Genomic DNA, 72,089 nt, shown 5'->3' with positions numbered 1-72,089 from the left:
TCAGGATCAAGGATCAGCGCATCTCCTCCGATCATGGCTACAATCGGTAACTCAACCTGGAACAGGGAATTCAGAAGACACGACTCGAGGATATCAGCCCAATCCACCTCTGGTTCGATCTCATGAATCTGCAAACTCGGGTACTCATCTGGCAGCTCCATATCGAAAAATATCTCAAACCCCGGCAGCTCTTGCCCTGTTAGCTCATCAACCCATGGCTCTGCGAATCCACAGAATGCAAAGTCATCTCCCTCTCTGCGGTACTTACCATTTCTGATCAGACTAAATGATTTCATCGGCAGCTCTAGACCCTGGCGACGGAGCTCGGACCATTTCCGCATGTAATTTCTCATTTCTCTAATCTCATCACGAGAAGGTTCATATCCGAGTCCGAACAACCCTTCATTCTTTCTCATTACAAGCCATTCGACTATCCCCTAATGATTGCGACCCAGACCTGCACCGGGAAGGTACCCCTGTCTACGCATCATCTTCACAATCTGAGGATTAGTGCTAGTGAGGAACAAAATCTCTTCATTCTTTGCTTTCTCAAATGATACAGCTGTGACTTCTACAGAGAACCCGGTCAGACTAACATCACCTCTCTTTTCTGAGGTACCCTCTTGCGAAATCTGGCCTACCTCTAAATCAGGATCACCCTTGACTGTTATCACCCTGTTGTTTCTGATGAACTTCAGCTTCTGGTGCAGTGAAGAAGGGATAACTCCAACCTTATGGAGCCAAGGTCGGCCAAGCAAGAGAAGGAAAGATGCTTTGATATCGAGCACCTGGAACTCTACTTCAAAGATTTCTCCTCCTATCAGAATTTCGGTTGCTACTGTTCCAATAACATCACGTCTAGTACCGTCATACGCCAAAATTCCTTGACCAGAAGGGATAAAGTCATTCGGCCCAAATCCCAGGACAGTAGCAGTGGCTAACGGACATACGTTCAGTGCGGACTCGTTGTCAACTAATACATCTGGGACCTTCTTACCGTTACAGATAACAGTGATTTTCAGTGGACGTGTATGATTGCAACCCTCAAATGTCAGATCTTCATCAGTGAAAGAGAGAGTCTTGGACACCCTATCCATTGCTACTAAACCAGCCAGCTCATCAGATGTAATATCTACAGATACCTGTGCAGCATTCAACTCTCTTAGTACAACTTGACGGTGCTTTGGGGAAGCCATAAGCAAACCCCAGATTGAAATATTAGCCTGGGTCTTTAAGTTGACGTAAAAGATTCTCATCCTCTTCTTCGCAACTCGGCTTGTTCTGCTTATGCGCTTCTGCGGCCCTTACAACTTCGGCTAGGTTCTCAGCTCTTAACTCGGCGGGTTTGAGAATTTGCCCCGCTCGAGTAACATGACGAACTTCGTCACATTGATCGTTCAAAAAATCAAAGTCATCGTCATCGAAGCTAAGAACATATGGAGCAACATCTCGGACTTCCTCTTCATCACATTGAAGAATATAAGGACCAACAGAAGACTCGGCATAGTCATCTTCATCTCCGCCCAGCACATAAGGTTTCTCCTCCTCTACTTCTTCAACTTCCTCGCCATATGCCAAGACAGTCGGTGAATCGGAAGCGATAGCATAAATCAAGGAAGTAGGGTCAAGAATATGATCTTCAGTAAAGACCGCCCCAACTGTAGGTGGGGGGCGCGCAGCATGAGCTGGTAATGGATTCCGGGTAGTACTTGGCATAAATACAGCGATTTTTTTCGCTTCTATCATATCCTGAATTTTATGCCTCAAGGCCATGCAGTTATCTGTTAGGTGCCATGTTCCTTGATGATATGCACAATGCTGATCTTCACGCCAATATCTGGGGAGAATAGGTGGTGGAAGTCTCGGTTCTAAGAGAGTGATCTTTTTGTCTCTTAGTAACTTCTTGAGAGCAACAGATAAAGGGTAAGGTAACGGATCAAAATGCCTTGGCGCTTTCCTCGCTGGCTGCCCTGTCTCTGCTACAACTCTTCTCATAGGGCGCGCAGCAATCACATTGTTAACTTCTAGCTTTGAAGCTACCATTGGTTTCTTTCCATTCCTTGGATCAAAAGATGACTTCGCCAGAGAACCCTTCAACAACGCATCTTCAGTTATGGTTCCTGTCTTGATCAAGTGATTGAAATCAGAATAATACTGCGTCGCCATGAAGTGGTAGTACTGCGGAGACAAATTCTTGACCACAATTTTGATCTGATCTTCTTCAGAAGGGCGGTTAGTCATCTGGGCCACTTTTCTCCTCCATCTTCTTACAAAAGACGTGAATGTTTCCTGGGGTCCTTGCTTGATTGCTTTCAGATCCCTCTTCGTAACCTCTATTCATTCTTCCATCGAAAATTGCTCAACAAACTTGTTAGCAATTTCGTCTAAAGTTCCGAGTTCTTCGGGTTTCAGATGAAGGAACCATTTCTTGGCTACTCCTATCAGAGACATCGGAAATACTTTAGCGATCTGCTTTGGAAACAGCCCATACCCTTCTAGATTTGAAATGAACGACCTCAGATGACTCCACGGGCACCCGTCCCATCATATTTATCAAAATCTGGCATTCTGAATTTTGGAGGAAGGGTGACACCAGGGAAAAGGGAAAAGTCAGACATATTGATCTTCTTTGGGCCCTTAACTTGCATGCTTTCAACTTGCTGGGTCAAATTTTCAACTTTATCGACCAACTCTTTCTCTTTGCTTGGCTTGACTGATTGCGGGAGACAATTCTCCTCTACATACTGCTCGTCATAGAAATCATCTTCGGGGGAGATGACAGACCGAACAAAGCCCGGAATCACATTGGGAGGATTTTGGACGACAGGTGCCTCGAGGTAGCGGCTTTCTCGCTCTTCAACTGAGTAACCTCTTCCTTTAGGGAAGATACCTCTCTTGTAAGGTTCCTCATCATGTCCCTCATTTCAGCTAACATCTCATTTGACTCTGCCATTTGGTTAAGGCTAGGGGAGACAAGCAGAAATAAAGCTGGTGAGATAGGTGAAGAAGATCTATGACTTAGTCTCGACGTAGAAGATTGTCGGGACCAAGTAGGCTGCGAAATGGTAACTTTTTTCAGAGCAATGGCTATTGCTTAACTCAGACTCCTGAAATGGAAGTAAGAACACTAATTTAAATTAGGATAATCAGAAAGAATGTTATGCACAAATTGAAACAAGAGATAATATAAACACATCTCTCCTCTAGGTAAGAACCAGCAGTATAACAATTGTAAGAATGGTCATGACAGCCCATCAAACCTAAACGGATAACCATCACACTTAGGGTGTTTCAGATAAAAATCCGGCAGCATAACGGCCTTACAAAAGGATCATGGCATGGTAACTCATGGTTTATCACTAACAGTAAAGCATAGGGCCATACTCAGAAGGTTTTAAATAAAATCCGGCAGCATGACGGCCCCATGGAAGGATCATGGTAAGGTAAGCTCATGGCTCATCAATAACCCTAAAGAATAGCGGTCACACTCAATATATTATGGGTAAAATCCGGCAGCATAACGACTGTATAAGGAGGGTATCGGCAACCAAGCATAAAGAATACGCCGACAAGGTCAAGATGAAACAGGGCTCTCAGCAAGAACACACACTCTGGTAGTGATAATGGCAAAGTAGACCCATAATTGGCATGCAGAGCGATCTGATCAAGATCGATCAAAGGATCAGGCTCGTGGAAGATAGATCATGACTTAAAAAGATAATGAGATAAAAAATCTAACTAATCCAAAAGACGGATAGATGGGAAAAATGGTAAGATTAAGGAGGAAAACCTAACTAAGAAGCAGGCCCTAATCTAGTAATAAATATATATACATATATATACATCCTAACCAGGGGCACCAATCCTAATCTAATCTAGCGGAGTCAATGAGGTCTTAACTCAAGACAGACAGATGAGTGTACCAAGATCGTGTTGTAGCCACATAAGGTGAGCTACCCTAGTCTATAAGTAGGACAAGGCTCCTAACTCTAGGCTCAACATGTGAAAGCAACACATGTTCGCTCATATATGCAAACAGAAGTACAATGCAATATATATATAAGTATATACAAGTGTAAAGCTGCGAGGTTCACCTGGCCGGTTTCATAGTTACTTGTATACTGTGAGTTCCCTCCAGTAAACAAACTATGTCCGTTTTACACACGAAATGTCCAGATGCTGAGTATACTACTAGTGCGGTGGCGCTAGAAGGCGGGTATAGCCCTCACAGCTCCTACTCATAGTATCTCTTCGAGGTAAGTAGTCTGATAGCACATCCACAGCAGAAAGTAACCACAAAACAGATAATATATGCAAAGGATGGAAGTGAGTGTGTGAGCCATTGTTTTATTTACGCACCTATCTGGTGCCCCTGGCATTCTAACGGAAAAGGTTCCCATTTAAAATGATTTTAGTCCAAATTTCTACCAAAATTAGTAAAATGACATTTTTACAGAGTTAGGCAATGTTCCAAGAATCTCCCCAGTAGTGTCGCCAGCCTGTGGACCCCGATCCCGAGGACGAATGGCGAGGGACACGAGATCCCACGTCAATCCTCTAAGATCTCCACAATGTGAAGGAGAGCTCTACCAAGGAACTCTCGAAATGGTGCCACTCAAAGCATGGGTGGCGATATAAATGAGATACCTCTCGATTCAAGGACTAGCCCGGAACCAAGATGTACCTATAATAAAGAAGAGTCGCCATCCAAGGAAGTAGGCCTTGGATCCCATGAAATACTCTGTTGCAACGGATAACCAGAGATACAAAAGTCCGTGCCTGATGACGAATGGGGAAGGTGTTAAGCGCTCCCAATTCGCCCAAGTGCAAGCACCTGGTCTCTTATGCCATTTTAAATTAATTTTGAAGAGTTTTGGGCTAAAATCATGTGAAATGGGAATGAGTATCCCCGATAAAACGTCTATCTAAGCATGCATGACCCGGGGATGGGCAAAAGAAAATAAACATCTAAATCCTAACTCACCACATCTAATCCTAACTCATCACATCTAGGAAAGCAGTAACATCCACACGCACAGCTACAGCTAAGCAGATAATCAAGATAAGATGAATAAATGCTACAACTAAGCAGGTGAGAGGACAGATAAGCACAGCAGTAAACTACCAAAGCAATAGAATAAACACACTAGCATGCGAGCCTATGTAAGAGATAATGCTAAGAAAATAATAATCAATCTCTTGCTAGAAAAGTAAGTAAGCTAACAGTAGCACATAAGAAGTCAAAGATAAACACACAATGAGCTAAAAGATACAGGGAAAGAAATGAATAAAAAAATCAACGGTACATGAGGACTGAGAATGCCAGGGAAAAGAAAAGGGAGCGTACGATAGGCTCAGGGAGCGATTCTAATGAATCAAGCTCAGTGATCCTGATCCGCTAAAGATCGGATAAGTCTCACGATCATCATAGCTTATCGTTGGGCTCAGTGAGGACAATCCCTGTGAAGGGGCCACGCTACGTCGTCACCCGTCCCAAAACTCGATAAAACGTCGGAAAACCAATAAAACCGGAAAACCACGATCAAAATCGGAAATAGAATGAAAATCAGGCTCCGAGTGACCTAGCAATCACCATCCTTGCCCATTTTGATTATTTTTTTTTGAAAGGTTTGAAAGATTTTTTGGATGCTTGAATGATTTTTTAAAGGATTTAAATGATTTTATTGAAAAGTTTGACTGAACTTGGGACGAGAATCCCAAGCTGCCTACGTACCCTGTGGAAAGGGATCAAGCCAACGTAGTTCGAAACAGCATTTCGAAATACGCTTTGAGTTGTTTTCTGATATTTTTTTGTATTTTTGTTATTTGATTTTTATGTATTTTTATCCCTTTTGATTAAAAGGGGTTTTGGCTGAAGAGGTTGCCGTCCGTCATCGCCTACCCCGACGAGACGTTCCCATGATCAATGGAATCTCGAAACACAAAGAGTATCCCAGGGAACGTAAGGAGAATGACTCTGAATGGAGAAGAAACCCAATGAAATGTCCCTATAATCGAAGGAATTCTGAAACTCAAGTAGGATCCCTAGGAAAATGAGAAGTGAACCCGAAGAAGAAGAAACTCCGAACCCTGTCCGAAATAATGCTCACAAAGAAGAGGAAACCCCTAAGCCCCATGAGAAGTGACGAGATAAGAAAAGAGACATGAAAGGCAAAGATGTTGGCTCAAGAAATGTTCCGTCATCGCCAAGACCCGAGAGGAGGTATGAAACTAATAACGAGATCGAAGACTGAACACAAACTTGAATCCTACTGAAAGACTTCAAGAAAAAGAGTAAGCTCTAAGGAATGTATGAGATGAAGCTTAAACATAGCTGGGGAATTAAAGAAGTAAAAGGAGGGATGATAACAGAGAGAAGCTTTAAGAAACCTCCTTACCACCGTCTATCTCTCTTTTACTGACATATAAGTTGGAAACCTAATAAAAATCCAGTAGAGAGACCAAGGCACATCATTTGAGATAATGGCAATGGCAACTATGTTTTGAGGTCAAAATCAGTCTCCTCCTCTCTAATGGAGAAGATGATTGTGGAAGAGGGTTTGGGCGAAATGGGGTGGCTGTGGTGATGATGGAGGTAGCAATCAGAGGTGAGGGTGAAGATTGGCCGGCCGGATTCCGGGTGGAGGCGATGGGGACGTTGGGGAAGATGATCGACCTTCCCCTCTCTCTCTCTCTCTCTCTCTCTCTCTCTCTCCTTGTTTTTTGTGGCTGCCAAATGGGGCTTCCCTCTTTTTCAAAATGAAGAAGACTCCCCTCTATTTAAACCCTAATCAATCCTCTTTAGAGAGGAAATGACGTTTTTGCCCCTACTCCTTCCATGGACTGCCCCCCTAAGCATATTATGACTATTCTTTTTAACTACAAGGGGTGGTCTGGGTAAGGAGGAGGGCAAATATATTTTCTCCTTTTATCTTTTGAAATGGTATCAGCACTACCATATTTGAAGCCCTCTTGTCTTGCCTAACTAGCACCACTATGTCTAAATATTCGCACAATCTCAGCTTGTCTTTTCTCTACTTCTTTGTCCATTTTCTTTGAAAATTTGCAGAGACGCACTCAGAAACAACAAGCATTCAAAGGTTGCACAATTAAGCCTCGGAACTCGGAAATTTAGGGGGGGGTAGTACCAAAGCTCTGGGATATTTGGTAAATTTTGTAAATTTCGGGGAATCATTTGGGCTTACAAAGGTTTCGACAATAATCTGCAAATGAAGATTTGTCGGGGTCCTTTGCATTTTGGGTTCAGCTCTTTAATTTTCGAAGTTGAAGTGCGGCTTTAGGACATCAGGGAATTGTTTTTGAGATCCAAGGGTTCAGGAACTTTACTCGATTTCAGGATTTTTATTCGTTTTTGGGAATTAGGGTCTGGTCAAAATGGGGTGTCTACACTTAGATAGACATATAGCTCGTATTTGCTTCATTTAAATTTGGGCAGTGATAAATCGACCCCATATAGGGCAGTGCTTAGAGAGAGAGAGAGAGATAGAGAGAGATGGGGTGGATTTAAGATATTAGGGGCTGATGTACACTGCAATTTATTTTGAAATAGTCACGTGCATAGGCTGGGAGAGTGCCCACCGAACTAAAAAGTTTCCATCTCAAGAAAAAAAAAAAAAGGAAAAAAAGGCTACAAAATAAAAAAGGATATTGGAAAGAGAAATTATATGGTGGCCGACCGTGTCGGTGGTACGTCAAAAGTACCACCCTTGATGTTTGCTCCAACAATAGGATCTTAAAAAGTGGGCTGCTGTTGGATCAAACAAACTCTTGGAAAGGGGTTTAAAACGGCATTATGATAAAAACTTGTTTGTCTACACCTAAAATTCTAAAATAATTGTCAATGTATGCCTTCAAGTTCTAAAATATAAAATAATGACCTTAATTTATTTATTCCTTGACCAATTTTATTAATTAAATTATAGATAAAAAATAAATATTAATGAAACTGCTAACTAATGTTCAACTTGGAAGATTGATTTCAGCCTCTTAAAGAAAAGATTGCGTGCAAGATTGATTTCATCGTAATAAAATCACTTTAAGCGCATGTTTGGCAACCATGAAAAAAAAAATCAGCTTCTTTCCGAGGGATTTTTTAGCACATTGATGGAAAAATTAATATCGATTATTGTTGTTGTTATTATTCCTTTTTAATTGCTGGGCCAGCAACAACCTCCGTGGACAGGTTATAACCTTGAATGATCCTACCCGTTCAATCCATTACTTTGAAATGTTCGTTTGAAAGAAAGGAAGTTAAAAGGAAAAATGTTGGCTTCATCCACATGGTAATCCACCAGAACGAAAGCGTGAAATCAGCGTACGTAAATTTGTGGTGCCATGGCGCACTCTCGGTCACGCTATCTCATTTACAAGATAGAACAATGTTTAAAAACTCATTGACACGATTAGGAACTCGCCCGAGTCGACAAGGTTTTTTCTTGGCCGCGTTCCGCGTTTTGCCCTGTAGGGTCAATAAAAACTCCTTTGACTCTCCAAAGTTATGACCGCATCAACTGCGTTGCGTTCACGGCCTCATCCGCGCCGAGTTGACAAGGATTTTTCTTGTCCGCACTCCGCGTCACGCGTCACATCTCCGTTTTTAAACACTGAGATAGAAGCATTTTCCAAAGAAGCAAAAATACTGGCCAGCAGCTCGGAACAAAGAACGGAAGCCCGGTCAGACTTTAAGAAAAAGATTTGAAAAGGGGTGATGTGGTGATTTCTAGGTCAAATGTTGAGACAGGGACCGGGGAGGATGTCATCTTACCCAGGCGGTCCACAGGCATCCGTGTATCGTAAGCAACTCTCTTCCACTTTATATCATCTCTTCTATCACGAAATTGGAGGAAAATGATCAAGTGGGATAGATAATAAATACGGGTATTGGCGAGCATACACAACGAGGCCATTCCATGGCGTCTCTTCCAAAGCCAAGTGCCACAACCACTAGTAGTATCCCATCATCCTCCTCCTATGCTCATTTTTTATATCACCAGAAGAGGCTAGTTTCTGTCCCTCGCAAGAGAGTAGAGAAGTCTCTCTGTAGAGTGTCATGGAATGGTAGAGATGGAGAAAGTAGTAATTATTCTGATGACAAGTCTGTTGTTGGGAGGATGGATAGGCGAAATGTGCTGATAAGCTTAGGATGGCTATACAGTGCTGCTGGCCTCATTTTGGAGCAGCCCAACAAGGCGATGGGAGCTCCGATTGCACCTCCTGACATATCCAAGTGGGGGCCAGCGGAAACATCCACATCCAATTGATGCCCCCCTAACTCGGCAAACATTGTGGATTTCAAGCTCCCCAGTCACAAATCACACATGCACCTGCGTCGACCTGCTTATTGGAGAATTGAGGGTTTGTATTGGAAGTGAGAAACAAGATAGTGTTGCTTCAAGGCGTGATATCACTTTCCTTAAGACAAGATTCGCCCCCACCAGTAGTGTGCAAAGGGGATCCGCGAATTGCCTCAAAGATATAATGAAGCCTAGTCGGAAAATCCTACTAATGTTTGATAGCGCCTTGCACTAGCGGAATCAAACCCGAATTGCCCTTCAGAAATTTCAAGTCTTAGATAAATTTCCAGATACTGTTTCTGCAGAATAACAGTATCCAGAACAGTAAACAAAAGAAAACAGTATATAAAAATACTTGGGGATTTTGTAAGAATGTAAAAGAGTGTTTTGAATTAGTCAGAATAGAAGTAGGGAATTGCTAATTCGTTTATGTACATAAATGATAGAAATCTGCTGTTTTTATAGAGCTGCTGGTGACTTTTCAATGTGAAAAGCACCTCTACAGGACACCTTTCCAGAATGTTTGAACACTGACCGTTAGATCACAGCTATTCACGATTCAACGATCTGGATCGATCCTTAAAGTGACTGTTGGGTTGTGTAAAACCTCCTCTAACCCCGCAACCGCTAGGTCAATCATCTACGGTGCAGATTGCAACCCCTGGGCTCTTGACCATTGGGGGAAAGAAAAAGCACCTCTACAGGGCACCTTTCCAGAATGTTTGAACACTGACCGTTAGATCGCACCTATTCGCGATTCAACGGTCTGGATCGATCCTTAAAGTGACTGTTGGGTTGTGTAAAACCTCCCTCTAATCCCGCAACTGCTAGATCAATCATCTATGGTGCAGATCGCAACCCCTGGGCTCTTGACCATTGGGAGAAGGGAAAAGCACCTCTACAGGGCACCTTTTTAAAATGTTTGAATACTGACCGTTGATCGCACCTTTTCGTGATTCAGCGGTCTAGATCGATCCTTAAAGTGACTGTTGGGTTGTATAAAACCTCCCTCTAACCTCGCAACTGCTAGATCAATCATCTACGGTACAGATCGCAACCCCTGGGCTCTTGACCGTTGGGGGAAGGGATACAACCCAATGGATCGCACCCGCTGACCGTTGGAGTACTGGGCCCGTTGGGCCGACCATTAGGCCCGGAGCCAAAACCCAAACCAATCGGCACTGGGCCCCTTGGAATAGAAAAGGGTAATGTTATATAAGCCCTTCTCTTTCTTTTCTCTCATTCGGTATAGAACTATCTTTTCAACTACACTTCTACATCCTTTTGTAAAAAGCAAATCTTTTCAAGAAAACATTTTCTTTTCCCAAACGCTTTTGAGAAAATATTTTCCAAAATACTAAAACATGGCAACATACATGATTTTGAAAATCGAAAATCACTAACACTGCTCACATGCTCGATGATGAGTATATTGCCAAGTTTGAAAAGGGCATCGCCCTGATGAAGGCCTTCCCCTTGGATGACCCCAGGAATTTCACCCAACAGACCTGGATCCACTGCGCCTACTGCGATGGTGCTTATGACTAAGTGGCCTTCCCCAAGTTGGAATTGCAAGTCCACAATGTTAGAGAATATCAGATTTAGATCTGGATGAGAGAGAGGAGAGAGTAGTTAGATAGATGGTTAAGATTTGGATCTCTTGATCTTATCCTTATCCCCTGTGTTGTTTATATGTAAGTGCTTATATAAGCACTGATAATTGCTAATAAATATCATCCAAAGATTAGTTTAAATATCAATTTCGATATGGTATCAGAGCGGAACGATCCTACATTGGCCTGATCGTGAGATTCATTTCCCGGCAGGCTTCTAATCTAGCAGTCCGCCTAGCCACCGTACATCCTGTCTAGGAGGATCTATGGGTACACAGATTAGTGTACAGCATAATTGAGGGGTGCATAATCCGAGGCTAGGGCAATTTTATAAATAGTGAAGATCATTTTCTTCCCCTTCAAGTCACCATTAGGCTCTAATCTAGGTCGTGCATGCTAATTTCATTATTAGTGTACAGCATAGTGAAGATGCTTTTCTTCCCCTTCAAGTCAGCATAATTGAGGGGTGCATAATCCGAGGTCGTGCATGCTAATTTCGTTATTGTTTGAAATCTATTGAATCTTATTGCAAAGAGACTCTTATTGAATGCTTTACGAATATATGAAACCTTTGTGAACCCATTTGTGATTCCTTCGCACTTATGAACTTTGACCACTGTGTGACCATCTACATTGAAAACCTTATGAAAAATCCATTTGAATTACTAAATTTGAGTGTCGTATGAACTCTATTGAACCCTGTTACCTAGTACATATTTCAGATGGAATAATTTGGATTTGTGAAACCCCTTTCAGCTTTTCTAACTATATGAATCTTTCCACTATCAGACATACACTACAATATGAATCCACTTTGGAACCAATGTGAAGCACCCACTTTGAACTCTGACCTTCTTTCGAGCCGTGTGAACTTTGAACACCTATGGAGAGGCTTAGGTTATGTGAACTCAGAAAAAGACCCTCGCCAGTGGGGCACAGGCTTTGGCCTATATGTGAACATAAGAACTGTGATCCTGCCAATGGGGGATAAACGTTGGCCCTATCGATAGGTATGTGAACCCAGGAACTAGTTCCGACACCGTGGGCTGTCAGTGTAAGCAATAACTCGCTTTGTGGACCCGTGGGCAGTCGGGGGTAAAAATAACTTGCTTTGTGGACCTGTTGGCAGTCGGGGTGAAAATAACTTGCTTTTTGGACTAAGCCGATGATCTCGGGATGTTATCGTACCTATATGAGTTTCCCTTCTGTGACCCTCAAAACCTGCGACGCCCTTCGTTGTGACATTAAAAGATATCTTTTATGAACTTTGCTTCTAAGCTATTGCTCTTGTGATTGGCCATGCCTTGTGTAGCTCGTACCTTCTTTATTCATCGTTGGCTTTTGATCCTTTGAATATTGAGACTTCCGATTGTAGACACCCTATTTTAACCGAACCCTTTTACGTTTTGTTTTAAATAATTACCTTAATAAACTAGTGTTCTGAAGTCCCAAATTGTGCCCTAGGTTGGCTTAGGGTCCCACCGAGGTCCCTACAAAATTTTGTCAAAACCCGAGCTGATTTACCCAGCGAGCGAACCCCGGAACGTGTCATGGTGCAAGTTCAGAAGGGTGGGGATTTAGCCAGAAAAGGGGTTGTGCTGGAATCTAGAAAGCCAGTTCAAATTTGCCATTATAGGCTATCCAGGAGGATCTATGGGTACACAGATTAGTGTACAGCATAATTGTGGGGTGCATAATCCGAGGCTAGGGCAATTTTGTAAATAGTGAAGATGCTTTTCTTCCCCTTCAAGTCACCATTAGGCTCTAATCTAGATTACTAAGGGGTTAAGGGCGAGGATTAGTTAGGAGGCATCTTAGGAAGCTTCCATTCCTAGGTAGTTAAAAAGCCTTCAATCCTCACCTTTGAGCATAAAGGAGATTTGGAGGGTTGAGATCAAATTTTTGAAGAGATATTTTCCATGATATTTTTCCTCTTGCTATTACCCGAGACCACCCTTGTTTTAGAAAATGGAAGTGACAAACACTCCATGGGGGCTGTCTAAGGCAATGCGAGGGAGGGGCAAATATATCATTTCCCTTTTTATCCCTCCACCTATCTCTTCCCATCTTATCCACAACCATCCTCATCTTCCACCTCCATCAATACCCCATCTCCGGTCATCTTCTTCATCCCTCCGGCCGGCCATCACCCCTAAGACATCCTCCACCACCACATCTCAGTAACCCTCTTCTCTTCCCTTGCTCTAACCCCCACCTCCTCTACTTTCACCCCTAATATCCAAACCCATTTTCGTCACCCCAAATCTCAGCCATCTCCCTCAACCACCACCATTAAATCTGACCACCCCTATTGCAATCCACCTTCATTTCTAACAAAACCCCATTCTCACCGGCCTCTCCACCACCAAACCCACCACCACCATCTCCTTCTACCCACCATCTTCCTCATCTACCATTACCTCTAAACCCTCACCCATTTCCGGAACCCCAACCTATATCACCGGAATCCGGCCATAACCCCACCGGAATCCGGTACCCCCATTACCCCAACCTTGAAAAACCCATGTCCATGCACCCCTTTCCCAACTCCATGAAAACCCTCTCCTCAAAACCCATCTCTTAATCTCCGACCACCACCACCAATCAACACCACCATCTCCATCTTCTTCTTCTTCATTTTTCTCTTCTTCTCTAAAAACCAAGATCCAAACCCCTTGTTTTGTTAATCCCAAAACCCAGCCGAGCACCATCTTCATATTTTAGGGATTGAGATCTTAGAGAGAAATTGTAGAGGATAGATTTTAGGGCTTCAGCAGAGAGGGTTTCAACTCAACCAATTCTACCTCAACCTCCCACGGATTCGATGTCCGGCAATAGTTCTTTCTGTTTCATCTTCTTCGACAATGAACATTCCCGATTTTGGCCATCACTGCCATAATCCCATCTCCACCATTGCTTTGCAAATTCGCCACTAGCATCTCAGGTAATTCTCTCCCCTTCTTTAATCCCTTAATTCTATGGTGGTGTTGTTTGATGTTTGAGGTGAAGTGATAATTTCCTTCTGGGTATCATGGTGGTTGAAAGAGAAATTCTATATATGGTGGCTATGTTGATTATAGTGCTGTTGTTTGATGTTTGGGATGGAGTGATAATTTCTTTTGGGTACCATTGTGGTTGATTGAGAAAGCTGAGATAGATGAGTGCATTACCAAGGCATAGTGATGTTGAGTTAATTACTCCAATTCTGTGTATATTTTCTGTGAGTATTTTAACATCCTGAAAACCATTTTGCTCATGGGTTGATATTATACATTTGGATATTTTATGGGAATATCTAGGAGATGATTGAGTGAAAAGTGTCTCTAATTTTTGCAGACATGTAAATATGGATAAAGGACACTGTTAGGCTCATAAATGAGATTGTCTGCTTTTGTATGTCGTGTATGGTATTCATGAGAAAATTGATCTCGCTATGCAGGTGAAAAGCTTTAATAACTTCTTACAAGTTTTGAAGCTACATTTAGATATATGATTCAAAAGTTATCACTTTTTCCTAGATTATCTCATTCCATATAATTCTTGTATCTAAATTTTAAGAGTCTTAGTCCACTTTCTTTAATTCTGGAATAAGTTTTGATGTCAAAATCTAGATTGGATCATATCATGCTAGAGCTTTGGAGACGTGATAATGCATGTTCTAATATATTGGTCAATGGTGTGGTCTTTGGCATGCACTGACGATTACTTTCTTCGATTGATTTTCCTTGTAAAAATCATTAGTTCGATGCAAACTAAGTGTGGTAATACTTCCATTGGTTCTATTTTGTTCCAATATATTAGTCAAAGGTGTGGTCTTTGGCATGCACTGATAATTGCTTTCTTTAATTGATTTTCCATGTAAAAATCATTGGTTTCGATAAAAATTAAGCATAGTGTTGTTTCATTGACTATATCATTTTATATATATATATATATATATATATATATATATATATATATATATATATATAACTATATGGAACTTGCCTGGATTGCTTTCATTTTAGTATCAATGACATTTTGCTAGTTTATTAATAATTCAGAGACCGAATGTAATCTGTTGGATTTAAACCCTTCGCGAGATGTACGCGATCAGTTGGTTTGGAATGCTAATTGCATGCATGTGATCTGTTGATTCTGTAAAAAAAAAAAAAAGAAGAGAAAAGGGTGGGGGTGGTTTTTGAGCTAATGGAACCTATTGAATTTTGGAATTTTAGGTTATGACATGCGTGAAAGTTGTTCATTTTTTTCTATTAGAGATAGAATTGTTCGAGCTAATGGGCCTTCCATCTGAGCAGTTCTAGCTAGAGCTTTACCTCATGCCTTTATTCTGATTACATTAACTTGATCCGGTTAGAGTTGGCTTCTCTTTTGTCTGTTCAGTTTGGGTTATTACTTGATTATATTCTGATGACCTCACCTGGAACTTTGGGTTTTAGAGTATTCAAATAATATGAGAATGTAACCTGGTCTAAGGTTTCGGTTGTGTTTTGATATGTTTAGATTAGTTCGGATGAAGCAATTTTATCTCTCCTAAGATTTAGGATTACTATAAGCTAGCAGGCTTTATTTTTGGGTGATTCGGCTTAAGTCTAGACATCTTAAAAGGATCAAGGCGATGAAGGCGTTAGCCCAAACCCATCATAAGGGAGACTTACTAGGATATGGTAGTACCCCTTGTCTTCTTCTTCCATCTTCTTTAGGTAAAGAGTGTTCATTCTTTCAGATGTCTTTTGAATCTTAGATAGCCCTTCTTTTTTAAGGGCAATGAGGGTGCTAGTGCGCTAGCCTAAGCCTCCCTTTTAGGAGAGATATTCTTGTCTCATTAGATATTCCTCCACTAGGAGACATATTCTGTCTCATTAAGGCTGCTCTCTCATGGAGACAAGCCTTGTTGTCTAGAGCCCGCCATTAAGAGAGACAAACCTTGTCTCATTTAGAGAGTTTTCTCTTTTGGAGGCTTACCTAGCCTCATGTCAGAGCTCCCCGTCCTTTTAGGAGTCAAGTCTTCGATTTATTTTCCCCTCTCCGGAGTTGCTAGACACCATTTGGCTTGTCAGTCCCCTTTTTAGAGTCATTGGTTAGAAGTCTGCCCTTAGGGTTATAAACTTTTCATCTGTCTCTTGCCTAGGAATTTTACTCCATAGGTTAGATATCCTCTCCTTTGGAGACTGGCTAAGTCTCGTCAGCTTTTGGTCATCTCTTTGAGATTGTTTTCTAGCATCGGAATTTTAGTTCTCTTGTTTGTTTTCTTCCCCCCCTAAGCTTTAAGGATCCTGCTTCCCTCTTAATACCCTATCGTGATATGGTGGGTATAGAGGCTCTTCTATCGGATCCCTTTTAGCTGAAAGGGTGTTAGCGCACTTTAGACGCCAAAAATGTAAAAGCTTTAGAAATTTAAAATATCTAAAAAACATTTGAAAATCTTTTAAAAACTCAAAAAAAAGGCATTGAAACATTTTAAATCACAAAAACATTTAGAATATTTCAAAAATCAAAAACCTTAAATCGCCTAGAGTGTTGAGTGTTTTAGGAGCGTAGTTTAGGGGAGTCTGTTTCGAACTACGTTGGCTTGATCCTCTTTCACGAGGTACATAGTGCAGCTCGGGATTTTTATCCCAAGTCCAGCCATACTTTTGTAAATAGCATTTTAAATCTTTTTTTGAATAAACAACTTTAAAATCTTGTTTTTAAAAAGCTCTTCCTCTAGAGTTAGGAGTTTGTTCTAGAGTTAGGTGTTTGACCTTGATTTGTTGTGTGCTTGTTGAGTGTTTGTGTTAGAGTTAGGAGTTTGTCCTAGCTAGGAGCGCCTCCGTCCGGTCAGTTGGCGATTCATATCGCTGACTGATAACTAGGTCTTGGGTACGTTAGTGATCCCATTGTTTCCTTAGGACACACAGCCTAGTTACACATAGGCTGTAGGAACCACCTGCATTAGCTTAGGGCTAACCTGCATTTAGTTAGGGCATATAGGGTGTCCTAAAATTCACAATCCACTGGAATTTAAATAATCGTACAAGAAGCTTTAATAACTAGTTCGGTCTTTGTGGGACCCGATCCCGCGAGAGGGGTGTGGCGCTAGCCACCACGCCTTCTCTTGGTCACTCGTACCCACGCGATTGGCGTGTGCATTTTTATTATTGATTTTAATTCATCTTTTACGTGGACTTGGGATCACTGAAGCAATCCGAATTCCACACAAAAGAGACTGACAGAGTCGCCACCTAGATGTGAGATCTAGGACTCATGATTAACCAGAAATCTAGACTCGCTACCTGGTTACAAGAATGGAAGGTATGGGGATTTATCCACCACATGCACCATTCCTACCCGATAATCGGTCTTCGATTCCAAAAGCTAACTCCTTTGAATTCATTTTAAATGGCTCATTCAACTCTCTGTTAATGTGCTAACTACGGGACATGCATCCTATGATCTAATTTCAATGTGAATCCTAAATGTGTATCTTGATTTCTTAATTTGTCTGGATTCAATCTAAGTGACAGTTCTCCTAAAATTCTAATTTCATGGAAAATCCTAAGTGATTTCATTAAGCATTTACAAGAAAATTAATATACAAAACACCACAATTTGTTGTGGTGCCGACTCGCGGTTGGTATGCCATCAGACATCCAAGCTGCCTACGTACCTAAGCCTCACTGGGATCAGAGTCGACGTAGTTCGGTGCACCTAAGCTAAGCTACTTATGCCTAACTCAACTAAGACACCGACCTAGACGGGATTGATTGTTTCAACAGTTTTAGGAGAAGTTATTTAATTCAAGTTGAGGATTTTATTATCTTAGGATTTCATTTAAGATGCTATATGATTCTTATCTAAATGCAAGTTGTTCCTTAGACTAATGCAGGTTAGCCTACATCCTAGTTTACTTGGCTTGTCCTAGGGAAAGATTGGGTGACTAGTGTAACTAGACCTATGGCACGGTTGCTATCCATAGCAAGCGTCCGTGATGAGGCTGGACTCCTAACTCTAGAACTCCCTAAAACCTAAGACTCCCTAAAACTTAGGACACAACACGACACGACACCAGTATTCCTAAATTGGGCTCTAATGGTTCTTACGACGGAAACCATAATCCAATGGTTCCGAGAGACATGAGATGAATCGATTTCAGTTCTTGAGGTTAATTAATTTCAGATTTCAAGGATTTTCAGTTTCTGGACATTCAAGGATTACCAATGGTTCTAGGGTTCACCAAATTCGGCCCAGAATAGCATCCAAGGAAGGGAATCGTGCGCTCTTTCCTTGCGCAATTTGATACTTAGGTTATAGCACCTTATTGCCTGGCATATCTCAGGATTTCCGTGGACAGTAACCTCGGAGCCAACAACGTGCTATAGCTTAAATATTCAAATTGTCAAAGATCGAGTGCGATAGGGATACGATTATGGATGCGCTGGCCATTTTTCCAGGAAAATATAAAGATCCTAAGATTTCTGTTTCAATGGATTAAGGAGTTAATATGTGACAGAGATTTAAGGTTCTTTAGAGATTTTCAGATGATTTTCAATTAATTTTGAATTTTCAACGAATTTTACCAATTTTAAACATATGAGTGATTTTACAAGTGAAACTGTTGTAAACAAATTCGAAATGAGTTGAAACCTCTACAGAAGCAAGATATGATGAAATGTAGCTTACTGAAAGATTTTACAAATTTTTACATTAAGCCCATATTTAATTTTGATTTAACAATTAATTGATCAGGTTGCAAAAATAACACAGAAACTACTAGAAATAGAAATCTAAATTCAATGAAATTTCTACAGAAATACGATATGAGTAAATATAGCATGCTGTGAGATTTTCATGAATTTTAGAAACTATTTACTATCAATTTCAGATTTTTCAATTTTCAGCCTAGATTATGAATTAACACTACATCCCATATGAAACAAGATTCAAAGCACTTGAAAATTTTACAGAAACTAGAAATATGGAATTTAAGACTACTGTAAAAATTTGGAGAATTTAATCCTTGATCTGATGTCAGTAAAAATTCTCCCAAAATCTGATAATTTTCAAAGAAAGCATAAAATAATATACCAAAAAAATTCTAGAAATTCTCAAAAATTCATGGTAGAATATATCAGTATCATATTATTTTCCCACGAAATTTCATTAACTTTGGAATTCTTTTAATATATATTTTATTTTTCTTCGTCAAAAAGATATTTTTGAAGAGTTTTCTATTTTTAAAACACGATTTTCGAGAAAATTACGACTCCGGAAAACGTCCTTTAATCTTGTTCTGATATGATGAACACAAAAAAAATTTAAAATTCCAAACAAATGGTCATCCTGAGATGGCTATTTTTTCGAATTTCGCAATTACTCAGTCAATATTTTAAATAAAATACCACTCTTCACTCAAATTCTAAAAAACCGTTGATCCAATGTCCGATCCGATCCAATAGTTATTTTACTCTATTTAAGTAGAACATCGTATTAAATTTTGGGACGAAACGGATTTGAAACACTCATGCAGATCATGATTTTGAGCATACACATTTAATATTTCATTAAATTCATTTAAATGCTTAAAATCATGCAAAAATCCGAAAATACCAAATAATTTCGGAAAAATTCGAGAACAGTGTACCTACCTGTGGTGGAGATCCCCGCCGAATCCGAGAGCCGAAAAATCAGAAAAATTCCGTTGACGTGCACTCCTTTCCGCTTTCTTTCTTTTTTCTCTTTTTTTTATATTCTTTAAAATCACACTAATCTCCTTGCTGTTGGGGATGGGCGTAGAGGTGAGAGAGTTGGGAGTTTCTGCCGAGAGGGAGATTGGGGAAGAGGTGGTGGGGAGAGAGAGAGAGAGAGAGAGAGAGAGAGAAACAATATTCGTCCAATGCAATATCAAAACGATGCTCTATTTTTGTGTTTCTTTTTTTTGTTTCTTTGTTTTCTATATAAGGGTGGGTTAAAGAAGGTGAGGTTGATGGAGAAAGGTTGGGTGCAAGAGAGTGAGGGATTAAGAGAAATATAGAAACAGAGGGAATGATGGGTGTGAGAGAGAGCGAGAGAGAGAGAGAGATGGAGAGGGCTGGCTGTGTGAAAAACAGAGTGAGAGAGGGAAAGGGAATGAACGTGAGAAGATGAGGGAGAGCTGCTGTTTGAGATAGGTGGGGAGGCGAGACAGATGGGAGGGGGAGAGAGATTAAGAGGCTGCTGTTGGGATAATCCAAAACTGAGGGAGAGAGTGGAGAGATGGAACACAGAGGATGGTGGGGATTTTTTTGAAACACAGAGCCGATGCTCCCCCTCCTTTTCTTGTTTTTTTCTTTTTTTCCTTTTTCTGCTGCTTGCTCTTCCTTCTTCTCCCGACCACCATGGTGTTTTTTTTCTTTTTATTCTTCTCTTTCTTTCTTTTCTCATGGATGCCCCAAAGAGCAATAATCGTATCAAAATATAGTAACAGCTAGATTGGTGCTATTTTTTTCGATTTTTCCAATCCCTCCACCCCCTAATTGCCATTATATATATACACACACACATATATATATATATATATATATATATATATATATATATATCAACGATATTTGCTGTCATGCTAAGGAGGATACTATTTCCACGGTCTCTATCTTTAGCATATACATTCATCCTTTAGACACTAATTTTGGAATGACCTTGAATGGACCCAACTGTTTTGATCAAAAACCCATAATTATGTAAATGCCCATATCTTCCCTCTTTGGCAATAGCGGGCCCTACTTCATTTAAGAGATGATCCGAATCGTCCATTTGCTGGGCTGGGTTACCCATAGATGGTTGTCCCTCTTATCCATGAAATGATCTGAACTGTCCATTTGCTAGGCTGCAATGTGAACAGGTTGCACCACCTCTTAAATCACTCCATATTGTTTAATTGGTGGCCCACGAATCTTTTCCGTTAGATTTAAATACGGACCCCGGAGAATAAGATTGAATTACCTCGGGTGGGCCCCACGCATATTTAGTGGGCCACTCCATTTTAAATCCCTCAACCAAATGCTAGGCCTACTCCTTGGCTGAATTTTCCATGAGATCCATTCATCAAAATTAGGCTGGTCCGCTTGTTTCAACCTAGTGAACCCCACCCCATGTTGGGTACACTTATTCCTCTTATAAAATTTAATCGTTAATATCCATGATAAACTCCGCAGGTAACTTGAATATTTCTTACATAGGCTAACTTTCTCGATCCAAATTTAATCCAAATGCTCAATGCGGGCCCACCAAACGGGTCCAGATTTTCCCTTGCTCGGATTTTTGTGAATAACCCTTCTCAACACTTAGCGAAAAGAAAAATGCAAGACATTGCGGAAATGATCGGAAAGACTGAGCAAGCATAAGGGACGGACACGGGAATGTGAAACACTGAAAAACACTGATAACACGAACACTAACTTCTTTGTTGATTACAGCAGAGCAAAATGGGGTATCTACAGATGCCCATCTTTGGTAGAGATGACGTAGTCATCGAATACCAAAGTCAAAATGACAGAACCATTTTGCGCAGCTTTAATCAACAAAGGACTCTACACAAAACGGAACCTAGACGCAAACATTTACTACCTAATGCAAGACCCTAAACAAAGTCCTAGAATTGGAATGCAATAAAAAATCTCGCTGCGGTGCCGCTCACAAACGGGCAACGAGAGATGGGATACCATTTTCAAATGGATTTTCGGAGGGAAAATGAGACATCACATTTATATGATGCTTCAAGGAGAACACGAGACCATAGTTGTATGGACTCGAAGAGAATGAAATACCGTATTTGTACGGATTCCAAGGAAATGAGACATCCTAGTTGTATGATGTTCAAAGGGGATAAGAGACTATAGTTGTATGGACTCGAAGAGAATGAAATACCGTATTTGTACGGATTCCAAGGAAATGAGACATCCTAGTTGTATGATGTTCAAAGGGGATAAGAGACCATAGTTGTATGGACTCGAAGAGAATGAAATACCGTATTTGTACGGATTCCAAGGAAATGAGACATCATAGTTGTATGATGTTCAAAGGGGATAAGAGACCATAGTTGTATGGACTCGAAGAGAATGAAATACCGTATTTGTACGGATTCCAAGGAAATGAGACATCATAGTTGTATGATGTTCAAAGGGGATAAGAGACCATAGTTGTATGGACTGAAATACCGTATTTGTACGGATTCCAAGGAAATGAGAAATCATAGTTGTATGATGTTCAAAGGGGATAAGAGACCATAGTTGTATGGACTCGAAGAGAATGAAATACCGTATTTGTACGGATTCCAAGGAAATGAGACATCATAGTTGTATGATGTTCAAAGGGGATAAGAGACCATAGTTGTATGGACTCGAAGAGAATGAAATACCGTATTTGTACGGATTTCAAGGAAATGAGACATCATAGTTGTATGATGTTCAAAGGGGATAAGAGACCATAGTTGTATGGAATCGAAGAAAAGAGGCACCGTTCTCAAACGGGCTCAAGGAGAAGACGAGACCATTCACAAATGGACTCGAGAAATGAGGCACCGTTCACAAACGGGCTCGAAAAATTTAGAGATTTTTCATGAACTTGAATTTGAAGTAGGATTGGATTTTTTTTTTAATCAGGGATTGGATTTGATGAATTTTTTTTATTTTTGGGAAATGAGCCACCGTCCACAAACGGGCTCAAGGAGAAGACGAGACCATTCACAAATGGCCTCGAGAAAAGAGGCACCGTTCACAAACGGGCTCGAAGAATTTAGAGATTTTTCATGAGCTTGAATTTGACGTAGGATTGGATTTGATGAATCGGGGATTGGATTTGATGGAGAAGACGAGACCATTCACAAATGGCCTCGAGAAAAGAGGCACCGTCCACAAACGGGTTCGAAGAATTTAGAGATTTTTCATGAACTTGAATTTGACGTAAGATTGGATTTGATGAATTTTAGATTTTTTTGAATTCAATGAAATCGGGGACATTATAGATCGTGCTCGACAAAGATATTGGAAGCTAGGACTTTGACGAATAATGAAACGGCAAACCTTAGGAACGAAGAACCATTACTAGCAAGAATGGATTAGGAACATTTTTATGAAACTTCAACAAGATTTTTCTCAAAGAGACTGCTGGTCTTGTCTTCTGGGGATTTTGATAATTGAAGCCTTGAACAAGATATTTGAAATTGGTAATCTAGAACAACGACCCTCTTGGATATAATCATGAAAAAGTGAGATTTGCCTCTTGACAGGTGTTCAGATAAACATCTCTTGACCATGATAGTATTTAACTAACTGGAAGGAGATTCTGAATTTTAATGGTTCATCTTTCTGAGAAATTTGCTCAACCACCATTGCATCTGAGGTTCTTCCAAGCTTAAGGTGCCTTCCTGGGGTATGATCTTTTTACGGAAGCTGGGCTTTCTGACGTTTCTACTTCTGAGTTTTTCTGAGTTGATCTTCTTTGAAATGAAGTCGCTTGACTAGATTACCGAGCTCTTTCATACAATCGCAGGGAGCTGCCGAGGCCGGGCCTCCTTCACCAAGATAGTTGCATCATTTGGACATAGAACGACGATTGACTCTTTCTAAAGAGAAAATTTAGATAACAGGCACTACTCAAAGGATTGAGCAGCTCTGAAGGAGTGAACATAGAATGACAAAGATTGACTAACTACACTGACAGACACAGTAATGCTTCTGACTTAGTTAACGTTTTATTTGGTAAGTCTATCCTTTCGAGGAATTTTTTTTTTTTAAATTGTAAACACTGGACTTTTTCCTTAAAATAGTAACACCTCAAGGATTTAATTACGACCCCTAAGATTGCTTAGCTTCAATGCCCCCAGTTTTGAGGATGTCACTTGAATTTGCTGAACTTCAGTTGATCTTCAGTCTTGATACCGGCTGCAGCCTTCTTATAATGGTTCTCTTACCGTGACCAAGTCACCTCTTCGGGGTTTTTAACTTGGCGGACCGTGCTAGCCTTAACTTTTGCCTGAACCGCCTTTCTAGGTTTTCGATCCAGCAGGCTATCCCCTTAGCTTTTGCCTAAGCCGCCCTTTCGGGTTTTCAACTTAGCAGGGAAATGATCTTAAATTTTGCCTAGACCGCCCTTTCAGGTTTTCAGTCTAGCAGATCTTCAAACTCCGTTCTTTTTTTTTCATCATTTTTTTTATTCATTTTTTTTTATTACTTATTGTGCCTCGGGACCTAGATCATTAGTTCTAAACACCAGAAGGACTTTATAGGTAGGATAGGGCTTTTCAAAGAAGGGCTTAAGGCTCAACAAAGATTTCGACCGAACCTATGAACAGGTTGCCTACATATCCCAAGATAGGAATCAGGTCGTGTGTAGTTCAGGACGAATGCCCCTAGTTTGAAGATAAATTGTTTGAAGGTTAATTGATTTTTTTTTCTTTTCTTTCTGGAATGATTGACTTCTCTTCTTTTGGAACTTGTCCCTCTTTTTTTCTGAAACGATTGAATTTCTTTTCTTTTTTTTGAATCGACCGAACTCGGTTCAACCGAGTTGCCTACGTACCCCAGTATAAGGATCAGGTCTCGCGTAGTTCGGGGCGAATGCCCCTAGTTTGATGGGTTTTCAAGAAAATTTTATTCAGGCTCAAAGGGTTTGCAAACAGGTATTTGTTTTGACATTGGGTTATGATTCTGAGATTTGTTCGGCCAAAGAAGGCCTTCCGATGATCAGATTGGGACTCGATATAAGTTACTAGAGTCCCTCTGGTACTGATTATTTATTATTATTTTTTTTTCTCTCTTTTTTTTTCACGGAGTTTGACGGCATTTCCAGGTAAGAGATAATGGGTCTTCTTCTTTCAAGATTCTAATATGTGTTTTCGACTTTCACAGAGCGAAACTTGTTCTTTGACATCCTCTATCTGTGGATTTGTAACTCTTGATATTTGATGATCACTTTTCAATACTTGCTCTTGAACTTCTTATCTTGAATTTGTTGGCTTCATGTTATGAATTTGAGAACCGAGGTCATTGATTGGAAATATGAAAGTTGTTTCCACTCTATGCCCCTTGTACAGCATGTCTCTCACTTTCTTCATTCTCTTGAGCTTTCGATCTATGTCTTGCCCCTGGTATCGGTTGTAGCTTTTCTGGACAATCTTCTTATTCTTGAAATAAGTTTATCAATTCTTCACACTCTTCAGAGAGTAATGTACTTTTCATCGGCATTCACTGAATCAAAGTTTCAGTGCCAGTGCTTACCACTTCAATTTCATCTTTGAAAGGCTAGGATTGGCGCTTCTCCTCTTGTTCAAGTAATTTCTGTGACTCAAGTGGAGTTTCGTCAATTTTGTCCTCATTTGAGGAGGGGGTCTTACTTTAAGATCAGAAGCATACTTAAGAAACAGACACAAGTGAACTATTGGAACTGAAATTTTTATTTAAAGAAAAAGCTATTACATCTGACGACCTATCCTGAACATGCTCAGGATTCACAACTCTAAATAAAAAGAGAAACAGAAGATAACTTGCCTGGACTAGGCATTGACCTTGAATCTGTAAGACCGGACTCAACAATTGTACTGACCATGATGACTGACTCAACATAAAATAGTAAGTGACTAAAACTTTAACTGCTGCAACTGTTTGGCGTTGAAGGCTCGGCGAAGGCTGGTTCGTTCTGAATCATCATTATGGCTGATACTTTCAATTTTGGATTCTTCCTGTTCTACTGCAGCTAGACCTGAGCTTCTCAAACTTTGATGCGCCTAAGCCTTATCCGGCGATGGTGCGGCATGGTTCCACACAACATTTGGCGTTTGCTGGAATGATAGCTTGCGCTCATCAATCAATTTTTGGATCACACGCCTCAAAGTTATACACCGATCGGTGGTGTGCCCTGATCCTTGGTGAAAGTCGCAGTGTTCATCTGCCTTCCACGTCCTGGGGAGTGGATTGGGAGGATCCCTAATGCGAGGTGAATAGACATCACCTGAAGCCAACCCTTGTTGCAATATAACAGATGGTGGAAGCGGGAGGGGGCGAATTGTCTACCTGGCTTCTGCTGAGGTATAGGTCTTGGTTGATCATATTCGATTACCATAGGCTCCTGTGACCAGTTAACTCCCTTTTCCTTTTCCCTAAACCCTTTCAGGATACCAGATCGTGGGGTAGGCAAATCAGTGAATTCTTTTTTAGGAGTTTCAGATGGTGACTCTTGGTCATATTCAAGAACTAAGGGCCCAACAGAATCTTGTTGGTGCTGGGAGACAGAGTTTCCGGTAACAACATCTTGGACTTTGGTATTTTTGCCAGCGAAAAGTTCAGAACCTTGGGACTGACAATACCAGGTTTGCATTTGTTGCTTCATCTGATGAACTTCTTCTGTTAGCGCCACCATTTGTCTAGAGAGGTTCACAATTAGTTCTTCCGAACCCATAACCATGGAGAGGCTCGAATTTTTGCCCTTAGAAACAATAGTGGTTGGACCAAATTTCTCAGTAAGTTGAGCTTTGATGAATTGATTTTCTTCCTTCAATTCCTTCACCTGTTGGACGAGCTGGGCCAGGGTTTCTGTGACATGAAAGAGTTGAAAATTTTTCATAGAATCTGCCATAGGTAGGAAAAAGTGGATAGAGAGACTTCCAAAGAAAATGGAGAATTAGCTTCTTCACTGGCCACGAATAGAGTCAAACCCAAGAAGCTTTCTTGGATTTTCAGCAGTGAACAATCCTGACATAGAAACAATAAACACGAGCTGTAAGCTTGACATTCAGGGAATTTTTCCTTTCTATGATTGACATGATAATTATGATACGACTAGATAAGGAATGTGAGGGAAAATGATGGTTCCTCAAAACAAATAAACACAACAATGATGACATGATAGCACGTGGGGAATGCCCCTAGCTCAAGGATTATGAGAGTGAACTCTGAAAGACTTAGCAAAATAATCTTAAAAAAAGGTAGCCCCTAGAGGAGGAAGAGACCAAGGGTACAAGCAAGATTGGATCATCTGGACTAGGCATGATCAGATCATGAGATTGCATAATCGAAAGATTGTGAGATTCTGCTCCTGCCAGTTAGGGGATGGCATGAAAATACGATCGAATCGTATGACAGAAGAACAAAAGACGCACGATCAAAAGATTAGATGAGATAGCATAAGATTGCTTTCAATGGATAGATCATGAATGACTAATCCTATGAGATCTTTGGAAATGATGGGATTTATATCATAACCCCAGAGGGAAAGTTTTTTAATCTTCGCACATTTTAACAGTGTTACCTGAAGGCATCAACGCTAATCCTAATCTATCGGAGTGGAGAGAGATTCTCGACTCATGACTTTGTTCGTGTATCTAAGGACCGATCGTAGCCATTGGAAGATGGACTACGGCCTAATCTAGACATAAATGGGTAAGATATCCTAAACTAAGCTCACACACGTGATGCACATGTGTTCGTATACTACATGCATGTGTGGGTTAATCTAGGGGTAAGGTCAAGAGTTCCCTTAGCGCGAATCCATGTTCGATATACTGTACCAGTGTCCGGCGTATCAGTACGTGAACAAGAGATCCGTTTACGCACCATAAGGTGCTAGGCTAAGGGTGGAATGCTTCTCTACCACAGAGGCACCAGGTGATGAAATCCCAGTCAACCATGCTAGATAACACTCCGGGTTCCTAAAATAGGACGTGTGTGCATGTGAGATGCAGGGTTTAGATGCAAGTGATGTAAGTGTGTGCAATAAGTTCGCGCAATCTATGATGCCTTCAGGTTTTGTTAGATTAAGTTCAAGTAAAATATGATGAGAAGATAAAACAAGACAAACTAATCTAACAAGTATAGAGTTTTTATGAGCCAGTTAAATTAAATTCAAATGAATTAGCCTTTTGAATTGTAATGAAGTTAGGTGATCCCCAGCAAAGTCGCCAAACTGTGGGACCCGATCCCGCGAGAGGGGTGTGGCGCGAGCCACCACGCCTTCTCTTGGTCACTCGTACCCACGCGATTGGCGTGTGCATTTTTATTATTGATTTTAATTCATCTTTTACGTGGACTTGGGATCACTGAAGCAATCCGAATTCCACACAAAAGAGACTGACAGAGTCGCCACCTAGATGTGAGATCTAGGACTCATGATTAACCAGAAATCTAGACTCGCTACCTGGTTACAAGAATGGAAGGTATGGGGATTTATCCACCACATGCATCATTCCTACCCGATAATCGGTCTTCGATTCCAAAAGCTAACTCCTTTGAATTCATTTTAAATGGCTCATTCAACTCTCTGTTAATGTGCTAACTACGGGACATGCATCCTATGATCTAATTTCAATGTGAATCCTAAATGTGTATCTTGATTTCTTAATTTGTCTGGATTCAATCTAAGTGACAGTTCTCCTAAAATTCTAATTTCATGGAAAATCCTAAGTGATTTCATTAAGCATTTACAAGAAAATTAATATACAAAACACCACAATTTGTTGTGGTGCCGACTCGCGGTTGGTATGCCATCAGACATCCAAGCTGCCTACGTACCCAAGCCTCACTGGGATCAGAGTCGACGTAGTTCGGTGCACCTAAGCTAAGCTACTTATGCCTAACTCAACTAAGACACCGACCTAGACGGGATTGATTGTTTCAACAGTTTTAGGAGAAGTTATTTAATTCAAGTTGAGGATTTTATTATCTTAGGATTTCATTTAAGATGCTATATGATTCTTATCTAAATGCAAGTTGTTCCTTAGACTAATGCAGGTTAGCCTACATCCTAGTTTACTAGGCTTGTCCTAGGGAAAGATTGGGTGACTAGTGTAACTAGACCTATGGCACGGTTGCTATCCATAGCAAGCGTCCGTGATGAGGCTGGACTCCTAACTCTAGAACTCCCTAAAACCTAAGACTCCCTAAAACTTAGGACACAACACGACACGACACCAGTATTCCTAAATTGGGCTCTAATGGTTCTTACGACGGAAACCATAATCCAATGGTTCCGAGAGACATGAGATGAATCGATTTCAGTTCTTGAGGTTAATTAATTTCAGATTTCAAGGATTTTCAGTTTCTGGACATTCAAGGATTACCAATGGTTCTAGGGTTCACCAAATTCGGCCCAGAATAGCATCCAAGGAAGGGAATCGTGCGCTCTTTCCTTGCGCAATTTGATACTTAGGTTATAGCACCTTATTGCCTGGCATATCTCAGGATTTCCGTGGACAGTAACCTCGGAGCCAACAACGTGCTATAGCTTAAATATTCAAATTGTCAAAGATCGAGTGCGATAGGGATACGATTATGGATGCGCTGGCCATTTTTCCAGGAAAATATAAAGATCCTAAGATTTCTGTTTCAATGGATTAAGGAGTTAATATGTGACAGAGATTTAAGGTTCTTTAGAGATTTTCAGATGATTTTCAATTAATTTTGAATTTTCAACGAATTTTACCAATTTTAAACATATGAGTGATTTTACAAGTGAAACTGTTGTAAACAAATTCGAAATGAGTTGAAACCTCTACAGAAGCAAGATATGATGAAATGTAGCTTACTGAAAGATTTTACAAATTTTTACATTAAGCCCATATTTAATTTTGATTTAACAATTAATTGATCAGGTTGCAAAAATAACACAGAAACTACTAGAAATAGAAATCTAAATTCAATGAAATTTCTACAGAAATACGATATGAGTAAATATAGCATGCTGTGAGATTTTCATGAATTTTAGAAACTATTTACTATCAATTTCAGATTTTTCAATTTTCAGCCTAGATTATGAATTAACACTACATCCCATATGAAACAAGATTCAAAGCACTTGAAAATTTTACAGAAACTAGAAATATGGAATTTAAGACTACTGTAAAAATTTTGAGAATTTTATCCGTGATCTGATGTCAGTAACAATTCTCCCAAAATCTGATAATTTTCAAAGAAAGCATAAAATAATATACCAAACAAATTCTAGAAATTCTCAAAAATTCATGGTAGAATATATCAGTATCATATTATTTTCCCACGAAATTTCATTAACTTTGGAATTCTTTTAATATATATTTTATTTTTCTTCGTCAAAAAGATATTTTTGAAGAGTTTTCTATTTTTAAAACACGATTTTCGAGAAAATTACGACTCCGGAAAACGTCCTTTAATCTTGTTCTGATATGATGAACACAAAAAAAATTTAAAATTCCAAAAAATTGGTCATCCTGAGATGGCTATTTTTTCGAATTTCGCAATTACTCAGTCAATATTTTAAATAAAATACCACTCTTCACTCAAATTCTAAAAAACCGTTGATCCAATGTCCGATCCGATCCGATAGTTATTTTACTCTATTTAAGTAGAACATCGTATTAAATTTTGGGACGAAACGGATTTGAAACACTCATGCAGATCATGATTTTGAGCATACACATTTAATATTTTATTAAATTCATTTAAATGCTTAAAATTCATGCAAAAATCCGAAAATACCAAATAATTTCGGAAAAATTCGAGAACAGTGTACCTACCTGTGGTGGAGATCCCCGCCGAATCCGAGAGCCAAAAAATCAGAAAAATTCCGTTGACGTGCACTCCTTTCCGCTTTCTTTCTTTTTTCTCTTTTTTTTATATTCTTTAAAATCACACTAATCTCCTTGCTGTTGGGGATGGGCGTAGAGGTGAGAGAGTTGGGAGTTTCTGCCGAGAGGGAGATTGGGGAAGAGGTGGTGGGGAGAGAGAGAGAGAGAGAGAGAGAGAGAGAGAGAGAGAGAAACAATATTCGTCCAATGCAATATCAAAACGATGCTCTGTTTTTGTGTTTCTTTTTTTTGTTTCTTTGTTTTCTATATAAGGGTGGGTTAAAGAAGGTGAGGTTGATGGAGAAAGGTTGGGTGCAAGAGAGTGAGGGATTAAGAGAAATATAGAAACAGAGGGAATGATGGGTGTGAGAGAGAGCGAGAGAGAGAGAGATGGAGAGGGCTGGCTGTGTGAAAAACAGAGTGAGAGAGGGAAAGGGAATGAACGTGAGAAGATGAGGGAGAGCTGCTGTTTGAGATAGGTGGGGAGGCGAGACAGATGGGAGGGGGAGAGAGATTAAGAGGCTGCTGTTGGGATAATCCAAAACTGAGGGAGAGAGTGGAGAGATGGAACACAGAGGATGGTGGGGATTTTTTTGAAACACAGAGCCGATGCTCCCCCTCATTTTCTTGTTTTTTTCTTTTTTTCCTTTTTCTGCTGCTTGCTCTTTCTTCTTCTCCCGACCACCATGGTGTTTTTTTTCTTTTTATTCTTCTCTTTCTTTCTTTTCTCATGGATGCCCCAAAGAGCAATAATCGTATCAAAATATAGTAACAGCTAGATTGGTGCTATTTTTTTCGATTTTTCCAATCCCTCCACCCCCTAATTGCCATTATATATATACACACACACATATATATATATGTATATATATATATATATATATATATATATATCAACGATATTTGCTGCCATGCTAAGGAGGATACTATTTCCACGGTCTCTATCTTTAGCATATACATTCATCCTTTAGACACTAATTTTGGAATGACCTTGAATGGACCCAACTGTTTTGATCAAAAACCCATAATTATGTAAATGCCCATATCTTCCCTCTTTGGCAATAGCGGGCCCTACTTCATTTAAGAGATGATCCGAATCGTCCATTTGCTGGGCTGGGTTACCCATAGGTGGTTGTCCCTCTTATCCATGAAATGATCTGAACTGTCCATTTGCTAGGCTGCAATGTGAACAGGTTGCACCACCTCTTAAATCACTCCATATTGTTTAATTGGTGGCCCACGAATCTTTTCCATTAGATTTAAATACGGACCCCGGAGAATAAGATTGAATTACCTCGGGTGGGCTCCACGCATATTTAGTGGGCCACTCCATTTTAAATCCCTCAACCAAATGCTAGGCCTACTCCTTGGCTGAATTTTCCATGAGATCCATTCATCAAAATTAGGCTGGTCCGCTTGTTTCAACCTAGTGAACCCCACCCCATGTTGGGTACACTTATTCCTCTTATAAAATTTAATCGTTAATATCCATGATAAACTCCGCAGATAACTTGAATATTTCTTACATAGGCTAACTTTCTCGATCCAAATTTAATCCAAATGCTCAATGCGGGCCCACCAAACGGGTCCAGATTTTCCCTTGCTCGGATTTTTGTGAATAACCCTTCTCAACACTTAGCGAAAAGAAAAATGCAAGACATTGCGGAAATGATCGGAAAGACTGAGCAAACATAAGGGACGGACACGGGAATGTGAAACACTGAAAAAGACTGATAACACGAACACTAACTTCTTTGTTGATTACAGCAGAGCAAAATGGGGTATCTACAGTCTTTTAGGTCGTGTCTAGGATAGAGGTTGAGATGTCTTAGGCATCATAGCTTAGAATAGGCGTGAAGAACTACGTTGCCTTGATTCTTGTGGAGGCGGGGAACGTAGGCTTCTTTGGATGAACATCAGATCATCTAAAGGCTCGGGCTTAAGCATTAGAGTCTTAGGGTCTGTTGTTAGCACTTTAGGGCTTGTGTTTGTATATTAATGATGATTTTTGCATAGGATCATGATAGTGTGTGTTCATTTCTTGGCTTTCTCGCATGCTTATTCCTTTATCTGCCTGTATTTCTACCTATTCTTTATTTCGTTTACTGTATCTTAACCCATTTCGTGATTAACTGCTAGTTTTAGATTTTTCATCCCGTGCAGACCTTATACCTTTAGCTGTAGTATGCATGTGTTCGCCTATCAGAATTTAGACACCTATTTAGGCATGACACTCATAACCTAGCAATGCTTAGGTGATACACTTCTTTTATTTATTTTGTATGTGCTTATTATCTCCGGGCCATGCATGTTTAGGTAGACGTTTTCCTTGGGGATTTTTGTTCCCATTTCACATGATTTTCACCCAAAATCTTTCAAAGTTAAATAAATGGCATAAGAGACCAAGTGTTCGCACTAGGGCGAATTGTGGGTGCTCTTCGGACCTTCTCCATTCGTAACCAAGCACGGACCTTTTGTATCTCTGGTTATCCGTTACAAACAGAGCATTTGTTTTGGTTCCATGGCATATCCATGGATGGTGACTCTGAGTTATTTCAAGTGTGTCTTGGTTTCGAGCCCTGGGTCCGGATCGAGAGGTATCTCTTTCATTCATTTTGTATCGCCACTCATGCTATGCTGTGAGGGTGCATCATCTCGAGAGTTCCTTGGTAGAGCTCTCCTTCACGTTGTGGAGATCTCAGAGGATTGCAGGGGGATTTCGCGTCGCTCGGCACCGGTCCTCTCAGATCGGGGTCCACACCGATGTGATATTGACTCGTGCCCTTATGAACCTTTGTCCCATTCTTATTAAACTGTGTTAACCGTTTTACTTGTGGCTTGCATCTTTCCTATAAGTGTGAACCTTTCCTTTTATAGCATGCAATGATCCCACTTTTGTAGTGCGTTATTATGTACTGAGCTTTTCAGCTGACTATGGTTATATTAATATTTTCAGAGTTTGATCCTGGTGGAGTTGGCGAGGAGGCACAGCAGTGATCTCTGATTTATGATTTTCGTTATCTTTAGTACTTTTACATTCTTTAGATAGTGAGTATTGTTAGGATTATTGAGACTGTGTCATTTGATTCTGTACCTTGATTATTATGGGATTATGGGTTAGATGAGAGAAGTTGAGATTTTTAACAATGGATTGGTGTAAGACTTTTAAGTTTCGTTATTAAATTATTGCAGATGGTTTTGATTATTGATGTGCTAGCCTTGTATGCTTCTGAAGCTTGCTTTGCAGGTGTACGGCGTTGTCGTACCCTTAAGCCTTGTGTTGTGAATATGAATGTGTGCGTGTGGCTTTGGGGGCGTGTCAGTTTTACAATCAAGGATCTAAGGACAAACAAGACACTGGCATCAGGGAGTAGACGTGGAGGTCTGTGCGCTCTTTGTGACTCACGGGCGGAAGCATATTTCTCAAATCATTTAGTCTGCAGATGAAGATGTGTGGCACCAAGGTTGGGTCATCCACAAGGGCCAGTATTCTAGTTTCTTCGTAGTCATGGATTTATATCTGTTTCTCGTAGATCTTTAGATATATGCACTAGTTGTCAGTGCACTAGATTGCCATTTATCTCCTCTCATTCTCGAACTATTGAACCTTTGAATAAAGTGTTGCGATTTATGAGGGCCGGCCCAAGTTACATCAGTACAGAAATTTTGTTATTATGTGGTTTTTGTTGATGATTTTTCCAAATATAGTTGGATTTATCCATTATGAAGAAAATCAGAATTTTGTCACTTTCGTTCTTTTTAAGAATATGGTTGAGAGACAATTAGATCGGAAGATTAAAATATTCCAAACCGATGGTGGTGGTGAATTATGTAAAACATAATTTCTTGAACATGTTTTTAACTATGGTATTGTTCATCATGTATCTTGTCCAGGCACTCCGGAACAAAACAGCATTGCAGAACGCAAACATAGACACATAGTTGAATTAGGCTTAGCTATGCTTTATCAATTAGCTGTACCCAAACATTTTTTGGATTGAGGCCTTCTCTACAGCAGTTTTTTTTATTAATCGTTTGCCCTCGCCCGTTCTCAAAATGGATTGCCCGTACAATGTTTTGTTTCACAAAAAACCAGATTATTCGGTTCTACGAGTATTTGGGACTAGGTGCTTTCCTTATTTATGAAATCATGTATCTAATAAATTTGAAACAAGATCCTTGCCTTGCATCTTTCTAGGGTACAGCGACAAGCACTTACTTTTATCATCTAACTTTTGTCATTTTTCAGACAGAACAGAAGCATAGGCTATAGAACCAAAGTCTTTAAAATGACTCACATTGGATTTTCTCCCACTCCAACACTCATATGGAGTTTTTTCTTGAACTACTTTTATAGGAAAGCGACTGCATAGTGTGGACACCCCATTTTGACTGGGCCCTAAAGTCCCTAAAAGTTGAGCTAAAGTCCCAAGGTCGAATAAAAGTCCTCAGGTTGAATAATATTTCGAGAAGGTGGGCCCAAATGAGGAGAGAGCATAGATTTTTATTAACTTGGTGTGGTCATCTATAGGGGCAAATTCCCCAAGAGGCAGTTCATATTCCAAGGAGGGTGTTTGTAAAATTTTAGGTAAGTTGGGCGAAAATGGGCAAATAAGACAAGCCGGAAGAGTGTAATTACCATAATATGGAGGTGTCAATATCATTTCCCTAGAAAAAAAAATAACTATGGGAAAATAATTCGCCCTTTCCCCTTCCTTGCTTAGACCACCCCTTGTAGCGCAGAAAATATGCTAAAGAGGGGTGTCCGAGGAAGAAAGAAGAGGCAGATATATTTCCTTTTTAGAAATAGGGTGAATTAGCAAAGCAAGAGTGCCCATGGATGAGAAGAAAAGGCAAGTAAAACATAATGGTAGGAGGGTAGAATCACCTTATCCTAGGGGCATTTTAGCAAAATGAGTATTGCTTCCTCTGCAAGAAATGAACATGGGCTATAGGATAAAAAAAAAGTGACGTGTAGGGCTTGGATTTAATTAGAGCATTCTAGATTTTTAGGGTTTCTAAGAGGGCATTAGGGTTAAAAGAGGGAGATGGATGGCTGAGATGAGAAGGATAATAAGTGGAGGGCTGAGATTAGTAGAAAGGAAGAAAAAGCCCTAAGAACTTAGCTTAAAAAAGGGGGTCTTCTCCTTCATTTTTTGAAGAAAAAAAAAGAAAAAATATCAGAGAGGTTTTCTCATTAGCAAGAGAGAGAGAGAGAGAGAGAGAGAGAGAGAGAGAGAGAGAGGGAGGCTTGGCCTCTGTTTGTCTTCCCCAACCCCATTTCTTGCCCACTCTCATCACCGACCATCACCTCCACCTCCTTCTCCACCCTTCATTTTTCTCCACCTCTACCTCCATCACAAATTTTAACCCAAACTCCATGGATTCCGGTAATCCTGCCGGAATCCGGTCACCCTCTTAGACCCAAACCAAAACCCTCACCATCTTCCCCACCGAATCCGACCCGCAACCCATTTCTTCTTCTCCGGCTAGTTGTGCCGGAATCCGGCACCCATTCCACCATCCCCTCCATCTCGGCCTCGTCTCATCCAAGACCAGCATGGCCTCCATCTGCAACTCCTCCTATTCTCATCACTTTTGCCCTTGATTCCATCTCTTTCTTCAAACCCATCTCAACCACTGTAGGAGCTCCAACACCGACCGGAATCCGGCAAGTTCACCCCACTCCGGCCAGCCACCATACCCCATTTCTACCCCAATCCAAACCCCAAAATCCGACCGAACACCTCATCATCACCATTTTCGCCCCAACCACCATCATCAATCCCATCTCAGATCTGAAATCCACGGCTCCATTTTTCCTCAAACTGTGGTACCCGGATCCCGCGAGAGGGGTGTGGGGCGCGAGCCGCCTCGCACTCTCTCTTGGTCTCTCGTACCCACGCGATTGGCGTGTGCATTTTAATGTTGATTTGAATTAATCTTTCCTGTGAACTTGGGATCACTAAGGCAATCCGAATTCCACACGAAAGAGACTGACAGAGTCGCCACCTAGATGTGGGATCTAGGACCCGTAATTAACCAGAAATCTAGACTCGCTACCTGGTTACGAGAATGGAAGGTATGGGGAGTTATCCGCCACATGCACCATTCCTGCCCGATAATCGGTCTTCGATTCCAAAAGCTAATTCTTTTAAATTTATTTTAAATGGCTCATTCAACTCTATGTTAATGTGCGAACTAAGTGACATGCATCCTATGATCTAATTTTAATGTGAATCCTAGATGTGTATCTTGATTTATTAATTTGTCTGGATTCATTCTAAGTGAAAGTTCTCCTAGAATTCTAATTCATGGAAAATCCTAAGTGATTTGATTAAGCATTTACAAGAAAATTAATATACAAAACACCACAATTTGTTTGTGGTGCCGACTCGCGGGTGGTATGCCATCAGACATCCAAGCTGCCTACGTACCCAAGCCTTACTGGGATCAGAGTCGACGTAGTTCGGTGCACCTAAGCTAAGCTACTTATGCCTAACTCAACTAGGACACCGACCTAGACGGGATTGACTGTTTCAACAGTTTTAGGAGAAGTTATTTAATTCAAGTTGAGGATTTTATTATCTTAGGATTTCATCTAAGATGCTATATGATTCTCATCTAAATGCAAATGGTCCCTTAGACTAATGCAGGTTTGCCTACATCCTAGTTTACTAGGCTTGTCCTAGGGAAAGATTGGGTGACTAGTGTAACTAGACCTATGGCACGGTTGCTATACATAGCAAACGTCCGTGATGAGGCTGGACTCCTAACTCTAGGACTCCCTAAAACCTAAGACTCCCTAAAACTTAGGACACGACACGACACCGGTGTTCCTAAATTGGGCTCTAAGGGTCCTTACGACGGAAACCATAATCCAATGGTTCCGAGAGACACGAGATGAATCGAGATGATGAATAGTGTGAGGGAATGGGAAAGATAGAGAAAGGTGCGACTGAACTTGGGAGTGCCAAATTGCCTACGTACCCCGTGATGGGGATCAAGCCACACGTAGTTCCACTGGGGAGGTTGCTTGGATTTTGGAAAACAGGTTTGGTATTTGGATCAGGAATCGGGTTTGTATTTGAGCATTGGACTTGAGATTCAAAAACATTGATATAGCAATGGGATTTTGGAATTGGGAATTTGCATCAAAGAATTGAGCATATTGGAATCATCAAGGGTTTGAATTTTCGGAATTCAAAGTGGGCGGGCTTATGAGATTCGGCCAAATGGATTCAGACATGCGACTCGGATTGTGTTGGGATATGACTTGGTTGGATTGGGTTAATGGTTAGGGTCAAGTGAGTCGGGTCTAAGTTAGGAGCAAACCCGAGACTAGCCATGGTCTAACTAGGAGGAAGCAGGGTACAAACCAGGGTGCGGACCAGGGTGCACCAGGGTGCGAACCAGCAGGGAACCAGGGTGCGAACCAGCAGGGAACCAGGGTGCGAACCAGCAGGGGAACCAGGGTGCAACCAGCAGGGAACCTGGGTGCAACCAGCAGCGAACCTGGGTGCAACCAGGGTCTAACCAGAGTGCGAACCAGCAGGGAACCAGGGTGCGAACCAATATCGAACCAGGGTGCGAACCAGTAGGGAACCAGGGTGCAACCAGCAGGGAAGCAGGGTGCGAACCAGTAGGGAACCAGGGTGCGAACCAGTAGGGAACCAGGGTGCAACCAGCAGGGAACCAGGGTGCGAATCAGTAGGGAACCAGGGTGCAACCAGCATCGAACCTGGGTGCAACCAGCAGCGAACCTGGGTGCAACCAGGGTCTAACCAGAGGCTAACCAGGGGGAAAACAGACCCTACATGCTTCCTAACATGGTTTTTCTTTTAAAGTAAAAGATATGCATGAAAACAGACCCTACATAGAATTGAAATAAATGCCTACCTCTTTGGAAACCCACTTTGTGTTTGATTTTTCTTTGATGGTAATTCCTTGAAGATGATTCCTGACTGCTTTTGATATATATCACCCAACGTATAAAATCACCCGATCCGGCAAGGATGGCCGAACCCTTGAAGAGATGAGGGAGAGGGATGAATTTTCTAAGAGAGGGGTTCTTTTTCTTCTTTTTGTTGGATGGTGGGATGAGAGGGTATTTATAGGAGAATGGGATAGGAGGTTAGGTGAGGTTAGGTGAGGTTAGGTAAGGTTAGGTGAGGTTAGGTGGTTAGGTGAGGTTAGGTGAGGTTAGGTGAGGTTTGGATGGTTAGGATGAGAGGAGAGGTTAGGTGAGGTTAGGTGAGGTTTGGATGGTTAGGATGAGAGGAGAGGTTAGGTGGTTTTGGATGGTTAGACCCAGGTCAAGATCTGCCATTGATCTAACGATTTACGGAAATCGGGTCTCGGAATGGAATCAGGGTTCGGGCTATGAAGTGACCCTATCTTATTTTGTCCCGATTGATGATCCGTAAAGTCAGATCAAGATATTAATGACCTAAAACATATATTAGGTTATTGTTGGTTAAAGTAAAGCAAAATGTGGGTGTCTACAGATGCCCCTCTTTGGTAGAGACGACGTAGTCATCGAATACCAAAGTTAAAATGACAGAACCATTTTGCGTAACTTTAATCGACAAAGGAACCCCCTAAACACAATGCAACCTAATATAATGCAAGACCTTAGATGAAATCCTAGAATTGGAATGCAATAAAACAAACCCGCTGCGGTGCCGCTGGCAACGAGAGAAATGGGATACCATTTTCAAATGGATTTTCGGAGGGAAAGGAATATCGCTTTTGAACAGCTTCAGAGGAAATGAGACGTCATTTTCAAATGGTCTCAGAGAGAATAATGGATGACTTTTGAAAGATTCTTAATGAAAATGCAGCATCATTTTTGAATGGGCTTGGGCAAGATAAAATACCGTATTTATACGGATTCCAAGGAAATGAGACATCATAGTTGTATGATGTTCAAAGGGTATAAGAGATCATTGTTGTATGGACTTGAAGAGAATGAAATACCGTATTTGTACGGATTCCAAGGAAATGAGACATCATAGTTGTATGATGTTCAAAGGGGATAAGAGACCATAGTTGTATGGACTCGAAGAGAATGAAATACCGTATTTGTACGGATTCCAAGGAAATGAGACATCATAGTTGTATGATGTTCAAAGGGTATAAGAGACCATAGTTGTATGGACTCGAAGAGAATGAAATACCGTATTTGTACGGATTCCAAGGAAATGAGACATCATAGTTGTATGATGTTCAAAGGGTATAAGAGACCATAGTTGTATGGACTCGAAGAGAATGAAATACCGTATTTGTAAGGATTCCAAGGAAATGAGACATCATAGTTGTATGATGTTCAAAGGGGATAAGAGATCAAAGTTGTATGGACTCGAAGAGAATGAAATACCGTATTTGTACGGATTCCAAGGAAATGAGACATCATAGTTGTATGATGTTCAAAGAGGATAAGAGACCATAGTTGTATGGACTTGAAGAGAATGAAATACCGTATTTGTACGGATTCCAAGGAAATGAGACATCATAGTTGTATGATGTTCAAAGGGGATAAGAGACCATAGTTGTATGGACTCGAAGAGAATGAAATACCGTATTTGTACGGATTCCAAGGAAATGAGACATCATAGTTGTATGATGTTCAAAGGGTATAAGAGACCATAGTTGTATGGACTCGAAGAGAATGAAATACCGTATTTGTAAGGATTCCAAGGAAATGAGACATCATAGTTGTATGATGTTCAAAGGGGATAAGAGACCATAGTTGTATGGACTCGAAGAGAATGAAATACCGTATTTGTACGGATTCCAAGGAAATGAGACATCATAGATGTATGATGTTCAAAGAGGATAAGAGACCATAGTTGTATGGACTCGAAGAAAAGAGGCACCGTTCACAAACGGGCTCAAGGAGAAGACAAGACCATTCACAAATGGACTCGAGAAATGAGGCACCATTCACAAACGGGCTCAAGGAGGACGATACCATTCACAAATGGATTCGAGAAAAGAGGCGCCATTCACAAATGGGCTCAAGGATAAGACAAGACCATTCACAAATGGACTCGAGAAATGAGGCACCATTCACAAACGGGCTCAAGGAGAAGACGAGACCATTCACAAATGGATTCGAGAAATGAGGCACCGTTCACAAACGGGCTCAAGGAGAAGACAAGACCATTCACAAATGGACTCGAGAAATGAGGCACCGTTCACAAACGGGCTCAAAGAGGACACGAGACCATTCACAAATGGACTCAGAAAATGAGGCACCGTTCACAAACGGGCTCAAGGAGAAGATGAGACCATTCACAAATGGACTCAGAGAATGAGACACCGTTCACAAACGGGTTCAAGGAGAAGACGAGACCATTCACAAATGGACTTGAGAAATGAGGCCCCGTTCACAAACGGGCTCGAAGAATTTAGAGATTTTTTATGAACTTGAATTTGACGTAGGATTGGATTTTTTTTATTTTTTTTTTTTAATTAAGGATTTGGATTTGATAAATTTTTTTATTTTTGGAAAATGAGGTACCGTCCGCAAACGGGCTCAAGGAGAAGATGAGACCATTCACAAATGGCCTCGAGAACAGAGGCACCGTTCACAAACGGGCTCAAAGAGGACATTAGAGCATTCACAAATGGACTCAGAGAATGAGAAACCTGTTCACAAACGGGTTCAAGGAGAAGACGAGACCATTCACAAATGGACTCGAGAAATGAGGCACCTTTCACAAAAGGGCTCAAAGAGGACATGAGATTTTTCATGAACTTGAATTTGACGTAAGATTGGATTTGTTTGAATCGGGGATTGGATTTGATGAATTTTGGATTTTTTTTTTTTTTTTTTTTTTGAACTCAATGAAATCGGGGACATTATAGATCGTGCCCAGTAAAGATATTGGAAACCAAGACTTTGACGAATGATGAGACGACCAACCTTATGAACGAAGAACCATTAGTAACAAGAATGGATTAGGAACACTTTTATGAAACTTCAACAAGATTTTTCTCAATGAGACTGTTGGTCTTGTCTTCTGGGGATTTTGATAACTGAAACCTTGAACAAGATACTTGAAATTGGTAATTTAGAACAACGGCTCTCTAACATGGAAAAGCGGGATCTGTTTTTTGACAGGTGCTTAGATGAACATTTCTTGACCAGGATAGTATTTAACTAACCGGAAGGAAATTCTGAATTTTAATGGTTCATCTTTCTGAGAAATTGGCTCAACCACCATTGCATCTGGGGCTCTTCCAAGCTTAAGGTGCCTTCCTGGGGTATGATCTTTTTACGGAAGCTGGGCTTTCTGATGTTTCTACTTCTGAACTCTTCCGAGTTGATCTTCTTTGAAATGTAGCTGTTTGACTAGATTCTCGAACCCTTTCAGGTATAATTGCAGGGAGCTGCCTAGGCCGGGCCTCCTTCACCAAGACAGTTACATCATTTGGACATAGGAACGACGATTGACTCTTTCTAAAGAGAAAACTTAGATGAAAGGCACTACTCAAAGGATTGAGCAGCCCTGAAGGAGTGAACTTAGAATAACAAAGATTGACTGACTATACTGACAAACACAGTGATGCTTCTGACTTAGTTAATATTTTGTTTGGTAAGTCTATCCTTTCGAGGAATAGTTTTTCAATTGGTAAACACTGGACTTTTTCCTTAAAACAGTAATGCCTCAAGGATTTAATTACGCCCCCTAAGATTGCTTAGCTTTAATGCCCCCAGTTTTGAGGATATCACTTGAATTTGCTTGAACTTCAGTTGATCTTCAGTCTTGATACCAGCTGTAGCCTTCTTATAATGATTCTCTTACCGTGACCAAGTCACCTCTTCGGGGTTTTTAACTTGGCGGACCGCGCTAGCCTTAACTTTTGCCTGAACCACCATTCTAGGTTTTCGATCCAGCAGGCTATCCCCTTAGCTTTTGCCTAAGCCGCCCTTTCGGGTTTTCAACTTAGCAGGGGAATGATCTTAAATTTTGCCTAGACCGCCCTTTCAGGTTTTCAGTCTAGCAGATCTTCAAACTCCGTTCGTTTTCTTATTCATCATTTTTTTTTATTGTGTCTCGGGACCTAGCTCATTAGTTCTGAACACCAGAAGGACTTTATAGGTAGGATAGGGCTTTTCAAAGAATGGCTTAAGGTTCAACAAAGATTTCGACCGAACCTGTGAACAGGTTGCCTACATATCCCAAGGTAGGAATCAGGTCGTGTGTAGGTCAAGGCGAATGCCCCTAGTTTGAAGATCAATTGTTTGAAGGTTAATTGATTTTTTTCCTTTTTTCTTTTCTTTCTGGAACAATTAACTTCTCTTCTTTTGGAACTTGTCCCTCTTTTTTTTTTGGAACGATTGATTTTTCTTTTTCTTTTTTTTTGAATCGACCGAACTCGGTTTAACCGAGCTGCCTACGTACCCCAGTGTAGGGATCAGGTCTCGCGTAGTTCGGGGGAATGCCCCAAGTTTGATGGGTTTTCAAGAAAATTTGATTTAGGCTCGAAGGGTTTGCAAATCGGTATTCTTTTGACATTGGGTTTTGATTTTGGGATTTAATCGGCCAAAGGAGGCCTTTCGATGTTCAGATTGGGAATCGATCTAGGTTACTAGAGTCCCTCTGGTACTGATTATTTTTTTTTTCTCTTTTGTTTTTTTTTTTTTTCGCGGAGTTTGACGGCATTTCCAGGTAAGAGATAATGGATCTTCTTCTTTCAAGATTCTAATACGTGCTTTTGACTTTCATAGAGCGAAACTTGTTCTTTGACATCCTCCATCTATGGATTCGTACTCTCGATATCTGATGATCACTTTTCATTGTTTGCTCTTGAACTTTTCATCTTGAATTTGTTGGCTTTATGAATTTGAGAACCAAGGTCATTGATTGGAAATATGAAAGTTGTTTCCACTCTATGCCCCTTGTATAGCATATATCTTCTCACTTTCTTCATTTTCTTTGAGCTTTCCATCTATGTCTTGCCCCTGGTATCGGTTGTAGCTTTTCTAGACAATCTTCTTATTCTTGAAATAATTTTATCAATTCTTCACACTCTTTAGAGGGTAATGTATTTTCAATCGGCATTCACTGAATCAAAGTTTCAGTGCCAGTGTTTATCATTTCAATTTCATCTTTGAAAGGTTGGGATTGGCGCTCCTCCTCTCGTTCAAGTAATTGCTGTGACTCAAGTGGAGTTTCGTCAATTTTGTCCTCATTTGAGGAGGGAGTCTTATTTTAAGATCAGAAGCACACTTAAGAACAGACACAAGTGAACTTTTTGGAACTGACTGAAATTTTATTTAAAGAAAAGCTATTACATCAGACGACCTATCCTGAACATGCTCACGATTCACAACTCTAAATAAGAAAGAGAAACAGAAGATAACTTGCCTGGACTAGGCATTGACCTTTAACTGTAAGACCGGACTCAACAATTATACTGACCATGATGACTGACTCAACATAAAATAGTAAGTGACTAAAATTTTAACTGCTGCAACTGTTTGGCGTTGAAGGCTCGGCGAAGGCTGGTTCGTTCTGAACATCATCATGGCTGATACTTTCAATTTTGGACAATGATGACTGATTCGCATAGGGAAATGCCCCTAGCTCAAGGATTCTGAGAGTGAACTCTGAAGGACTTAGCAAAATAATCTTGAAAAAGGTAGCCCCTAGAGGAGGAACAGACCAGGGGTACAAGCAAGATTGGATTATCTGGACCAGGCATGATCAGATCATGAGAACGCATAATCGAAAGATTGTGAGATTCTGCATCTGCCAGTTAGGGGATGGCATGAAGATACGATCGAATCGTATGACAGAAGAACGAAAGACGCACGATCAAAAGATTAGATGAGATAGCATAAGATTGCTTTCAACGGATAGATCATGAATGACTAATCCTATGAGATCTTTGGAAATGATGGGATTTATATCCTAACTCAAAGGGAATTTTTTTTTTCACATTTTATCAGTGTTACCTGAAGGCATCAACCTTAATCCTAATCTATCGGAGTGGAGAGAGAATCTCGACTCATGACTTTGTTCGTGTATATAAGGACCGATCGTGACCATTGGAAGATGGACCACGGCCTAATCTAGACACCAATGGGTAGGATATCCTAAACTAGGCTCACACACGTGATGCACATGTGTTCGTATACTACATGCATGTGTGGGTTAATCTAGGGGTAAGGCCAAGAGTTCCCTTAGCGCGAATCCCTGCTCGATATACTGTACCAGTGTCCGGCGTATCAGTACGTGAACAAGAGATCCGTTTACGTACCATAAAGGTACCAGGCTAAGGGTGGAATGCTTCTCTAGCACAGAGGCACCAGGTGATGAAATCCCAGTCAACCATGCTAGATAACACTCCGGGTTCCTAAAATAGGACGTGTGTGTACGTGAAATGCAAGGGTTTAGATGCAAGTGATGTAAGTGTGTGCAATAAGTTTGCGCAATCTATGATGCCTTCAGGTTTTGTTAGATTAAGTTCAAGTAAAATGTGATGAGAAAATAAAACAAGGCAAACTAATCTAACAAGTATAGAGTTTTTATGAGCCAGTTAAATTAAATTCAAATGAATTATCTTTTGAAATTTTAATGAAGTTAGGTGGTCCCCAGCAGAGTCGCCAGACTGTGGTACCCGATCCCGCGAGAGGGGCGTGGGGCGAGCCGCCGCGCTCTCTTCTCTTGGTCTCTCGTGTCCACGCGATTGGCGTGTGCATTTTAATATTGATTTGAATTCATCTTTCATGTGAACTTGGGATCACTAAGGCAATCCGAACTCCACACGAAAGAGAATGACAGAGTCGCCACCTAGATGTGGGATCTAGGACCCGTAATTAACCAGAAATCTAGACTCGCTACCTGGTTACGAGAATGGAAGGTATGGGGAGTTATCCGCCACATGCACCATTCCTGCCCGATAATCGGTCTTCGATTCCAAAAGCTAATTCTTTTAAATTTATTTTAAATGGCTCATTCAACTCTATGTTAATGTGCGAACTAAGTGACATGCATCCTATGATCTAATTTTAATGTGAATCCTAGATGTGTATCTTGATTTATTAATTTGTCTGGATTCATTCTAAGTGAAAGTTCTCCTAGAATTCTAATTCATGGAAAATCCTAAGTGATTTGATTAAGCATTTACAAGAAAATTAATATACAAAACACCACAATTTGTTTGTGGTGCCGACTCGCGGGTGGTATGCCATCAGACATCCAAGCTGCCTACGTACCCAAGCCTTACTGGGATCAGAGTCGACGTAGTTCGGTGCACCTAAGCTAAGCTACTTATGCCTAACTCAACTAGGACACCGACCTAGACGGGATTGACTGTTTCAACAGTTTTAGGAGAAGTTATTTAATTCAAGTTGAGGATTTTATTATCTTAGGATTTCATCTAAGATGCTATATGATTCTCATCTAAATGCAAATGGTCCCTTAGACTAATGCAGGTTTGCCTACATCCTAGTTTACTAGGCTTGTCCTAGGGAAAGATTGGGTGACTAGTGTAACTAGACCTATGGCACGGTTGCTATACATAGCAAACGTCCGTGATGAGGCTGGACTCCTAACTCTAGGACTCCCTAAAACCTAAGACTCCCTAAAACTTAGGACACGACACGACACCGGTGTTCCTAAATTGGGCTCTAAGGGTCCTTACGACGGAAACCATAATCCAATGGTTCCGAGAGACACGAGATGAATCGAGATGATGAATAGTGTGAGGGAATGGGAAAGATAGAGAAAGGTGCGACTGAACTTGGGAGTGCCAAATTGCCTACGTACCCCGTGATGGGGATCAAGCCACACGTAGTTCCACTGGGGAGGTTGCTTGGATTTTGGAAAACAGGTTTGGTATTTGGATCAGGAATCGGGTTTGTATTTGAGCATTGGACTTGAGATTCAAAAACATTGATATAGCAATGGGATTTTGGAATTGGGAATTTGCATCAAAGAATTGAGCATATTGGAATCATCAAGGGTTTGAATTTTCGGAATTCAAAGTGGGCGGGCTTATGAGATTCGGCCAAATGGATTCAGACATGCGACTCGGATTGTGTTGGGATATGACTTGGTTGGATTGGGTTAATGGTTAGGGTCAAGTGAGTCGGGTCTAAGTTAGGAGCAAACCCGAGACTAGCCATGGTCTAACTAGGAGGAAGCAGGGTACAAACCAGGGTGCGGACCAGGGTGCACCAGGGTGCGAACCAGCAGGGAACCAGGGTGCGAACCAGCAGGGAACCAGGGTGCGAACCAGCAGGGGAACCAGGGTGCAACCAGCAGGGAACCTGGGTGCAACCAGCAGCGAACCTGGGTGCAACCAGGGTCTAACCAGAGTGCGAACCAGCAGGGAACCAGGGTGCGAACCAATATCGAACCAGGGTGCGAACCAGTAGGGAACCAGGGTGCAACCAGCAGGGAAGCAGGGTGCGAACCAGTAGGGAACCAGGGTGCGAACCAGTAGGGAACCAGGGTGCAACCAGCAGGGAACCAGGGTGCGAATCAGTAGGGAACCAGGGTGCAACCAGCATCGAACCTGGGTGCAACCAGCAGCGAACCTGGGTGCAACCAGGGTCTAACCAGAGGCTAACCAGGGGGAAAACAGACCCTACATGCTTCCTAACATGGTTTTTCTTTTAAAGTAAAAGATATGCATGAAAACAGACCCTACATAGAATTGAAATAAATGCCTACCTCTTTGGAAACCCACTTTGTGTTTGATTTTTCTTTGATGGTAATTCCTTGAAGATGATTCCTGACTGCTTTTGATATATATCACCCAACGTATAAAATCACCCGATCCGGCAAGGATGGCCGAACCCTTGAAGAGATGAGGGAGAGGGATGAATTTTCTAAGAGAGGGGTTCTTTTTCTTCTTTTTGTTGGATGGTGGGATGAGAGGGTATTTATAGGAGAATGGGATAGGAGGTTAGGTGAGGTTAGGTGAGGTTAGGTAAGGTTAGGTGAGGTTAGGTGGTTAGGTGAGGTTAGGTGAGGTTAGGTGAGGTTTGGATGGTTAGGATGAGAGGAGAGGTTAGGTGAGGTTAGGTGAGGTTTGGATGGTTAGGATGAGAGGAGAGGTTAGGTGGTTTTGGATGGTTAGACCCAGGTCAAGATCTGCCATTGATCTAACGATTTACGGAAATCGGGTCTCGGAATGGAATCAGGGTTCGGGCTATGAAGTGACCCTATCTTATTTTGTCCCGATTGATGATCCGTAAAGTCAGATCAAGATATTAATGACCTAAAACATATATTAGGTTATTGTTGGTTAAAGTAAAGCAAAATGTGGGTGTCTACACAAACCCTATTCACCAATTTTGGTGCCTAAAACCCTTGAATCCTCCTTTTACCCTCCACCATCAGACCTAACTTTTGCAAACCCCCTTTATCACCAACATCAACCATCTTCTCTACTGTCATATCCCAAACCCATTTCAAAATCTATTTCCACCCCCTTTTCTCCATTTTCCATCACATCCTCCAATCATCTTATCATCTTCTCCGGCAATGTCCGTCGGAATCCGGTGACTATCTACCTCAAACCCTCTTCGTCAGAGTTTCTGTTATTGGGTTTAAAGGGGAGAATAGCATAGAGAGAAGAGAGCAGAGGAGGGTTAACAGCCCTTAGGGTCCATCATTATCGCCATCTCTGGAGATCTTTAAATTCGGCACCTCTCTTCTTCGGCGAGAATCCCATTAATTCCGGCAAGCATCTTTGCTGCGTTACACAGAAAGAAGGTAACCCCCTTTCGGTTCTATTCTATTTTGAAATCTAAACTCCATAGTTTAATAGTGCGGTGTAATGTTCATGCTCTGCTTCTTATGGTCCATTTTTGTTTTTTATATACATGTTCAGTGGATTTTCTATGGAAGATAAGGTTCTATGAAAAGTAAATTTCCTTTTTAAGTTCTGGTCTTCAAATCATTGTTTCAGAAATTTTCTTATGAAGTATGGCAAAGTCATGTTCATCTCCACTTAATCTTCGAATCAAAGTTATTGTTGGGATTTTGTCTTAGTTTTTGTCACCGGGAGCTTAGTGATTGCCGTGACAAAAGGGTAATTAGAGGCCTGATTCCATGATCTTACTTTAATTTCATGGTGTGTACTATTCATATAGTGATTATGGTGAGATCTGATATCAGCATGAACATGTTGGGTGGTTGCATATATTTTGTTTTAATTCTCTAAAATCCCTTTACATTCAAGTGTAGAATTGTAATAGCATTAGTTGTCGTGGAAACTCTGTTCCCCTTATGGTTTGGGTTATCATTTGGTACCAGTGATATTGGATGTTATGATGCATAGTAGAGGTACAATTTCTCTTGTGGTTTGAATTGTCATATCTTAGTACTGATACTTGTCATTGTGGAAACTTTGTTTCTTTTATGCTTTGAACTATCAGTTCTTATTATTGGGTATTCGCTGTCAAAGCAGAGGCTTTGTTTCTTTCGCGGCTTAGACTATCATTTTTATCAGTGGTGTTTACTGTCATGATATACCATAGAGGTTGTGTTCCTTTCTTCTTAGTATCAAAGTTCAATTCCTATTTAGGGGTTGGTTTGTGATAATCTAGGATGAATGTGGGCAAGTTAACCTTATGAAGTGGTCAAAATCGATGATGCCATATCAATTTTCCATTTCAAAATCTTTTTTAGAAAAAGAACTGATTTCAACAAAATTTTGAATTGATTTAGATAAGTGGGTTACTTGTTGCAATTTCGAATTAAATCTTCTTCTTTTATTCAACTAGCCTGTTAGGTGCATTTGGAAAATTGCAATGAATATTGCATTGATCCAGATGTTTATTTTATTTTGAAAATTTAAAGAATGGGTGTTGGCTAATGATTTGGAGTATTGGCACCATCAAATTTAACACTTACATAAGGTTTCTTTGCTTTATTCTCCTTTCTTCTTTCCAAGCTTGGATTACGTTTAGAAGCCTTAGAACTTCCTCTTGTTGTTAAGGATTTTCATTGGAGTCCATGGTAATTACTAGCGCTTGTATTGTCATGGGTGTTCGGAAATTTTTTCTCCTGATTCCCTTGGAGAATCTTTGTCGGGTTTTGGCTATGACGGAATGTTTCTTGAGCTAATCTCTTCCCTTCCTGCCTTAAATTTTTCGCAGGTTGAGGGGTCTCTTCCTCTTTAGGGAGAGTTAGGATTATGTCCTACCTTTATAGAGTTTAGGATTCTGTCCTACCTTTATAAAGTTTAGGAGTCTGTCCTACCCTTAAAAAGTCTATGAGTCTGTCCTCCCCGTATAAAGTTTAGGAGTCTGTCCTAACCTTATAGAGTTTAGGATTCTGTCCTTTCTTCATAGAGTTATAGGATTCCATCCTGCCCTTCATAAAATCTAGGATTCTGTCCTTCTTTCATAGAGTAGTTAGGAAAATCTGATCCGAACTACGGATGGCTTGATCCCTAGCTGAGGGGTACGTAGGCAGCTCAGGCTTGCAGTTGGCATCCTGAGTTCAGTCACAACTTCAAAAACTTCCATAAGCTTCAAAACCTTTCAAACCTTCCAAAAATACAAAAACAACTTCAAAATAACCTTGCAAACCATATTTTCAAAAGATTTTCCCATAGAGTTAGGAGTCTGTCTTAGGCGTTTGGGATGTCTTAGAGTTAGGAGTCTGTCCTAGACTTGATGCTCTGTGGGTCTTGTCGTGTGAGTGTCCCTAGAGTTAGGAGGCATCGAGTTGTGGTCGGTTAGACACTCAGTCGAGCCGATGGCTAGACTAGGACGCACTTAGATAGCCCATTGTTTTCCTTACGACACACAGCCTAGTCACGCATAGGATGTAGGGACCCCCTGCATTAGTTTAAGGCTAAAACTTGTAGTAGTTAGGGCATATAGGGAGTCCTTAAAATTACAATTCATTTGAACTTAAGCAATCGCACAAGAAGCTTTAAAAACTAGTCGAGTCTAGTTGATCGAGTCTAGGACAACTGTCCTAGATGGTTAGGCATTGTAGTTTAGAATAGGCCGCCGAACTACGTTGACTCTGATTCTTTCCGAGGCCGGGATACGTAGAGCAACCGGGATGGATGGCCATCTTGGTCCGAGTCAAGTATCACATTAGAGTCTAGGGTTTGTCGTGTTGAGTCGTGTGTGGAGTCGTGTTGTGTTGTGTATTTTGCTGTGTTTTCTTACTTTCATGTACAGATCCTATACCTTTAGCTTTAGCATGCTTGTGTTTGCCCATCAGAACTTAGACACCAATTAGGCATGACACTCATAACCTAGCTATTCTTAGGTGGCAAGTCTTTCATTTCTTTTTGTGTGTGCTTATTATTCCTCCCCGAGACATGCATGATTAGCTAGACGTTATCTCAGGGATATTCGTTCCCATTTCACATGATTTTCGCCCAAAACTCTTCAAGGTTAATAATAAATGGCATAAGAGACCAGGTGCTTGACTTGGGCGAATTGGGGGCGCCTAACCCCTTCCCCATTCGTCATCAAGCATGGACCTTTTGTATCTCTGGTTATCTGTTGCGACAGAGCATAGTATGGGATCCAGGGCGTACTTCCTTGGATGGCGACTCTTTCTTTGTTTAAGGTACGCCTTGAATCCGGGCTAGTCCCCAAATCGAGAGGTATCTCACTTTACATCGCCACTCATGCTGTGAGGGGCACTCTTTCGAGAGTTCCTTGGTGGAGCTCTCCATCACGTGGATGATCTAGAGATTTTCTGGGGGCTCTTCCCCCGCCTCTCTCGGATCGGGGTCCACACATAGTTATACCGCCGTGGCCACTCCTTCAGCCTAATAATCATTAGGCAACCCCTTGTCTTTTAGCATGCTCCTTGCCGCCTCAACAAAGGTTCTATGTTTCCTCTCTGGGACTTCAATATGTTGTGGGGAATAGCTCACTATCAATTGTCTTTTGATTCCACTTTCATTGCAGAAATCCTAAAATTCTTTGGAAATAAATTTACCACCACGGTCGTACGAAGAGTAATGATAGAATGACCACTTTGGTTTCCAACAAGAGCCTTGAACTATTTGAAGATAGAATGAACCACTTTGGTTTTCCTAACCTAGATGGCGACTCTGGTCCACCCTTTTTCGTGAAATTCGGATCCCTTATTCCTAGTTCATTGAAAAGCAAGAAAAATTGAATATAATACACTCGAATCGAGCAAACGCCAACTACCAGCAATGCCTAACAACACTCTCGTGGGTGCGCCCCGGATCCTAACCGCATTCCGGGTGGGGCTCCACACCTTCAAAACGTTATACGGGATGGAATCCTCCCACAAACTCACCACAGGACTAGGAAGCGCCTCCATGGTGACAGGGAAAGTTTGAATAGAGAAGAAATTGTACAGGAATACCTAAGGCTTAAATGGCGCAAGACTCAATATTACAAAGCGGTTGATACACTGTCTGAGGCTGGGGGATCTAAGGTGATGAAGGAAACCATGATGTGGCCGAAGGAAAATTATGTGACGGTACCACCCTCTCCTGTGCTTGCCGCCGACCATACAAGAAAAACCATTGAACAAGAGCATGACGATACGATAGTATTGGAAAGCCCCATAGCCTTCGTCAAATCCGATTCGGCCATTGATACTTTGGAGAATGATCTCCGAGGAAAGATAAATGAGTGACTTCAACATGGGGAAGCGACAGATATTTCAAAAGACACAGAGCAAACAAGGGAGTTTGTAGAAATGACATCAATTGGGAAGGATCTCGGGATTCAATTCGAAGAAAATATGTCGGCAATTCATAGTATGTATTTAGTGATTAATGCTCATGAAAGGGAGATTCCACCTACGTCCAGCCAAAAGAATAAGGAGAAGGTGGAAAGGGAACTAAAGCACCTACACTAATTCGGACGCAGATGGGGTATTTGGATCCTTTCAAACTCTTATTATGAAGATTGTTTATTCGAATATTAGGGGAATGTGATCTGAAAGGCAGAGATTGGCAGGGAAAGATCTCTGCAACTCTCACTATCCTGATATTCTCGTCATTGAGGAATCGAAGATGAGGGTGGTGTCCGATAGCGTCATCAACGATATCTAGGTAAGGATGAATCGAGATTGGATTGCAAAAGACACAAGGGGCACGACAGGTGGTGTAACTGCTATATGGAAGGCTAACTTGCTGGCAATGAATGATTGTTGGATGAAGGACCATACTATCTCTATCCATTTAACGATTCTGGCGTCCAAATACCAATGGATGTTTATAGACGTTATGGGCCAGCTAGGGCTCGGGAATAGAGGGATTTATGGATGGAATTAAACAATATTTGGAGTCAATGGGATGGTCCGTGGAGTGTAGGGGTGATTTCAATACTATTCATTACCCAAGCAAGAAGAACAGACCGGATCGAATCAAGACTAGCATGAGGAATTTTTCAAACTTCATCTTGGATAGCGAGCTTATAGATCTCCCGCGGGAGGGAGCTAGATACACATGGTCCAACAATCAAGACCGTTTGGTGATTTTTAGACTGGATTGATTCCTCATATCCAAGGAGTGCGCAGAACTATATCGGTATATATTCCAATGTGCATCACCAAAACCGATCTCTGATCATAACCCCATTTTGCTGGAGTTATCTGATTTCAGTGTCGGACCTCGTCCATTCAAGATGGACATGGCATGGCGCGAGTCACAGGATTTTAACTCAAACATTGTTCTATGGTTAGGAGAGCTGGAGGTTGAGGGCTGGAAAGGATATGTGCTTTGCAAAAGAATAGCAACACTAAAAGGAAAGATTAAAGAATGGGCAAGAAGTGAAAAAATAATAAAGGAAGAAGCAAGGCTAGGTGAAGAGGAATTGCAGAATAGAACATCCCTCAAAGCCGAGTACGATGAGATCTTATGAAGAAAGGAAATTACTTGATGACAAAAAGCCTGGGCTATCTAGCACAAAGAGGGGGCCAATAACAAAATTCTTTCATTGTATGATGAATGCTTAGAGACGGATAAATTCCATCAATTCCCTAATCTCTAATGGGACTTTGATTGGATAAATGCCATCAATTCCCTACTCTCTAATGGGACTTTGATTGAAGATAACACTAAAATCTACAGAGAAAGCTTAAAAGTAGATTCCCTTGCTAATATACCAATGTACCACATGCCACTCTTCAAAATCCCTGTTCGTGTTGCCAAACGCATCGAAAAACTTCAAAGGGATTTCCTTTGGGAGAGTATGGACCAAGGGAAAAGACTCAAGCTCCTAATTGGCCGAAATAGGGTATGCAAATCAAAACACACCGGCAGGGTTATTTCTAAGGAATCAATACATGAAAGATTTGTCACATGACGTACCTCTATAACGCAATTCCAACATCTTAGAAACTCAGACTCAATCACCTGACATCAAATAATCACAAACATGTTTAAGAACGGTATACGCGATATTATAGAGGTACGAAACACTCTTTGATGCCAAACCAGGAAGAGAACAGTAGATCGTCCTAGGGTCCTCCTTAGTATTATGAAATTAACAATATTAGAGAGTCCTTAAACATTTTTTAAACTATTTTTAATAGAAAATAGACTTCTTAAGATTTCTTGAGAGCACAAGAACTACAAAATTAAATAAGAACAAAGAAGTTATGATTTTTCAAAGTTTTGTTGTTGCTGGAGGAAATTGTCACATGGGCGTCCGCCCCTGGCTGGATGTCAGACTGATATTTTAGTCGATTCTGGTTGCTCTCAAGCAGGACATCCGCCCTTGGGCCGGTCATCAACCCCCTGGCGACCATGTTTTTCTCTGGGGTGTGATTCTTCTCTTATTTTTAAACTTAAAAGGGCTCTATCTCACTCGCTACACACCGGAATTGGGCGTGTCCAGACTCATTGGAAAGCTTAGAGCGAATAGTTTCCAAAGAGGCTGACAAACTCACTGAAATCCCGACAAAACTTTGACGAAAAGAGGAAACAAAGGAAAAATCCTACTTTTATCCCTAATCTTTATAAAATCAAAATAATCAAAGAAATAAATACCAAATACATAATCTAGACATGCTTCTTAACTCTGATAAATCTCTTCGGCATCCAAAACGTTCTTCGGCGACCGGATCTCCCTCGAGCCCCTCTCTCCTCTTTCCCATATCTCTCTTTCTTTCTCCCTCTATTTCTCTTTTCTCTAAACGATAATATGGAACCATCTTTGCATTTAGGGTTTTCTCTAGAGAAAACATTTGTTATTTATATCTCACATTAGACAGCCCTAATCTCCACTTGAAATTTTGACAAAAATGTACCCTCCTAAAATGATTTTACATGTGGGAATATCTGGGGTATTTCATATACCAATGAGAAGGTGGAATATTCATTTCAACACATTAATGCGTCAAAGCATGATAGACCGACATGAAAACGTGTGTTCCCATGTTACATATACAGCATGGAGTCTACCATGTCTCTTTATATCAGTCATTTTTCTTGTGCTAGGAAGTCATAATTCCGCCCCTTTCGATTACTTGGGACACCCAGCAGGACTGTATCAATGCAGAGGGGCTGATATACTTCACGTCAGAAGAATTCAATGGGGCTGATTGCCACGTACACTGGCTCTGGCTGTCCCAAGTAATCAAAAGGGGCGGATATATCACTTGCCTAGTTTAGTTTTCTCAACTTTAGTTTAAGATTGTAAAACATACACTGAGCCCACTTTTTTTTTAGCAAAATTGGGTGTATCTTATATACATGGTTTTAAATTTCGACCAAAACAAAACAAAATGGTCCAAATATTTCGGTTTCAACCACTGCCGAAATGAAATTTACATGAAGTCGTTTCTTTACAAGATTTAGGCGAAATTTCACCGAAATTCCGAAATTTTGCCAAAATGTCGAAAATTTTATTTTTAGACTTTTGACAAAATCCCACCTTCTTGCCATTCTTCTCGAGTTTGCTTCCATCTCCATCACCAACAGACGATGTATTAGGATTGACCTTTGGACTCTTGGTAATCTTGATTCTAGCGCTCACTTCTTGTTATTTTTCTACTTATTCTAATTTAAGGGTTTTTCACTTCTGGTTATTTTTTCTACTTGTTCTAACTTAAGGGTTTTTCATTTCCATTTCCCTTTGATTTTCTATGTAGTGTTTTTGAATGTTTTCGTGTACAGGTCCTGAGGATTATCGGAGCCGGCGAAACTCATTGCGGACTTCTTATTAACCTTCCCTTTCGTCCATTTTTTCTCTTCCGGACAATAACCTTTGGACTTTTTGGTAATCTCATCAGGACATTAACTCCAGGATTTCCTCTGTTCCTCTAGAATTACACTACTCACCAGCTACATGGGATATTTGAGGTCTGTGTTGTCTTTATTTCTTTATTTGTAAGTTCTTCATGATCTTAGTTACTCCAGTCATTTTCACTGAAGAGGACGTATGGTAGAAAATGCATTGCTAAAAATTTTTGTTGTTCTTGAAAGTTAATTCGAAGGCCATATTTTGTAAAATTAGGGTTCCTTTGAGTCCATAAAGAAAATTTCTGCTTGCTCTTCTGTTCTGATATTTTAAAAATATGAAATTTCCTAATAATTTCCTATATGCCAGTTGAACAAGACAGAAATAGCAATTTTTAGAATATGCTGAAGATATTGAGAAATTCTCAGTATGTCTGTTTTTGTCAGTGATTGAGTGACTCTTGTCTGTATTTTAGATCCTCATTTTCAAAGAGAAGACAATAAATATAGGGAAATGATATCTACGCCAAGTTTTTTTTATAAGCATGCGCTCCACTTATTTGTCGTCTAGCATTTAAAGGGTTTTAAGCGCTTTTTGAGAACCATAATATCCTCTGACATCCCTTTAAATACTGCACGACAAACAAGTGGAGCACATGTTTATCAAAACACTTGACGCATATATCATTTCCCTAAATATACATTTTTTTATGGAAATGCTACTTTTATATTTGTGATTATTGTGAAAAATTGAGATTAAATTGTTTTTAAAAGGTACTTGTTATAAGTATTACAACAAATGATTGCCATTCCTGTTCATAATTCTTCTGAAGTGGCAGATTAACACCATTTTTTTTGCTGGTTATGCCTTATTAAGTTATAGTGATTATTGCTGTTCTTAGGCCCATTTCTCATCTTAACTCTTTTATTTTTGTAGGCTTCCACTTTCGAGGGATCTAATAGAGATCCAACTACGTGGGAAGGTAACAAGTGCAAAGGTGAATCAATAATTCCTGCACATGTAAATTGATCATGGGTTGATGGTTTATATTATGTTCCTTTTCTATCATTGTCGAAACATCTAATCCACGGAATTAACCAAAAATAATGGGTAAGGATCTGTGCTCGGAAAATATACAAGGCATCAGAAGAAGGTGCTTTCAAGCCAATTTTGCCTCATTATGTTGGTCCCAAAATTTCGTCTCGAACTATACATACCAGGGGTAAAATAGAATTCAAATTTTTGATAGCCAATGAGAAATAGTAAAATAAGTGTGTGAATGTCAAACAATGTAGTGTGGTTTCATCTCCCTATGTTCATTGATTTATTCATTGTTGCTTTTGTTTGAATTTTCTTCTGTGTGCAACATGTTCAGATAAATTCATGATGCATGCTTTCTTTATTTAATGGCTATTGTGTTCACGTGGATAAATTTTGCAAGGCATAGCGAGGCAGAACCATGTTTCTTTGTTATTGTTCCTCTCAAGACATGTTTTAGCCTATATTTCATTTTTGTGGCCATTACTTTTCAATCCTCCTAGAAGCATTTCAAAAGCACCTTGCATGATTGGGGAGACCATTTCTAAATGGAAAAAGAAAATTTTAATAAATTATGCCTCTTGGGATCAAAAGTGTCTTAGTGAAAGTGGATATCATAATCACAAGTCTTGATTTCAACAAACATTTGTCCCAATAAATTATCCTAGACAGGCAGCTATAAATCCAATAGTCTCTTGACTTGCATTATGCAATTACGGTTCGTAATAAGTCTCTTGAAAAAATATGTCCTCTCGAAGGGGTGTTGGTAAATAAATTACGAGTCTTGATTTTAAAAAAAGCCATGTCTCAAGAAATTAACTCAAGAATTCAGACACTATCTTGATCTCCATTATGCAATTCATATTCCTAATAATCAATCCACTTGATCCCTAATCCTGTTCATGAAGGTTTGTGTTCTTGAAAGCCATGAAGGTATTGCCATCGCATCAAAATGGATATGAATTCTCCATATTAACTGACTTCTGAGTGGATGATAAAATGATAGCTGAAATGCTCCTTACTGCTCCCTGAAATTCAATGATTGAAGTCAGTTCTACATTGTCCGCCAGTGGAAGTTTTGGTGGTGTGTTCATTTAGATACCAAAAAATCAATTGAATCCTTAGTGAAACGGATCTGGTTGTTTTATTTCTCCCTTATTCTGAATGCACTTAGGAGTGATTTACTAAGGAATGACAAGATCTGAATCCATGGAGGTTGTAATGGATGTTTATGAGGCCTGCAGCTTATCGGAAGGAGCCAGAGTATGGGAACTAATCCTTGCTATGGACCACCTCTAAGATTGTTTATGTTGAGATCTCTTTCTCCTATGGAAACAATCACTTAGTTCCTCTGGATTCCGCGGTTACCATTTTCTGGATCTGGGCTTGACATGGCTGACTGCATTAATCTTTTAGTTGATTTAGTGCTTGATGGATAAAGTAAGGCCCCACTTGTTTTGGATTTTGAGAACCATTGTGAGTTGAAAACTGATTATTGGACTCAAGATGGCCAAAAGTTGCACCTTAGGGTGTTAGCTAGCGTCAGAGACTAGAGCCATGGAATATCTTGACCAAAAGGGAAAGGTTATGACTTATGAAACATTGGGTTCCATGTTTCTAGGTTGCTCATTTTTTACTGTTGGAATTTTAGGGTTCCAGTAGTTCAGTTCATGGAATAATTGATGAGAAACCAGAGGGTTATGAAAATTACATGCATTGAGGGTAGTTACTGGTATTTAATTGGAGATGTATGCTTTATGATCCATCGAGGTTTCATTGTTTCAAAGAAAATCCAGTGGGGTTTTGGCTTCAATAAATTTCATGGTTGTGGTTACATGTTAACCTGAATGTTAATGGGATGGTGGTGTTCTGTTGCTATTTAATGTTCATTCATCTTAGTTGTTTCTCTGTCATTTCATGCATCTCCCCTTCCAATCCGTGGTATCAGCCATGCATTGTGTGCAGTTGTACAAGACTTTACATGTTGAAAAGCCACGGATAAAATTAAATTTTTGAGTTGGAAGCTTAAGCGAAATATAATTGATAAAAGATATAATTGTCGCAAGTGATAAAGATAAAACGTTTAATATAATGAGCATAACTTTAGAACTTGGTGAGTTGAATCATGACTCCCCTGACCAATTTGGGCAGTACATGAGCCAAGTTGCCCAGGGTAAAAACACAGCAACTGAAGTGAAAATAAATAAGAATGTAGTGACTTGGCCCAGTCACTAAAATTGAGTCTTAGAGTTGGTTCCTATAGCTTAGGTACCAGTATAGAAGTTTAATGTAATCAGAAGTTTAGTAAAATGAAAAACGTTCTGTATGCCTTCTTTACTACTAATTTATTGTTAAATTATTTGTCCAAAAAAACTGTTAATTAACAGGTAGCACATCTGCACCATAAACTGACCCTATGTCAGTGTACTTACCTTTTGTTTGGTTTATGTTTTGGAAGCAGCTTTGCAGGTTGCTTATTTTCATTCTGTGGGCATAGGCTTGGCTTTTGATTAGCCACATTATTACTCCTTCCATCTGTCCCTCTCCTTTGCTGTAAGCAAATGTGAGAGAGTTCATGTCATACTCTATTATTTTATTTTCTGTTTTGGAATGTAGGCATATATGGTGGTCCGTATCAAAGTTCGAATAGTTACTCTACATGTGAGCCTTTGAAGCACAATATGGTACAACTCATTGTGGTAAGGAGTAAGAATCACCTAACAGGTCTGCCTCATTTCTTAGTTTCTGTATTTGATGTCATAATTTCCTATTATGCCCAGGGAGGGCAAAATTCTCTTGATGGTCCAAGGAATGTATGTCTCCACTTTTCCCTTTGATACATACAAATCAAATGATGACACAGTTCAGCTCTGTCAGAAATTAGAACTGATAAATGTGTTTCTAGGTACATACTGTAATAATTATATGCCTTGACCCTTTGAAGATTTTGAGGCTTCAAAACATATCTCAATTTCAAAGAAATTAAGGTTCTCGTAAGAAATGAATTAGAAACATTTGATAAGTGCAAATTTGTCCCTAAGGGCTGGTCTTAGAGTCAAACACATTGATTTAGTTCAGATTAATGGTGATTGATTGATTGGATGGATGTTCAGATAGGATTTCCACCTTGACTTTTGGTGTACAAGGTTATCTTAGGAGCTATCTTGCAGTGTTAAATGCCCTAATAGAAGATTATGCTGGATCATTTGTTCAGTGTCATTTTTGTAGAAAGATCCTCTAGAAAAGGGTCATCATTGCGCTCTCTCTCTCTCTCTCATGGTGCTCTATTGGAACAGGGATGCTGCAAAGGAAGAGGGTGCACATGGGCAATGCAACCCATGGGCTACAAATAAGAAATAAGCCTGTGTACAGTGATATGCGCTAAGCACATGTGCAATGCAACACATGCCCGAGATCTCAGGGCCAATCATAAATCCTATCACCATCATGCAAAAGGAAAAATTAAAATATCGAGAAATGCTTTTATGGTTCCTGCAGGCTTTACTCCTCAGTTGATTTTATTCTCTTTCAATTTTTTCTTGATTATGTATTCATTCTAGAACTCAGTTATGTTGTCTTGAACATGATGCCTAAGAGTCCCCCCTTTCCCCTTCTTTTTTTCGGTAGGAGCACTTCACAGGTAGAGAAAGATGAGGATTGTATTGGACCAAAAGTTTAAAAGAAGAGAAGAATGAACTAGAGTTTGCCAAGAAGCTCACATCACTTACAAACCTGTACATGAGTGATATGCTTGGGATTGAGCATATAAATCAACAAGAGTTACAAAATTCGTGAAGCCTTCTATAATGTTTATGCACATTGTACTACTCTTGGAAGATTCTTGTAGGAAGCCAATCTGAATCTATTTTTTTTTACTTTTAAAGGGTAACATAGTTTGATTAATTATGTTTTTCTTCTATGCAGTTTCAAGATTTTCTCATAGTATTAAAAATAAACATGATTCAGATAATTCAAAAAAGACATGCCTGAATCCCTTCTTTCAGAATTCAAAAGATTTTAAGTAGGATATCATTGCAGCCTAAATTATGTCATAAAATACTTTAGTCGCATGTGCAACGCCGTGCATGTTTTACTAGTTTTTTTTTAAAAAACCAAAGTATTTTTCATATTTATTACATGATTTCGGCCAAAATATTTCAGTTTCGGTGGTGGCCAAAACCGACATCGAAACCGAAATTTAAAACCTTTCTTATATATGAGCGCTATATTATATACCTCGACTGCCACATTTAGTTCCATGTGGGGGCTGGAATCATGGTTTCAAATTTCAGTTTCAGAATGCATTTCGGTCCTCACCGAAACCGAAATTTTGTTCGAAATCCGACGAAATCTAATAAACTAATATTTATCCCCTACAAAATTTCTCGAAATTTAGGGAATTTTGCCCGAAATTTCAGGGAAATATTAAATAATAAATAAAAGAAAAAATTGTTAGAAAAATGCAAAGTTTTGGTTAAATTGTCAAGTAAGGGTACGTTCTCTTTTTTTTGTGAAATAGGGGCTGTCAGTGCTTCTAGAAATCCCAAAGGACAAGAATACCCTCCCTTCGTTTCCCTTCACCTTTTTAGCTCACTTCCCTATGCATTTTCACCTACCCTATCACCTTTCCACCCTCTTCTTCCCCAAACGTAAGAAACTCCATGAAAGCCCATGGAAGCTTGCCATTGCCAAACGTTTTAAGCTCCATTTCCATTGGCTTTTGATAAAAACCTTCATTGTGAACACCCTCTTCTTCCCCAAACGTGAGATTTCTTCGTGTGCGCCGGTAGGTCCTCTCTTGATTAGGTTAAAGATGTTGTTTTCATGTTGTGTGATTTTTTGGTTTATTCTCATCCTCTCTTGCTTAGGTTTTAGATAACTCTTTTGACCTCTCTCTCTTTCTCTCTCTCAATGGTTCAATGGTTGAATGGTTCAATGGTTGTAAAGTTTTTAAATGGTTCAATATTTGTAAATCCAATATCAAACCCATTTGGTTGCTCTATGTACACAATCAATTTATACAATTGGAACCATTATGTAGACCTTGGAACCATAATTTAGTGGTTCCAAGAGTGTAAGTAGTGGTTCCAAGAGTGTAAATAGACTTTCATGCACTTTATAAGTGATCATGAGTGTATTGATAGTGGTTAAGGTACTCATACTCAATATGTATATAATAAGAACCATTATGAACACATTGGAACCACAATTTATTGGTTCCAAGAGTGTAAATAGTGCTTCCAAGAGTGTAAAGTATGGTTCCAAAAGAGTAAATAGGGGTTCATGCTTTGTAAAAGTGGTTTAATACACTGGGAACCATTATTTAGACCTTGGAACCATAATTTAGTGGTCCCAAGAGTGTAAGTAGTGGTTTCAAGAGTGTAAATAGACATCCATGCACTTTATAAGTGATCATGAGTGTATTAATAGTGGTTAAGGTAGTCATACTCAGTGTGTATATAATCGGAATCATTATGAACACCTCAGAACCACAATTTATTGGTTCCAAGAGTGTAAATAGTACTTCCAAAAGAGTAAATAGGAGGTCATGCTTTGTAAAAGTGGTTTAATTAATAGTGTTCCGAGGTATAAAATGTGGTTCCCAAGTATAAAATGTGGTTCCCAAGTGGTTCCGAGGTAGAAATTGTGGTTCCCTAATGGTTCTGAGATATAAAATGTGGTTCCCTAGTGGTTTCGTGGTAGAAGATGTGGTTCCGTAGTTGTTCCGGGGTATAAAATGTGGTTCCCTAGTGGTTCCGGGGTATAAATGTAGTTCCTTGTGGTTCTGAGGTATAAAATGTGATTCCCTAGTGGTTCCGGGGTGTAAATGGGGTTCCCTAGTGGTTCCGAGGTATAAATGGTGGTTCCATAGTGGTTCCAGGGTATAAAATGTGGTTCCCTAGTGGTTCCGAGGTATAAAAAATGTGGTTCCCTAGTGGTTCCCTAGTATAAAATGTGGTTCCCAAGTGATTCTAGGGTAGAAATTGTGGTTCCCTAGTGGTTCCGAGGTATAAAATGTGGTTCCCTAGTGGTTCTGTGGTAGAAAATGTGGTTCCATAGTGGTTCCGGCGTATAAAATGTGGTTCCGTAGTGGTTCTGGGGTATAAAATGTGGTTCCGTAGTGGTTCCGGGGAATAAAATATGGTTCCCTAGTGGTTCCGAGGTATAAAATGTGATTCCCTGGTGGTTCCGGGGTATAAATGGGGTTCCATAGTGGTTCCGAGGTATAAATGGTGTTTCCATAGTGGTTCCGGGGTATAAAATGTGGTTCTCGAGTGGTTCTGGGGTATAGAATGTATATCCGTAGTGGTTCCAAGGTATAAAATGTGGTTCCGTACTGGTTCCGGGGTATAAAACCCATTATTTTATTTATTGTTGCAAGTTTCTCTTGAGGTCCGGTGTGTCCTTCGGACCTCCTTTCTTTGCTTGGGAATGGAGTTGTTGGTTTTTTCTACAAAGTGGCATTGATTTTGGGACACTTGTTACTGCACATGATACTTACTCACACGGAATTGGTAGAAATTAAACGCTATTGTAGACACTATTTGGTCGGAACTATACATTGATTTTATGTTTACCTCTCTCTCTCTATCTCTTTATCTTTATCTCTTTATCTCTCTCTCTCTCTCTTTAATAGTATTAAATTGGTTCCAAGAGTGGAAGTTGTGTTCGGGACATTCTAATATCATTGGGGTTCGAAGAGTTAAATTATTGTAGCTTGAATTCGTACAAGGTAGGCCCCCTCTTTGAAACACAATCAATGCTAATGAAGACCCCATACACCCCTCCGAATCTAAACACTACCGAAAACTCAGTGGGCCCACATTGTTTGGATCATCCAAAGCGTTCATTTGATGGGCCCTCACATATATAGGGTGTGCCCAAAAAATCATCGGATCATCGTAACCCTTCCATCTGTGGACAACAATGTGTATGTAGCCCTACTCGGAAGTCCGAATGAATATTCAAATTTTCGAATAGAGTCCAGCACACTAGGCATTGTACTGGACTCCATTCGGAAGTCCGAATCCTTGTTTCGGAAGTCCGAATCCTTGTTTCGGAAGTCCGAGTCGGAAGGTCGAAAAAAATTTCGGACTTCCGAATGAAGTCCAGCACAATGGCTATTTTACTGGACATTGGTCGGAAGTCCGAGTCGGAAGGAAAAGGTGATTGGGTAGGTGAAAATGCATAGGGAAGTGAGCTAAAAAGGTGAGGGGAAAAAGAGGAGGGAGAGTATTCTTGTCCTTTGGAATTTCTAGAAGCACCTGACAGCCCCTATTTCACAAAAAAGAGAACGTACCCTTACTTGACAATTTAACCATAACTTTGCATTTTTCTAACAAATTTTCCTAAATAAAATCCAGATGTTTTACTGAAATTCCTTAAATTTCGTAAATTATGGTAAAATTCCTTAAATTTTGGTGTACATGATCCGATCCAATAAGCTGATATAAGCCAGCCATGAAGAACCCCCCCTCTCTCTCTCTCTCTCCAACTCTCCAAATCATCAGCAGCAGGAAATTTTGTTTCTTTGATTTTGTTAGATTAATGGAGAGATTAGAGATGCTGTGGGTATTTCGTCATTTCAAAAAGCTAGAAATTTTGAAATTTCGCTCGAAATAAACGATCGTTTGGGTACGTGTGATTTCGATTTCGGTCTCGACCCAAACCCAAAATTTCGGATTTCGGACAATATTTAAAACCATGGCTTGAATAAAGTTACTAAAGTTTCTGTTGAGTTTCCATACAACTGAAGACATCATTCTATATTTTCTATTTGGTTCCTGTGAATTTCCGGGCAACTGAATGGCCAGATTACATATTTTCTATCACAGTTTCTTTTTCTTTCTTATCCATTTTGCCATGTCGGTTTCTATCCGTTCTTTTACTTCCTTTCTGCGGAAACTAAGTGTACCGAGACTTGATGATTTGAGCTACTACTTGTAAGAGGATGCTTATCAATGCCCACTACTAAAGCTAACTAGGCTCTGCTCCTCTTTTTATCTTTCTACTTCTCTGTTCAACTTTTAAAGCCCAACCTATCTCAACAACAAGAAATGGTAAGGATGCCCACTATTAAATGTAGCCAGGTTCTAGTCCTCTTTTTTATCTCTCTAGTACCCTTTTCAACTTTTCAGTCTAAACTTTACGGAGAGGGGTCTCACAATCCATGCCTCACCAACAGACCAAAACCAGAGACCCCTCCATTTCCCCTTTCTCTAACCTAAATAGTAAATACCTAACTCCCTGATATTCCCTCAGTCAAACCCAAACATTATCAACAACAAGGAAAGAAATAAACCCCTTTCAGTAAAAGGAAAAAGGAAGAAGAGGTTTGAAGGGATGGTCATCAGAAGATCCTGCACAACATAAGCAGGCCTTGCATTATCAGATCCAATACACCAACTAGAACTAGCTTCTAAGAAATGTGAAACCCATTTCATTTTCACAACCATACATCTATAAAATAGCAAAATTTGTCACAACATCAAAAGGAAATAATGTAGAAAATTCAAAGATATAGCAGTAGAATTTTAAAAGGAGCAAAAAAGATAATAAAAACCCAATTCATTATTATATCGGTACAACCATAACTAGAACCAATTAGAAATAAGCCATTTCCACTATAAATCTAAGAATATTTCATCATATCCCAAATACCCAATTAAGTTCCACATACCAATCAGATCTAAATCTTAAGCTCCTCCCACATCACCAACACTTCCATTAAAGAAACAAATACATAAATAAAAGCCTAAAAAAGAAAGATAACAACAAACCCACAAAATTTATCAATAATAACTGCTTCTGCACCTTGTAATGGCAGAGCACCCTCGTCTATAAGGATTAGCAGGGCCTCTAGCCTTGTAACAGTTGTGGGTATAATAAGATCGTCCAGAACGAGGTGGACAGGGGATTCTATTAGCAGCAAGAGCCCCATATGATATATAATAACGCCTTGTGTACCAATAAAGAGACCTTCTTCCCATTCCATCATCTTCTTCTTCATCATCTTCTCCAAACTCGTAGATAGAGTTGGTTGAAGGCCATTCAAACTCGTCTGACATTAGCTGCAAGCTAGTTTCATCGACCTGACTTTCAGCTACTTGGGTGTTGATGATGAAGAAGAGAAAGAAACAGAGGGAAAGCTTGAATAGTACTGAAGAAACCATGGATTCATCAGGGGGAGAGGGAGGGACTAAGATTGTGGGTATTTTTTTTTCTTTGTTTTATTCTTTTTGAGGGGGATGAGAACAAGCGAGTTGTGAAAAGTGGAGGTAGAGAGCCAAAGACTCAGATACACGTGGATGGTAGTACTTTGGGATTGGCTTACAGCTGTAGTTGACACATCATATGCGGCTTTGGGCAGTGTGCATGCTGCAGGACAATAAAGGCTCCGGCGTTATGACAGATGAGTTTGATGGGCTTAGTGGGCATAAGCATGCTTTTAAATTTCGATTTAATTTCGGACCCGAATTTCGGATTTAGGTGAGACACGAAACGGAAATTACTAATACAAGAAACGTTACATTTTTTTTTCGGCTGAAATTTCGTTTTTCGTCTGAAATTTTAGGAAATTCAGCTCAAAAATATTGATTTTTTTCGGTGCTTAATAGGGATTTGCTAGAGTCCATCACAGAAGGCATTTTGCATATGATCTATTGCATCTGACAGCAGCCACAGTGGCTCACTTTTCAATAGATTTTGTCTTCATTCACGAGGTGGCTGCTACCAGATTAAACAGACCATCCGCAAGATGCCTTATGTTATGAACGATAGTGATGATACCGAAATCTGCTCTACCCGATTTAGAGGTGATAGAGTTAATCTGTAAGTAACTTATACTCACAGAAAATATGTTAGCAGAACCAGAATTACGATATCTAAATAATTAAGCTAGAAATCAGAATCACAGGGAGTTGAAGGGAAGGATATTAAGTTTAGAAGTATTGCCAACGAAGATGGATGGAGAAGGATTGTGACTGAACTTGGTTGTTGCCAAGCTGCCTACGTACCTCTTCTTTGAGGATCAAGTTTAACGTTATTCCATTATGAAGGGTCCCTTTTTATAAAGAATAGAGTCCTCAATGATTATAATCTTACTGTTTAAAGACTCTTTCTTGATTCGTTGACTTCCCCGAGAGGTAAGTTTATATCTATTTTTAATAGGCATCATATTTCCCTTAACAAGCAAGTTATCTTTTAGTAAACTTCCTATAGGTAGATAGTCACCACCTTGGGATACATTGCTGCCTTTATGAGAGGCGGTTTCCTAATTTGAGCGTTGCTATTTATTTGGAGGGGATAATACATCGCTACCTTTCCTCCCAAAAACTCTTGGGTCGGCCACGTGTCGTTCATCCACGGTAAGTGCCAATTTTACTCCCAACATATTGCTCCCCACTTTCTCGACCCAAATAAGGCTCGAGCCTTTTTCACTCCTTATAGGATTCACTCGGTACAGATGGTGGCATGGACTTACTCTGATGAATGGCCGATCGATCTTAATTTGCGGTTTGTTCTACAAAGTGAAACCAGGTCTCTTAAACGTGGGTTACTTTAATTTTCCTATTTTTCAACGTACACCATAAAGACCCGTCACACCGTTTTTGATATTTTAAAACGACAGTTTGTAATGACGTGACAGGAAGGAACCCCTTCATAATAGGCGTTGTACGTTGCTTTTGTGGCAAATAATATTGTGCCATGTGTCAAGGGAGCGGGAAAACTTAAAGGATGCCTTTTCACCACCTTTCGAATTCTATTTATAGAGAGGTTTTTCTTAGATTTTCATTCACAAGATCTGTTTGACAGTGACCAATATCCCTTTCTTCTATTTCTGTCTATTTTCCATTTTCCATTTTTCATTTTCTTCAACTGCCATCGCTCAAAACCAAGACCTGGATCTCTCCACGCCTGGGTTTTTCGAAGTCCAGGTTGTTGACGTTGAGGCCATGCCGGAGGTGGAGATTATCGCGGTACCTCCACCGGAGCCACTAATAGAGCTAGTGGCAAAGAGAATAAGGAGGGCCTCCGTGGGGAAGGAGGTAGTGAAAGAAGAAAGGGTGAAAAACAAGATCGTTGCACCTCCCTCTTCCCCACCGGCGGTGACCAGGAAGAAGCCGGAGAAGGCCGAAACTTCCTCTCCTGCCCAATCAGACGCCCAATGCAAGATGTCTGACTTAAAGGGGATGCGGTTGTTCGCTCGCAACTACCGGCACTCAGCGAGGGGGGCCAAGGATCGGAGTATAAGATTCACCGGCCGGTTTATAGAACTGGCGGAGGAGCTGAGCGATCTAGAGATGAAGTTGGCCCTTCTGGAGGATGAGAATGCGGTGCTGCGTGCCCGCCTCGAGGATTTATCGGGGAATGCTGGTCCCTCGGGAGCTCATTCCGCAGCAGAGCCTACCAAGTGATGTCGCTCGATGCCCCAGGATTCTGGTCTCATTATTGAGGAGGCGAGAACATAGTTCTTTGCACTTTTCTCGAAATCTGGGGAGGGCTCCTTTTTGTTGATGGCATGGGCGTGGGTGATCTTCACCTTCGTTTTGCTGACTACAGTGATTTCTTTTATTTTTTTATCTTGTTTACCTTTTGTTTTTATGACGCTGACCTCGAAGTCCCCCAGATGTAATCAATTGAATAGATTAATAGGAATCATACTTATATCTATCGCTCGTGTAGTTCCGATTTTTCTTTGAAATTAGTTCGCACAAATGCACATTCACCGGATCATGAATTCATTCGGTTATCACATCTCAGCCCTGTAACCCGTCAATAGGAATATGGGTAGATGTGCGGGTCGATATTCATTTGAGGGTGGTCCACTACCGTTTGTTTGAGGATAACCGTTTTTGCCACTTTTCCCTTGATCGGTACTGAATAAAGGGACCGTATCTTTTAACTTTTGACGGTTAATGCCTTGGGAAATGGCGCTTTTGGTTATAATGGAAACCACCATTATTTTCACCGCAATGAAGGGAGACGTGAAGCGCCAATGTCTAAGGGTGTGACATGTGTCCCTCTTCGAATGGTAACCTTGATTTTTCCCACTCAAGAGCTTTAATCCATATATAAGGCATTTATATCTTTTACTTTTTACCCAAGTCTTTTCTACCTGTCGATTTCGCTTCAAGGGTGGTGGCAAGGAATAGCGGGACTTTTCTTGCCTTGGAAGGTTTATTTGGTACCTTTGCTCCTACAAAAATCTGTAAGTTCTTATCCTCTTTTCTTGTGTGTTTCTGTCATTAAACATGTCTGATGCTTCAGACATGCAGAACCCGTCTGGGAGCGTAGGGCATATGGAGAACTCAGAGTCTCCTCATAGGGTTGATTCAACTGAAGACATTAGAGATGAGGCTAGTGCTAGTGAGCTACTGGCTCAGGCGAAGTCATATAAGAAGAGAAAACCCACTACGAAGGAGAGGGCCCCAAAGACATCTAAGAAAACAAAAACTGACTCGGAGGCGACGGTTAGTATCCATAGACCTGAACAAACCCCTCCTAGTTTAATAATGAAAGAATCATTAGGGGAGCAACACATACTGTTGCTTAAAGACTTTTTTGAGGCCATGGGGGATATTAGGGAGTCTTATAGACCGGAGGTGGTTACCTCTCAAATCTGCACCCTTATAGGTAAAGACATTTCCGACATTTGTAGCGAGTACCACATTCTTGATGAATATATTATCTGAATGCCGAATTCCGAGGAGCGGGCTTGCGAGCGTTCGGTCGAGGGCGAGACAGCCTTCTATCTTGAAGCCTTCAAAGGCAGCCTACGGTTCCCTTTGATAGAAGTAATTCCTCAGATATTCCGATTCTACGGGATAGCACCCTCTCAAGTCTTTCCGAACAGTTGGAGAAATTTATTGGCCTACTTGGCCAAAATCAAACTTCTGAATGCCGATGTATCGGTTGATATTTTCTGTCGGTGTTTCAAGCTAGTGGATGACGAAGGGTGGTTAACCATCACCCATCGTCCGCAGATCATGGTTGGAGCTAAAACTTCTTCCTCAATCAAGGGCTCGAAGAATGAGTTCCTTTTTATTCGGCCACCGGCTCACACTGGATAGGGTTTTCTGTTCGATTGGAGAAAACCCTCAGTCGATAGACTAAGTGCCATGCCGAAGTTAGGGAAAATGGGAGGTGCAATATTCGAGTCTATTTCGAAGTGTTTTAAAATTGGCACCAGAGAGTTCAAGGACCAGGAAAAGCTCGTCGAGTACGGCCTGTGCCGCAAAGTCATTCACTCCAAGGTCTCTATCAAGGGGTTGGAACTTCGAGGAGCGGTAATTCTCGTTTTTATGCTCGTTTGATCAGTTGTAACCATAAAACGGGATATCATTAATCATTTTATTCCTTTGTGCAAGAATGTCTTCTCAACAAATGGGTGTTCCTGAGAGGAAATAAGTCCTTGAAAAGATCCAGGTTCCTGAAAAGAGCAGAAAGTCCGAGAAGGATAAAGCTCCTAAGAAAGGTGGAGCTCCCTCGTGACCCACCCCAACGATATCAGTGTTGGCTCTGGAGAGGGCTCAAAAAGCCAGACATGGGGGGAATCAACCCAGTACCGTCCTTCCTTTGAAGACTCTTTTTGGAAAGTCGAAAGAACCGTCTGGAGGAGAGAGGCCTAACCCGGGGAAGAGACTCAAGGAGAGCACTCCCGAGGCACCGACTGATGGAGGTCCTAGCGATCTTCCCCCCTCCTTTACTGTTGACGGGAGTAGGTGAACACAGCTTCTCTTTCATCATGTCGACCTTCCAAAAGGAGACACCCAGGTTCGAGGAGACCCCTTTATTCCCTCTTGGAAAGCTAGGGACAAGGACTCTGCTATCCATAATCCACGAGTCGGAGTGGAAATGTGTCTGAGCAGCATGCTCCCGAATGATAAGGAAGAGTTACGGAAATTAAGTTTCGGGGGCTTGAGTCGCTCCTTCCTTCATCAGCAGAAGATTGTAAGCATTACTGCACCTTTTCTTTCTCCTTTTTCTCTTTATGCCTCATTGGCTTATACCTTGCTATCCCTTCTTAGATGAACGATCTAAGTGCCATAGCTTCCAATTGCATTATGGACACTTTGGCGAACAATCTAAAGCTGAGGGACGCGGTTAACAGCATAGAGGGGAAGAATAGCTCTTTAAGGGAAAGAATTGCGGAACTGGAGAGAAAGGAAAAAACCGTTGAAGAGATCATTGTCACGCTCCGAAAGGACTTAGAGGACACGCAGAAGAAACTCAAAGAGTTGGAGGAGGCCCTTAGCGATCTAGTTCGAGATCGGTCGGTAGTCGAGGTGGAGGCATTCTCCAAATTTAAGGAGAGTGAGGATTTTGGCTATGATGTAGCGTTCCATGCTCTTGACTTTGAGGTGAGGGGGTTCGACGAATACAAGAGGCAAGTTCTGCAGATCATTCCCGATTTTCCAATGGAGTGCTTCACTGTCCCTAAAACCGATGTCGTGGCCACAGACTCTTCACTCGTGACTGAGTTAGATCGTTAAAGTCTTCTTCCGCTAATTTTTAAATCTCCTTTTTGGATGCGCTTGAATAGCAAAAAACCTATTTTTTGGTCTGTAATATTTGCCTCCATGATGGGGCGTATACTTTGTGGTATTGTGCCTTTGTTGGCACTGTTGGCTTGGTACTTATAAGTACCTTTTATTTATGTTTATATGAATACGATGCACGAGTTCTATTCCTCGCCCCTATGAGGAATGAGGCTCGTGCTTTTTATTTTATGAACCATCTGCCTTTCCTCTGTGAGGGTCGAGGTTTTCCTTTATTACTCTAGTTACTTACTCTCTCATTATTATTTAAAAATAAAAAAGGGGGAATCCCCGGTAAAAGGACGGCAGGACCATCAGTCCGTGCCTTTTTACAAGAGTAGGCCGGACGTTCGGTCCTGTTCCCTTTTTTTCCTTTTATTTAGGGATATGCTTTATCGTTCCTTTATAAAGGTAACGATTTTCGGGTATTCCCTTTGGGCTTTGCATGTCGGTCGTCTTTCTCGATTGATCAATTCGAAGTCGACTGATCCACCCTCCTTTATGGGGAGGGAACTCATATCTAGTGATATTTTTAGTGGTATCCGGGATGATCAACCTCAGTCGCACTTTACATATCATCTGGTTGATCCGAAGATCTGGGCATCGGATCAAGTCTAATGTAGTTCCATTATGAAGTAAGGGTCCCTTTTTGTAGAGAACAGAGTCCTCAATGATTAGAATCTTATTGTTTAAGGAGTTTTTCCTGATTGGTCGACTTCCCCGGGAGGTAAGTTTATATCTATTTTTAATAGACATCCTATTTCCCTTAACATGCAAGTTATTTTTTAGTAAATTTCCTATAGGTAGAAAGTCACCGCCTTGGGATACATTGCCGCCTTTATGAGAGGCGGTTTCCTAATT

The 72,089-nt window shown here is 40.6% G+C and overlaps 2 long non-coding RNA genes across 3 annotated transcripts; one reads left to right on the top strand and one right to left on the bottom strand.

Moving 5' to 3' along the window:
- Positions 1 to 40,929: 40,929 nt before the first annotated feature.
- LOC143858301 (uncharacterized) lies at positions 40,930 to 47,613 on the bottom strand. The gene is made up of 2 exons (XR_013238896.1): positions 47,171 to 47,613; positions 40,930 to 44,239 (listed from the first exon to the last, which is right to left on the bottom strand). It is a non-coding gene; the product is annotated as an uncharacterized LOC143858301 (long non-coding RNA).
- A 211-nt stretch (positions 47,614 to 47,824) lies between these two features.
- LOC143857928 (uncharacterized) lies at positions 47,825 to 60,480 on the top strand. 2 transcript variants are annotated; one of them, XR_013238803.1, is made up of 4 exons: positions 47,825 to 48,217; positions 55,587 to 55,772; positions 56,587 to 56,647; positions 59,305 to 60,480. It is a non-coding gene; the product is annotated as an uncharacterized LOC143857928 (long non-coding RNA). The 2 variants fall into 2 exon arrangements; XR_013238802.1 differs by having other exon boundaries at positions 59,150 to 60,480.
- The last annotated feature ends 11,609 nt before the right edge of the window (positions 60,481 to 72,089 follow it).

This window comes from Tasmannia lanceolata, unplaced genomic scaffold, assembly GCF_043159265.1.
Source record: "Tasmannia lanceolata isolate RefF3 unplaced genomic scaffold, GAP_Taslan_0.1 ptg000025l, whole genome shotgun sequence".
Lineage (NCBI taxonomy): Eukaryota > Viridiplantae > Streptophyta > Magnoliopsida > Canellales > Winteraceae > Tasmannia > Tasmannia lanceolata.
This window is presented reverse-complemented; position numbering and strand designations above follow the sequence as displayed.